The sequence below is a fragment of the Mya arenaria genome, chromosome 5 (genome assembly GCF_026914265.1).
Source record: "Mya arenaria isolate MELC-2E11 chromosome 5, ASM2691426v1".
Classification (NCBI taxonomy): domain Eukaryota; kingdom Metazoa; phylum Mollusca; class Bivalvia; order Myida; family Myidae; genus Mya; species Mya arenaria.
The window spans coordinates 19,467,404-19,539,492 of NC_069126.1; the positions used below are offsets into that span (position 1 = coordinate 19,467,404).

A 72,089-nucleotide genomic window follows, 5' to 3' on the forward strand; every position below is an offset into this window, starting at 1 on the left:
TTTTGTTTTTTTCAAATAGGGGATTCCTAAACGTATTGAATGAACAAGGAACAGGTTGAATATTCCAAGTCGTTCAACGAAAAACACTTGAAAATAAGGAATTTTCACACCAATATCCTGCTATATAAAGACTAACTGTTTTTCAGCCATTATAACACAAATGACACTAAGGAAAACACAACAACATTGAAAATGACACTATTTGCGTTTTTCATTTTTATCTTTCTGTGTTCAGTTGCTTGCGCTGAAGACCCAGAAGATAAGTTTTCATACGAGTCCAAACTTTTGGAGAAGGTGATACGTATGGAGATAAAGATGTCACAGCTGGAAAAGGTGCTGATGCAGACGGGGACCAGGTTCGAAAACCTTTTACAGAACGTCACAATGACCTTGGATAACAAAACAGCCGAATTGGACGACTTGAAAGGTAGGACGAGATTATTTAATTAACTTTTAATAACTCAGACCCGCTGACCCGATGTGTTTTGCCTTTTTGAAGAATAAATCAGTCTAAAAAATATTTTCACCCAATCGGCTGTACCGTGAAGCTTACTTTATGTTGTTGTTCTGAAGTTCTAAATAGTAAAACATTGCTAATAAGAGATTAGCGTTCCAGATAAGCAGGTCATTTAAAAACAGCAGAATCTAGTAATTATAATTATGCAAACTCTATCGAACAATGGATATTAGTGTAAAAAATACAGTGTCCGCATAAGGAGGGTGAAACAAATGTCATTTCATACCAGAATGACTCATCAAACTTATCAAGTTTTTATATATTAGCATTATTTTATGGATGAAAAAGTGCTGGACAGTTGCAGAAATGTATCTATGCGTAAATTAAAATTATGTTAGTGCTGTGTTTCGTAATTTTGCTACATATTTTTGTCATTTGAAATTTAACCAGTATAAGATGAGGAAATAGAGATTTAATCAACTTGTTGTCTTATGTGAAGTATATGCAGTGTATTTTATGATGTTTAATATGTGTACTGTATAATTGGCCAATTCTAAATTGAAAAGGGCCATTATTCTGTCCAAATAAGCAGTTTGTCACCAAAGTCGAGCTGGACTTTTATATAACGGTGCTAAATATAAGAGCTAAAAATTATTTCTGTCCGTCGATCCGGACAAAACAGAACGACCGACAAGCTCAATTCTATATACCTCCCCTTACTTTGTTTTGCGACTGTCTATAACAACTCACTCTGAATAATGATTAATCAGAACTTTTATTTATTATTCAATTTTAGATGACTAAGCAGATTACGCTCTTTATAAAGTTCGATATCTCATGGGCTACGGCAATATCTTTTTGAAGTGAAACAATTATATCTACATTCAGATCACATGGACTTGCCTCTGGTAGCCTTCCATGCCTACGACCCAGTGGATTACAGTCTGGACACGAACCAAATTCTCATACTAAGCACCGTCACAATGAACGAAGGGGGTGGATACGATAACGTTATCGGCACCTTCAGGGCACCTGTTGCGGGACTGTATTACTTCGCAGCGCATGTTTGCACCTCCTCAGGGATTGGATTCTACTACGAAATCGTGAAGGATCACGGAATGATTGCCAAGATTACGAAATTTAACACTGCGGCACACGACTGTGGCTCTGTCAATGTCATCACCAAAATGGAAAAGGACGAACGTGTATGGATCAAGTGCACAAATGGCAATACCTCCAACCAGCTGTATACACATATCAGTCATGCTAAAACGTCGTTCCTTGGCATTCTTATGCACAAATAACCATTGTGGCTTGCAAAAACACATGCTTGTTATGAACATTTAAACGTTATAAAATAATGAATACTAGTTTTAGTATATCTTACCAAGCGAATATTTTTGAAGAGAAAAAAAAACAATAAAAACACTGTCCTGTAAAGGGCGGTTTCTCAATCTTGGCGATATGACCTTATTGCTAGGAAAGAATTTGAGATATTTTTCTATTTTAATTTCCACGCACACTGGATTAATGTGATGCAAGTCCATCTTCCCCACATTTTATATTTTTTTAAATATCTTTCTTATTTGATAAGATATCATCAATAACCCACCAGACATTGTTGATAAGGTACTCTGTGACATTATAACACAGAAACACGGTTATAATGTCGACAGACTTTTCCGAAAAAAAATGTGAATGCATGTTTTACTCCTGAAAAAGATCGTTTCACAAACTAAAAAACTGGACTTTTGAAACATTTTAATATTTGGCCTTCCACACCCACTTTTGCACTGATGAAGGCCCTTAGTCCGGTTTTATAAGCTTTGCTCCTTGCAGTATTATGTATTTCGTTCACTTATTAAGTCATTTTTAACAAAGATAGGATTATATGTGTTGAATACTTATGTGAAAAACTACAGAAACAAGTTCATGGGTGAAAGTTGCAAATTTTCAAAATACTGAAAAATTAAGGTGGGGGCCAGGGGCCGCAGGGCCCCTTGTGGGTCCAGGGATCCAAGGGGCCGGAGGCCCCCGGAAGCTTCAGGAATTAAGCATTTTAAAACACATTTCAAAGCCTATCCTGACTTTTAATCAATCAAATCTATGCTGTATATTTAAAATACTTCTGGCAGGTTTTGTCAACATACATAAGGCCCCTGACAGAAAAATCCCTCAATACTTTAATTCTTTCTCATCAATCAAGAATTCATTTAACTCTGTAACTCATTCAATAAAAGTTAAAAAATGAAAAACAGAATAGAATTAAAGATTTATATTGAATTGTGTTTTGTATTTTTATCAAGTTACCAATCGGACCATTTCACACCATTCGAATCGACTTTTGACAGCCATTGCCACCTCCATTTGTTTTTCGCATGCTGTTCAAGCTCTTTAGTACCCTGGGGGTACAAACTTCATTGTTCAATTTTGACAGCAGTATTTCGATTTATATTTGCCTCCAATTTGCGGTATGTCGTAAAAGTTGTAAAGGATACTGACCGTAAATATTCGGTGAAAACCGGCTTTTTCCGCCATCCAAGTTTTTGTTGGCGCGAAAACTGCCGAGGTTTTTCGGAGAACACCGGAATCATTCGGGACTCCTCGGCCATTTTATCGAAAACAATTTTTGAAAAAAAAAATGGCCGAGGAGCTCCGAATACACCGGAATGACAATGCTTTTTTACGAAAAGAAACGACACTTTTCGGAAACGTTCGGCTGATATCGCCGACAGAATTTTAGCACTTATGGCAACGCTAATTATACAACGAAATTGGGAAACCAGTAAATTTAAATTTGTTTTGTCATCGATTTTTAGTAGATCGCAATGTTGATGATGGGGTTGGGGTAACCCCCCCCCCCCCCCCCCCCCCGAAAAACTCACCGGATTTACACGATTTAGAAAAATGACCCCTGAGTAGACCGAAAATATGGAATTCCGTATTAATACGGAAAACTTTCACCCATGCAAGTTTAGTAGCCAAAAGTGTAATCATAAAGTATTCAATTTAAAAGGTCATATATGTAGCAAGGTGCATATTTCAGTATTTTATCAATTTGTGTGTTTGGTATGGTTCTATATCGTATATTGTTTTGTATTGTTTGTGTATCGTCGTGTTTAGTGTTGTGCTACGTGGTTATTGTCCTCTGTGCGTTACTGTCCGTCTATGTCCGTCAATGTCCGTCTATGTCCGAGTGCGTCAGAGCGTGAATACTGGTTATGCGAGTTTGTCTAAATTTATAGAGTGATTGATTGGTTCATAATGCCTTTTCCCCTTTTTCCCGCTTCATTGCACACGCCCTTATTTATATATACACATAAATCATTCCGTTCTGAATCATCATCGACGCAAGTCAAGATTGCAATTGTAACAGTTGTTACTATTTATTTAATATTCGCTCTTATCTTTGAGCTGAAATATTTAACTTATTTAATATTCGCTCTTATCTTTGAGCTGAAATATTCTTTCATATATAATTATTATTTAGACGTGCCTGGTAAGTTTATTACTCATAGTTCTTAGAATGTTTTATGTATTTAACCGCGAAGTCTCCCTTGATATATTTACCGATCACTGTCCATTGTCTTTGTATTTTGTGTGATTAATAATATGATTAGCATTTACTTTTATATGTTTTATTATATGTTTTAGGTTTCATTCGACAACGTATATAACCAAGCGAAGCCGGACAACTATTCCTGCCCTCAACATCACTACTAATGGCGTTGAGAAACTTCTACTCGGGATCAACGCAGCCAAAGCCCAGGGACCCGACATGATCCCCAACTTGGTGTTAAAGACGTGTGCTCATCAACTAGCGCCAGCGATAAGTACCATCTTCCAGTCATCTATTGACACTGGAAGGCTCCCCACAGACTGGAGAAATGCTTTTGTCGCACCAATTTTCAAGAAAGGCGATGTACACCTAGCTGAAAACTACAGACCCGTATCCCTGACTTGTGTAACATGTAAAATCCTAGAACACGTCATCTGTAAACATATCCTATCCCACCTTGAACGAAACAATATCCTCTCTTCTTTAAACCACGGTTTCCGGTCTGGCTACTCATGTGAAACGCAGCTGATAACAACAGTCCATGACCTACTTGCCAAGACTGACCCAGGTACTCAGTTAGACATGGCCATACTGGATTTCAGCAAGGCATTCGACACTGTCCCCCACCGAAAACTGCTACACAAACTGGAACAATATGGCGTCACGGGCAACATAAACCACTGGGTGAGCGACTTCCTTACCAACAGGAGTATGAAGGTCATTGTAGAAGGTGAAGAATCAGAGGCAGCCACCGTTGATTCCGGAGTACCCCAAGGCACAGTGCTGGGTCCCCTACTCTTTCTCTGCCATATCAACGACCTCCCGGAGTCCGTCAAGTCAACAGTGCGCTTATTTGCCGACGACTGCTTGCTGTACCGTACCATTAGAAACACCAAAGACCAAGAAATACTACAACAAGATCTACAACAACTAGAAGTGTGGGCCAATACATGGGGAATGAAGTTTAACGCAAAGAAATGTTACATTATGTCTACCAACCAGAAATCATCCAAATTTTCCCAACTAGACAACCACATCCTACAGCAAGTGCCCGAAAATCCATATCTTGGCGTCACTATATCAGAAGACCTCAAATGGGCCTCCCATATCACCAAGATGACTAAAAAAGCCAACTCTACACTAGGCTTTCTTCGCAGAAACCTAAAGCACTGCCCTCAAAACTGCAGAAGAACGGCATACCTATCACTTGTACGCTCCACCTTAGAGTACAGCGCTATAGTCTGGGACCCCTACCACCAAAAAGATGTAGACAACATTGAAAAAGTCCAGAGACAGGCAGCCAGATTTATCACCGGCGACTATACGACCAAGTCGACCGGATGCGTTACCCAGATGCTCCAAGACCTGAAGCTCCCATCTTTGCAGGATCGAAGGAAGGCGAATCGATTGATCTTCTTCTATAAGGTGGTCGGGGGGCTGGTGCCAGCCCTGCCTTGTCACGACTATTTAACACCTGTACGTTCAAATAAACGTAGAGTAACCCCTAAGACATTCAGTGACTACAGATCAGAAAACATTGTGGAAAGACAAACAGTAAACAATACCAAATGCTTCGTGCCAGTGCAGTGTAAGACCATAAGACACAAACATTCGTTCTTTCCAAATACAATAGTAGACTGGAACAAACTGGAAGATAGCGTTGTATGCCCTTCCACAGTGAACAGCTTCAGGAAAGCTGTTCTCCACTGGGACTAAACCCACACTCTCTCCCGTTGCGCAACGCTGAAAGGCTCTGCAACGTACCTATCCAGATCCAGTATAAATAAATATTTTCGAACTCCGAAGTTGAGTGGTTTTGTCTTGGCACACCCACACTACATATAGTATCGCTTTTTCCTGAATAAAGATATGTTGGGATTATTATTTTTTTTATTAGGCCACACCAAATTAATAACTTGTTCATCGGATTTCCCGCACCTATTTCTTCAGAAAAGCAAAAAAAAAAGCTATTATTTTTAAGAGCGCTAATTTGTTTAGTAGAATGTAACCTTATAACCGCGTTTTTCGATCGTAACAATTATTAAAGCACCGGCTCAATCATGCAGCCGCTCTAATTAGATTTCTTGAAAATTACGTCAACAATTGACAATTCTACCACCATTTCAAGTTTGATTAAATTTTGGACGATGTGTTTGTTTAATTTGGCTAACGCTAAAAGTAAATGTTTATATACTGGGCAAGAAGTGCTGAATTTTATCGTGAATGACAGTGATTATCCTGTTTGAATTTGGTCATGTTTGACCGGAATTCTGATGACCGTTACAGTGAAAAGACAGTTTCCAATCGTTCATCTATACCTAGGTGTGTATTTAACTACTTTATTGTTTTGCTGTTAATATAGGAAATATGATGTATTTTTTGTATTGTTTGTTTCCTTCAAAAATAATTATACATTTAACGATTGATGCATGTTTGTATTTATTTTGCTACAAATCAGAGTATAGCGTTTATTTAATTCATATGCAATGCATGTACAGTAATAGAAAAATAAAGTTTGGCCAAGAAACGAGCACCGACTTTCTTGTGTTATCATCAAACTGTTTCAGTAATGCATACTACATTATACTACAATGAACATTTATGTATAATATTGCTTATTAAAATATCAGATTTCTCCGACGCAGCGGATCATGAAATTCCTGTCCCGATGAGGCAACAAGGGCGTGCTTGTGGTGGAGGTCTTGGTCACCGAAGAGTCAATGTTCATGGACAGAAGGATGACACTAAAAATTAACCTGACTGACATTCATATGTGTTTCATGCAATCCCATGAGTTTTACCATTCACACAAAAACATCAAACAAGCCGGATTGTGTATATTTTTTAAATATTAGTCAAAAAGGATAAGAAAAATGGTGTCAGACTTTGCGATTTGAAAAAGGTATTAATCACACTTTGTGTTGCGAATAAATGTTTGTAGATTTTTTATATGTACATGTGTATATTTAAACTATGTATGGAAAACATTCAAGTGTTAAATATTTATGCTGATTGGTTTTTGTCTATGAAAAAATATTGCATATTCTTGTATTTTTTTGAAATATTTTTTGCTATATAGGCCACTACTTTTATATAAATTGGTTTACAAAACCGGCGGGTCTAATTTTCCGAAAAGTACAAAAAAAAATTCACTAATTTTTCAAAATTATTTTCACGACCGTATTGACTTTGGTGCGAAACGAAAGAAAAACGCACAGATAAGAATACGAATGCAGTAGATCTCGACTGGTTTGTTGTTCCGTGGCCGTATTTGCCAATTTATAGTGATAGCATGTGAGCCAGTCAACTGTTATGGCAGCGCCGATTGCAATGGTGGAATTGACGATAGCAGTCATTCTTTGTATGAAATAATTAATTAAAATATGCAGGAGTTGTTAAAATAACAATAGCAATAAACATTGGCAAATTTAACAGCCGACACAAACAATAACTGTCACGTGATTGTTGTTATTCCCCGCCAATTTAGGTCATGAAAATATTGTTGTTTATAGATAAAAAATAAAATTGTCAGCGGCTGCCATCGAATTAGTAGACACAAATATCTGTAAATTATGTGTGAGAAAAACATTTTATAACATTTTATGGTTAAATATCAAATAACAGTGCACTAAGTGTGAGTGGTGAAATCGAAAGTAAAATTTCTAAGTTGATACCGGTGACCTAATTTCACAAGTTTGGTCGATGGTGTTTATGGATTTAAAATCACAAAATGGTTTGGAAATACTTGTTATTGAGTCAATGTAAAGCTTGTGTTTATTCTAGATTACATGTTTATTCATGTTTGGGTCAATAGTAGAGTAAAAACAATGAAAGAGTTGAACACATGTCTCAATGACATTTTAATACTAATGCCAGGAGTTGTGTGCAAGACATTTAGATAAAACAACACGGAAAACTATTTTGAATAAGTCCATTTCAATTTGTAATTAACTTGATATTTCACTATAAATGAGATTTGTTGTTGTAACCAAGGAATACTCTTTAAAATGAAAATTAAACAAGCATGAAGTATAGATGCCCTGTGAACTCGTGTATAGACAAAATGGCGGAGTTGAAGATGAAAATATCCGATACATAATTAGGATTTGGATTTCTCTGTTACTATCATTGGTACATAAAGTTAAGTCACATGCTAGATTTATTATTTTGTTATGTGATTTTTATGTACTGATGTGGTAACTTGCTGCAAGATTTGAATTTGAAATGGATTTGGTGAACATCCCATGGTAAATATCCCGGTCCGAAAATATCCGAACTTAGCATGGATTGGGTTACACATAACTAGGACCCACCATTGTAAAGGTTATTAAAACTCAAATCTAGGTCTAGTTTGGTTTTTAGTTCTTCAGGAATTGCTTTCACAATGTTAAAGCTCAAATGTCTTCATAAAATGTTACTTTCTTATTTACAAAATTGGTAATTATTTCACGTTATTGGCATTTTCCAATATTGAAATAACTGAAACAATGTTTAGAAAATATTATGTATTGTTTTAATACAGTGCATTTTTTTGTATTTTAATGCGTACAATTGCCTTCTCTTTTTTTTAATTTAATATTGTTCAGTTTAGTGTTCTGCATTCACTTTTGCTTTAGCATACCCTTGAAGCTTAACAAATGTCTTGCTGAGTGATATTCAATGTATCTTTGATAAAACGTGTAGTTTATACATGTAAACATGTTTTATAGTCAATTTCATTGATGTTTTATATGCACAGTATGTAAGATTTAAACTGTGTGTTTAATTAGAACTTTGAAACTTTGAGTGTATTAAAACATGCATTAATAGCAGTTTAAAAATTAAAATGTCATGAAAATGATATAAATTTTCAATGTTTTTATGTTGTTTTCTGATTTTTACCCTTTAAGAGTATGTTTTGTGACTTTTTTCCTTTTTTTTTTTTTTTTTTTTTTTTTCGACCGCCCGGTGGACATTTTCCCCAAAAATTCTTGTAAACCAAAAAATAAAAAAGGAGTGGCCATATGTAAAATTGACACAATCAGTATTTGCAGTACAAAAGAAGTAAAAGTGTCTTTGGTTTATATGTTTATGTTTTCTATTACTTGTCTAAATTTGAACAAGATATCAATTCAATTTCAATTCAAATTTTATTTGTAAAGAAAGGCCTCCGACCCATAATACAACACATACAATACAAAGCATAAGATCTTTAGAGTTGTGATTCGTTAATGACATTCATTTTTCCTTATCTTTTTGTTTCATTATTACATTTACAAAGAATGCTATATTTTTTATTCGGTCATCGTTTCGACTTTGCATAAGATTTATGAAGTTTTGGAAGTCTTGCCTACCCGTGTACCATTTATAGATATAAAATTGCCTTTCTTGCCTGAATTTGTTACATTGAAAGAATACATGAAATTCATCTTCTACACATCTGATATCTTAAAATAAATAAGGAAAGTCTGCAAATTTAAAAAAAGATAGGCATTAAAATCAAACAGTCGCTGGCTGAAATTTTCTGTGACATATTTTCAGCTGAAATGGTTTACAAAACGGTGTAGGTTTTTTGTAAATTCTTTCCAGAACTTTAATGGCTACCAAGGCCAATCGTGTAGTCAAAGCAAGAGTGATAGCTGTAGTTTATATTTGACTGCAAATGCCTATATTCATTTTGTGAGTTATTTTTCAAGTCATCTTGTCTAGTCATTTCCATGGCATGAGATATGACAATGTATTTTTTTATAGAGAATTATTTTTACCCAAGTGTTCCTTATGAAAAGTGGAAAACCTAGTTTATAGATTTGGAAATGCCATTGGGCAGGTGGCTGTGACCATTGGCGCTTGTTTCCAGGCTTTAACTTAGCCATGCATAGGGTATTTTCAAAAACAACTTTTCAAAAAGGTTTAAAAAAACTGGAAAACTGTGTTTTGAGTTCTCTCATTTATGAAATAGTTTAAAGAAATACATTTGCTTGATCTCAAATAGCATTTGTTTGATCTCAAAACTAATATTTGTATAGAATTATCTTTTTTTGTTATCATTCTTTCACTGGATGTTATCATTTGTTTAGTTAATAAGTGAATAAAATGTGAGCAAAAGTGAGTTAAATCACTATATATATTTGTTCGCTCTTCGCTCGCTCCTCTTTTTTGCTAAATGCAAAACAAATATTTTTATTATTATTGCGCTCGCTTGCCCCATTATTTTTTTGAAAAAATCCGATGAACAAGTTATCAATTTGGTGTGGCCTTACTGATGCTTGCATTGACTTCATGTAATTGTCAAGAACATTTATGGGAAAAGTTATGTTTTATGTTTAAATACATCAGTTCCGAATTTAAAGTGACCAAAGGACCAAAATTATGTCACATTTTATATAGAGCTAGCTATGTAACTCAGCCTGTAAAATAATTTCAATCTTGCCACACGCCATTCAGACATGAGTTCATCATTCAAAGAAATGAATTCATCAGGCTAGCCAATACATAGTCTGTTGATTCTCAAAGGCGTGATGAGAATGTAAACAGACATAATTTTAGCGAAAGCGTCTTTGACCTAAAAGACGCACATTGCATTATATAACGATAACGTAAATTAATTTAAGGCGAGATGCTTGAAAGCACAAACACAGGCTTATCATAATGACATGTTCCAGTGATTACCAAGATGGTTAAGAGACCACAGCGAACGTTTAAACGTTTTTCTTGGTACCACAGACTAACTTGAGTAACATATTTTTGATTTATTGGTTATCACACATTGACTTGGGTATCACACATTGACTCGAGTACCACACATTGACTTGGGTATCATATACTAACTTGGGTACCACACATTGAATCGATAACAATACAGTAATGTTGGTACCAAATATTGACTTGAGTACCACACGTTGCCTTGAGTACCACACAGTTACTTGGTTACCACACATTGACTTGGGTACCAAACAGTAACTTGGGTACCACACAGTGACTCGAGTTCCACACAGAAACGTGGGTACCACACAGTAACTTTCACCTAAGTTCCACACAATAACTTGGGAACATTACCGTTACTTGGATACAAACCATACAATGACTTGAGTTCCACACAGTATCTTGGGTATCACACATTGGCTTTGCACACATTGACTGGAGTACCACAATTTATTGGGCATTGACTTGGGTGTTACACAGAAACGTGTGTACCACACATTGCCTTGAGTACCACACATTGCCTACAGTACAATACTCTGACTGGGGTACCACATAGTAACTTGAGAACCATACATCGACTTTCAACACAGTAACTACCATATACATTGACTTGAGTACCATACATTAACGTGGCTACCACAGATTAACTTGGGTTAATCTAGGGTTATCTACATATAACTGTGTTTAATTTAAGAAATCTCAACCTTGAATTTAGCACAAGTTGTGATAAAATATCATGGTACAGTAAAACTAAAGTTAAATAAGAACCTGAACGGCATCTTGGAGTTCAAGACCAGTGCATAACCATCATGTTTGTGGTATAGATGCACTTCCATTTTGCTGTGATCTTTGATAGAAAGGACATAAATGAGCAGTTGTAAGTTTATTTTGAATAAGCTTCATAATCAATATTTACAAATTCTGTTTTCATACATTGGTATTTTATTGCAAAACATGCTGTGTGCAGTTCTTTCAAATTGCACACATTTTTATTTTCCATACTTTAAACCTTACAGCAAATAAATAGCATAAAAATGTTCAAACTGATTCTTTACTTAACCATGTATGGCTCTGTTTTTCAAAACAACAAGTTTTCAGAACTGTTCAATAATATGTTACCAAAGAAATCTAAAAAAACATTCACAGAAATGGGAACTACAAATTCTTTCAAAAACAGCAAAAAGGGTTCAGTTTGTGGTAATTTGAATATCGAAATCCTAAAGGAGGGAAAGTGTTCTGAGCATATATATACAAGTTGAATAATACATATAAATGCATGACACCACCTTATAAAGGCTTTGATTTTTATATGCAGTTATTGAGTTCTTGCACAAGGAGGACAATCATTTTTTTGAATATGTCAAAAACATCCTTTAACAGCTACATAAAACAGCTACCATCAGTTCATAACAGATATCATATTAACAATTTTAACACAATAGGCTACAGGATATAAAACAGAGATAGAAGAACTATACACAAACTTAACGAAAAATATCTATTTTAAAATGTATTTCTAATCAGTTATTGTCCGATTTATTTGAACTGTCACAGGTGCATAATAACACAGTCAATTAGTCTCCAGTTCATCCTCTGCATCTTCTGAACGTTTTACAAGAATTTAACATTGCTCTAAAAATCAATTTATTATTATATAAATGTTAAAATGTATTGTTTTTTGAAGTCATGAATCAACACCATGAATAGCTAGCTCAGTGGAAATATCAAAGGGCTGACATGATGGAGGTCAAGAGTTTCAGACCTGCATTGAATGATATTCCCTTTAATTTTTAATTTTAATTGCATTTTCTTAATAGCTTATTATTGAACTTTTATCTGCATTTGTACCCAGGTATGTTGCTTTGTCATTCATTTAAAATAAACTATAGGATTTATGACAATCTAATGAATCTTCAGAAATAAAATGAACTAATAGAAGTATTTCAAAATCCTAATGTATAAAACCACTGGGCTATGGCTATGAGGGACGGCAGATTACTGACCTACTGGTTGTGTTGTAATGATTAAAAATTCTTCAAAGCTATGCCAGTGCCAAAGTTCAAATAAATTGGACAAAACCCATACTTAATAATCAATGATTGAAATAAAAATATTTTGCATATTTTTTAAAGTTTACACATCCCTGAGTAACACTTTTTTCGAAATCAATATGAATATTGACGCAAACTTTCAAATAAAGGTGTGTAAAATAAAATTTAGTAGTTTGAAATGGCTAATTAAGAAATAATATTGTTTGCCATAAAGAACAAAAACTAATCAAGTTTAACAAGTCCAGTCAGATGGTAAACAAAGGCTGGCTTTATGTATCATCTCTACACATGTGTATATGAACACATTTTTGAAAACTAGGAGTACACTTGAGTTTACAATTGGCTGATTGTTCATAACTTCATTCAAGTTAAAATAATTATTAGCAGCATTTTTGTTTAATTCCAAATGTGAAATAATTTGTAATATGTTTATTTGAATAATACAGGTAAAGCTGAAACAGGTGTCTCAAGGTCTATTACAGTTTATTTATTATTTAAAAGTAAGCAAACATAAGGTTGTTAACTGGAACAAACTTCTGAACAATCAGCCAATTTTTCTATTACAGTTATCACACAAACAAACTATTTCAAGGCACATAGACCCAATACATCTTAATCTAAGCTGGAATGGATGAAGTAGTGTAGGTCCCAACTAAAGGATATCATAATGAACAAAAGGTGTAAATGGAGCACTGAAAAGCAACTTGAAAAAGAGCTGTCGCAGTGACAGAATGCTCGACTATTCTGCCACTTTTGAGTGTAAGAATTGCAAAGTTTACGGTAAACATGCATGAATCACTGCAAAATTAGATAAAGGTTCAACGCAAAACCCTTAACCAGAATTTTGAAGTTAAAAAATAAAGGGACAAAATTTGCATTATATGCAAGATAGAGTTACCATACTTGATTGTTTAATGACGTTTCAATGCATCAAGTAGCGGCTGAATTATTGACATACTCCAGTAAGTCAGTTGGATTAGTTGGGAATACATGTCTAAAGTTTCAATGCAATACATGATGTATTTGCTGACATGTTAACTTGGATGTGGTTACATGCAAAACCTTAACTAAGGTGTGACGCAGACACTAGTGTGAATAGAATAGCTCTCCACATTCTTCGAAATACACACATTACTTAACTACAAACTCAAAATCAGACTGAGAAGTATTGGGGAAATCCCTTGATTATATAAACTTTTGAAGGGAAACAAATTATTTAGTTCATAATTTAACTTGTATGTTAAAGGAGCATTCTTTGTTTTCATCCAAACGCCCAATAATTCTTTAAGTAAGCTGGGAACAAGAGCACTACTGATAAAACACCAACACATCTCTGGTTTTAAAGTCTGACTGTCCAAGTTAGTATGCTATCACAATAGCCAGACTGTTCTTTGAAAAACAGTCATCTACAAGACAGGCAGTTCCAATTCTGTACAGCGAGCATTAAAAATGATTTCTTTATAAAACTTTTAAGAAACTTTATTTTTAATTATAGAATATTATTTTCCCTTTCATAAGATAATCATTAATTTAGATAAATGAAAATTGTTGTAATAGTTTATTTTTTCAGATCTTTGGATACTAAAACCAGATTCATTGAATAAACAAGCTGCTTATAAATGCAAAAAATAATGCACTTTTTGGAATAAGTAAAGGTATGACGCACGACCAGATTCATTTTGGAAATGGTAAAAGTACGACGCACGACCAGATTCATTTTGGAAATTGTTAAATTACGACGCACGACCAGATTCAATCAGCTGAAAATACATGTAAGAATCTGAAGTATTTTTTAAATATCAAGGCATGAACTTTTTTTTAAATGTAATGTAGTTTTGATGTTAACACGTTCCCCAGTTGTTTTTTTCCGAAGCTCCAAAGAAGGTGAAAAGCTCAAAGGTGCACCTCAAGGTGATAAGTTACGGGTTAACAAAGTCCCATACACCTCAGCAAGTAAGCATACTCGAGACAGGTTAGAAGGACATAAACAAATCCAGCCATCTGTGTATGGCTATTTGGGCATCAGAACATCATGGCATTAGACGCCCAAGAAAGATATCACACAATGGTCACTCGGTGATCACTTGTGGTCATTCAAGCGTTGTTTGCACTGTGTGGGTAACAAGTTTATGTTTGCCGAGAGATGAAACTGTGGGTCTCAATGTCTCACGAACTCGTTGCAACTTTTTCTCTGCACACATTGTCACTTGTCGATTCAATTCGGCTGCCGAATATCCCAGCAGCATTTTCAGATCACAAACAAACTTGTACACAAACCTCTTCCCATGCACCTGCAAGCAAAAGGAACAAGTTTTTATGTATAATATTGCAGAATAGTGTTTGCATGCTGACTGACTCACTCAGTCTGCACTTTCCACAAAAACTTCAGTGTCAAAATCTCTTGAATCAACAAGGGTACTACATGTCGTTTCTGATACAAATTGTTATAATGCCAAATGGAATTGGAAAACCATTACTACAATCAAATTATCACTGAACAATTTTTACCAATTCTAACCAGTGTTAAATTACTCCAACACAGTGATTTTCCTCACCAAGCATTTTGTTTTATACATAATAATGCAAAGGGAATTTAAGCTCTGTCTGGTGTTAATAAGCGATTTTTGAGTTTAGAAAGCCTATCGTGTATCATGTAAAAATACTTGTATGTTCGCACTTCGATGTGCAAGTAGACTTGTACAATCGCCATAGCACTTTATTGAATGAAACCAAGGTGAAAGCTACACCGTAAAAAAATCATCATCAGCTGCAGCAGCAACAAAACAACTTTTATTGATATAACGGGGATTATTTATCACAACAAAGAAAAGAAATACAGATAACATGCTGAGGTACTGTGAATATATTGTTTTATAAATTTACAATTGTTGCCAATGGCAGAGATCCATTTTTTCTTCAAGAATGTTTATAAAATTTGTGTAAGCTTATTTTTCCTTTAGAATATCATCACTATGAAATATAACATATAATACACCCTCTCACCTTGGCAATCATGTCCCCATCATAGTAGTATCTTAAGGCACGGCTGAGTTTCTCATAATTCATTGTGGGCTTGTTTTTACGGGCCCCCCACATCTGGGCAACCATTTCTGGGTTGTTCAACTTGAATTCACCATCATCCCCTACCCATTGTATCACTTCTCGACAATCCTTGTCTGTGAGTAGCTCTAGCAGGAATTGCCACAGCTGTATCTGTCCATTGTTACCTGGAAAACAGAGATTAAGACGCATGAAGTTTAATCATCAATCAACCAACAGTCAATCCAATGATTTCTTAGCCCAATATTATATGGCCACTTACATGTCTAAAGTTTTTCAATAAACCAATTAAATTCATGCAATTATTTCCATAGATAACCAGAACTGGTAAGTGGTCAATTAATATGATTAAATTTGTATTTTCTGGATATCATCTCTTGATGTGTGCATTTTTTTTCGTGCTTAACTAAAGGTTAGTCATTTTCTTTTCTTTTAGCTCAGTTTGAATTACCAATTGATGCGACCCCAAATCAGATTAAGACCGCCCTCGATAATAACCTACTTTGCTTAACAAAATATATTAAATTCACTAGCATTTGTTTGTCCAGTCTTATCACATGAATTATAAATCTCTGTATTGGTTAAGCAGTTCTACATACTGTCAGATATCAGGGTGGTTCCGCATCACGTGAAGTTTTTCTCCTCTTCCATCCAATGAAATCATTACTGTTATGTACAGAACATTAACAGACTTTACCTGTTCTGTTTCCTGGTGAAAACCCATGGTCCCCTGTGATTCTTGGCGCACGAGATTTCGTTTTAAATGTCTTCTTCCCTGGATAACAAAGGTGTATATTCAATATTTGTTAAAACTGCTTCTAAGTCAGTTCTTAACAGGTAAAGAATGATAAAATTATACAATAATAATTACATTGACTTAGTCTTTTGTATGAAGGAAACGCTCATATTGTCTAACCTGCAAGGGTTAATATTAAAGTCATATTTAATAACATGTTGTATAAAGTGGTACATATATTTTTATCCAAACAAATACCTTTCTTTAATAAATCTCCACTGTTAAAGATCAATCAAATTTCTAATTGTGATGAATAATTATTCAAAATTTGCAAATCTCATTGGCCCTTTTTCGTAAGGGGAGCATAAACATTTTAGAACAATTTTCTCGTTCCTCATTCAATGCTGAATTTAAAGCACCATGATCTACATTTTTGTTGTAGTCAAATGAAATAGATTGATAATTTTTTTGAAAAACATCCATAATTTAGAGGGGATGACATTAAAACAGATAGCTGAGGCCACATGTTGGCAGAGTTTTATCTTAGGAGTTAGTTGTTTCCAGTTCAATGGGAGTTAAGTTATACCTGAAGCAACGGTGATGGTGAAAGGCTGCACTGCTGGCTGCTGCATCACAGCTAAAAAACAATAGCAACTCTTAAATACATTTTGTATGCCCATTTTTTTTCCCGGTCTTTACCGGGTATGGCTATTCCATTTAAACATACAACCTACCTGAGGAAGGCGAAATTCTATTTGGGGAGATTCCTGGTTGTTTATTCTCTTGTTTATGTAAGATAAACTTCTTAAATTGGACAGACAGTCCATTTTGAAGATGCCTCCCTTGGGTGGGTTGTATGTTAAGTAGAACAACTGTTATATTCTCAATGTACAAATGAGTTTTTTCCAAAAAATTTGAATAAAAATTCCCTATCAGACATTCTGAGAATTTTTTTCAATCAAAGCCTTTTTGTTTGAAAAACTGTATTTAAATGTTGTTGAAATTACAAAAGCCCATAAATACATTAATCAAAAAGATACTTCATACTATGTTTAGTACATGTACATAGGATATTGTCCAGTTTTTTCGACAGAACTTTGGAATCTATTCAGAATGGCTTGTACATTAATAGATTTAATCATTCATTAATTGAAATAAACCAAAAGGTATGATAAATGCTAGGAATTACCAAACCGCAAACTATTTTAGTGTTACTTTTTACCTCGACACAGTGACTGAATAATTCTAAAGGATAAACACAATGATACCTTTAAACTTGAATGTACAGAATACCTACCAACAAATTTGCACTTCCTCAGCAGTTCCAAATGTGTCCAGAAAATATCACCCCTGTCATGAGGTATGTATTTGATAAAGTCACTGTGCGTAAGTTCACAAAGTTCTGCACCACTCATGTTAAAGTTGTTAATATCGACGTCCTGCAGTTTGAATTCATTCACTGCCCACATAATCCAGTGTTTCACATGTACAGGGGTCCATTGCACTGGGTCTGTTGAATGAAAATAAACAAATAATAGTTGAGAATTGCTGACTAAACAATAACCCCATGCTGACGACTAAACAATTACCCATGATCTTGTTGGAACAGAAATTATGCACACAAAAAATAAAAGAAACTAAAAAATGTTTCACAATATGTCCTTCATTCAACATAAATCATAAAAGCCAGTTTCTGTGAAACAATCTTCCCTACAATCGGACTTAATAAGGAAAAAATAAATACAAATAGTCGAAATAGAAATCAGCACGCAAGCCCTGATTAAATGCTATGTAGGCTACCAAAAACAAAAGCTCCAACTGTCATAATATACGCCCGTCCTAATGTTAAGTTTGGTGATAGGTAAACTTGTACATTAAGCCTAATTAAGAAATACAGTTTTTGCCAATTCAAGGTACATAACTCTGGAGTGACTGTGGTGACATGGCTGGTTATTGAACCTGACTGAGATATTCAGCCCATACACTTGGAAATCCATAGGCTTCTCAAGAAATTGATCAAACAAAACTGATTTTAGGCAATTCATATAATTAAAGGGCATAATTCTTGAGTGACTCCAGCAATATGGCTGGAAACAAACTTATCCAAGATATTATTTCTATACACATTCTGACCAAATTTGATGATGATCTGATATAGGCTTCTTGTTGTTGACAAGACCAAGTTTAGGTTATTTCTGTAATTAAAGGGAAATAACTCTTGAGTCTCTATAGTGAAATGACTGGTTATCAAACTTGTCCAAGATTGGACAAAGGCTACTTCAGTTATTAATCAACAAGACCAAATTTAGGAAATTTCTATAACTTTAAACTAAAGCGTTATAAATCTTGAGTGACTAGAGCAATATGGCTGGTTTAATACCTGAAATGTCTAAAATGTCATGCCAATAAACATTCTGACTAAACTGGTGATGATTGGACAAAGACTTTTCAAGTCATTGATCGGACATGTCCGTTTTGAGGTTATTTTTATCATTAAAGGGAGATAACTCTTTCAAGTGACTTGAGCGATATGGCTGGTTATCAAACTTGCCCGAGATATTATGCCATGGGGATGATTGGGCAAAGACTTTTGGGCAAAGTTGTTAAAAGGACAAGACCAATTTAAGGTAATTTTTATAATTACAGGGCGCTTATTCTCGACTGAATCTGGCCATATGGCTAAGTCATTCAGAAGTTTGATTTTGGTGACTGACATAGATAAACACTAAACAATTTTACAAATGAATATGCGATAGTTACAGTTTTTAACTAAAAATGTGTCCATAGGACACGGATGCCCCCACTTCGGTTTTTTGTCACAGAAAATAAGCCATAATGATTTTTGAAGTATTTTTGTCAAAAAAGGGCCGTAACTCCTAAATGACATAAGCGATTTCCATGGCTATCGAACTTGATCAAGATATTATGGTCACAATCATGTATGTAAAGTTTGGTGAGGATTGGACACATACTTTTCAAGAATTAGATTGGAAACATATATTTTTGAAGTATTTTTGGCAAAAAAGGGCCGTAACTCCTAAATGACTAAAGCGATTTCCATGACTATCGAACTTGATCAAGATATTATGGTCACAAACATGTGTTTAAAGTTTGGTGAGGATTGGACAAACGGTTTTCAAGAATTAGATCGGAAACAATCTTCGGGACGTACGTACGGACAGACGTACGTACGGACAAGGGCAACCCTATATGCCGCCACTTTGTGGGGGCATAAAAACATGATCATCTGCATAAGACATATCTACACTAAACCTGTGTTTCACCAACTTGAAAAAGTTTACCGTAAGGTATTTTGAGCCTCTCTTGATCTCTGCGGAAGTGTTGATCCACAATCCAGCGTGTGATATTCTCTGACTCATCACTAGAGACAACCTTTGTCCCAGAAGGTCCACTTGTCTGTGTTGGGCCTGCATGAATATAGGATACACACCTAACAGAACATCTTACAATGAATTTGCTTGTTCTTTTAAGCAACTTGAAATGATATCATACTTTTATTTCACTTTTCCTCATCTTCTACACTTGATCCAGCTTGCCAATACTGCATCTGAATGGCAGTGAATTTCGTGTTGCCATCTTATGATCTTTTTGTCAATAAATGCACTGACATAACAGTTTTTATTTTGTAAGTAAACAAATTATTAGAAGTTAAGCAGACTCTCTTGTCGAAATTAACGGAAGGGGATGCGGACCCACATCATTCTACAAAAATCATTTTTAGTGAATTACAAGTCTATTAATTGAGAAATATAAACATGACATACTCTGTTGTTCGACAGCAGGTTCCACCTCCTCAGCCGGCTTCAAAATGTCCAGAATGTTTATCTTAGGCTTCATACCTGCCAAGATGCATTGTATATAAATCATCATAGTCATGGTCAATGGAAATGTGTAAGAGGATTTCATCAAAATACCATAATTCAGGTCAAATTACATCTCAAACTACATGGCCATCTTTCTAATGATTTCAGGGCCGATATCCCGCCCCCAAAAGCACAAAAATATAGCACTATAAATGCATTTTTTGCCTGAAATATTCTGTCACTAGAATCCAGTTATTACTTATATTTATGTGATCGTCTATATATATGACATGTCAATTCTCTTAAACTTAACTTGATCTTAGAATAAATTATTTGTGTTGATTCGAAATTCCCTTTTTTTCTGGCCAAAATTTTTGGAAAGGTGCTGCCTAATTCCCCAAGAGCTGAGAGACAGCCCTGGATCTGTATCTCAAACGTTTGGAAACAAAGAAGAAAGTCATAGTAAGAGAAATTGAGATAAGTTTTGATAGTAGTACATTACTAAGGGTACTATTTCAGTCAATATATACCAGGTTGAGACTTGACCTCCAGGTTAATCTGTACCATGCCTTCCCCCTGGACACACTGGTCAACCAGACTCTTCCGCGTGTCCAACTGTGGGCAATATTGGAAAACTTTATGAACAATCTCAACAATAATGAACAATCTCAATATGCATAATGTGCTTAATATGTTTTAGTCATCAAAAGAAAGAATTTTCACAAGCCCAGGCTTAACTCGGGCTTGCATTAAGTAAAAATAATCTTGATTTTACAGTTATGTACACAGTGGCTTCAAAAGATGGTTTCAGTGTTGACAATTTCCAGTCAGATTGAATTTCACTCTACTTATGATAGATAGTCTCTGTAGTTGTTTATTAAAATGATTTCATTTCAAACTTATTTGGCCCAGTCCTGAAGACACCAAGGGAACACTCTAGTCTTAACTTAAGCACGGTTACAGCCTATGTGGAAGTCATACTTCAGATTCTAAAATCCAACAGCAAGTTTCTTACTGGTATGCTGTCCTGCAGGTAAAACTGGTGATCCGAAAGGGAGCATTGCAGCCTTAGCTCCAGTAACTGTTTGAGTGTAGCAAGTGGTTCTGCTATGTCCATATGTTGTATGATCAGATTCTGGTACTGAGGGGCCGGCAGCTGGCCCACCACTTCTTCCTCTGCTTGTTGTATAACTACATTGCTGAAATCATTTAAACAATTAACTGTTGATTGATGTAAACTCTTGAGGTTATTCTTCATGGCTTATTCTCATTCTGATAATTATTTAGAAGTTTAGAATTTGAGCGATTTTCACAATGCTTCTGTATACATGGTAGGTTTTTCATGTGTTATGTTTACAAGGTAGGTTTTTAATTTATAAGATGTTGTTGTATTCAAATTGTTTTTCCCCTTTAATTACCCTGCATCAATGCAGTTAAGTATATTATATACACCTTTTGATTTCCAGTCCTTGAAGAACATTCTAAAGACAAACACAAAATGCTTCCTTGGTAAATTGCTTACTTAATTAGTTAATAGAGGATACATGTATTTATTTTTTTAACTCTTTAGTTCCAAAAATGAAAGTATCAATCCTTTATATTTCACTGATAAATCTCTATAAATCACCTGAAAGCAAGTAATAAATGCTGATATTCTACCTATCTGATAAGCCATGTATGTCATGTTCCTGTATCAGCTGAGAGTCATCCTGGATGATCTGCCCATCTTGAACTTCCAGTTCACTGGTGTCCTAGAGAGAAAAGAAGATTTTAACTATTTATAAGTGTAAGATATTAACAAATAGTAATCAATCAATCTAAAACTGTGTCAAATCAAGACTGGAACCTGTAATCTACAGCAATATTACAACTGCTCCTCAACCAGGATTGATTTCAATAAAGAATATCTATGCCTGAATTTCAGAATTTTTTTTATTTTTTTTATTTTCTCTCATGTAATATATAACAAGTCACGGTGACTCTAACGCTTCTCCAGATAAGCACCTCAATGCTAGCGACATGCTGTATGATATGGTCATCCCCAGACTGGTCTTCCATGTCCTCTAGGCGAAGGCGTTTCTCTGCCGGCTCCATCGACATCTCCTCCTCATCCAGGCCATTCTCATCACCTGTCTGCTCCACAGCTACAACAGGAAGAGATTTTCTCTAAATTTGTTATCAAGTTATTCCATGCAAATTAAGGTTTCTGGTACTTAACTTCGCAAAAAAGTACAAAGTTACCCTTTTATCCTCATTTTTGGGGAAAATGAACAACATGTATTTATTATATCATTATTTGAAATGTCAACTTTGTATAGGTTACAAAATAAAAAAAATGTTTAAATTGTTATGACTAATATGAAACAAACGCCTGGAAATGTTCTTGGAATCAGAAAACACATTGGGATGCCAGTAAGCAATACTTTACAACTGAATACCACACAGAAATGCATATTCAAGGAAAGTATTCTGCACTCAATATAGGAGACCTGTGGGCTGATAAAACACCTACATTGAGCAACATAACTGATGATCCAAAATGTGATCCCTCAGGGGTCAAGTGCCTAGAATCAAAGCCTGTCAGGTTTATAGCAGCAACTTCGAAAATATTACAAATCTAATATTATCTATGGTCAAAATTAGCACAACCCTGCACATTTTTTTATTTTACATTTTGCAAATACTGGTTTATGCCAAGAAATTAGAATAGTTTTACATCTAAACTGCCTTTATCCAGAAATTACCCCTGTCCAAACACCTGACATGTGCAGCTGTATGCAGCATTGATTATATATCACTTTATCTTTGCAATTCTTGTTTTATTTTTAAACCGAACGAACAATCACGTTCTTGGTATATTCATTAAAACGGTTCTATTCTAAATTCTGATAACTTTCTTTGGAGGTAATGATGTGCAATGCCCAGTGCTTTTTAATCCATTTTGGGAGAATAATTTCAAAACAGAATTTGGGGAGAGACGTTTGTTTAAGCATTGGGAATAGTGCAAAAGTTGGGCCCCAAATTGGGTCAAAACAGAAAACCTCTGTTGACTGTATCTCATAAGGGTTTTGACCATACATGTGATAACGTCCCGGACGTCCCGGATTGTCCCGGAAATCGTATCTCTGTCACGGACTCACGGAGGGTGCATGTTTGTCCCGGAAAGTCATAAAAAATACGGAAAAAAAAATCGATTATCTTAATTTTACCAATGTAAGTCAGCTATTTTGCCTGTCCGAGGACACTGGTCGTAAAACACAGGACATGTTGACACTAATCCGTTAATTGGTACGTGTGTCGTCGAGGTCATCGTCAATCATCCGATCTATTGGCCTATTGTTGTGCTTAACGAGTCGGTTCTTGTATACAAAATCATTGTTTTCATATGGATTTGTTTGGTCTTATGAATGATAGCTTTTAATTGATGAATTTATATTTTTCACACATTTTATGTCGTTATACTTTAAACAACTTTAAACAACTTACGTGTCCATAAGGAATTTTAGTGTATTCAACTTTTTTTCGAACTATCGTTGTGTATTTTTACACCGAAATAAAACTGACGATATGGGGTTTACAGGTGGTTATATAGAGTGCTTTAATCACGTGACCATGGTAAGTCAGGTGATCGCTTTATACAGCTGATTGTTGACATGTCTCTTTCAAAATTATATGCATCTCCAAACGGAAAAAACCTTATCGACTAGAAAATCTTCTTGATCGTCTGGAAAATATTGTGTCTCATAAATTGCAAACATTTCAAATGTGATGAAAAAATAAATATTTTGTAACGCATGTTCTCAAAAGCGCGGGAAAACAGGTGCCCGTATAGTTGTTTATTTCCTGTTTTGATGAAACCGAAAGTAGACTGCATATCCTCCTGTTTAGCACTTCATTTAAAGCCTGGGAAAATATCTGGTTTTATTTTTTCAAGAAAATGCAGAAAAAAACAAACCATGTCAAGTAATAAATATGTCTTGGCAGTCAAAATAGGTACATTTTCCCAGACGTTAAAAACAACTAAAATAGCCCCAGATATGCTCTAGAATGCACCACAGACGTTCCCCATTTAAAAAAAATCCGGGGGGGGGTAACCAGTGTAAAAAGACTGCTGACAAAATATCAGATCGCAGATTGTCATATTTCCGGTCCAAATTTGATGTTTTTAGCATTTTTCTTAAACCGTTAGAAACAGTAACGGTTTAAGCCATAAAACATCAATTTTGGAATGGAAATATGAAAATCTGCGATCTGACCTTTTGTCAGCAGTCTTATATCACTGGTTTGCAGATATTTACGCAAAAAGTTGTTCATTCTAAGACAAAAAATAAAAAAGTTAGAAAAACAGTAAATCTGTGAGAGTGCAGCTTTAAAATACTTGAAAGACATAATTATTTAAATACTTGTGTATGAAAGGTAGCCATCATCACCAACTGTTACTGTCACTTCACTTTCTTCCAAATCCGCCATTGCTCACATGCAGTAAATAAAGTCCTGAAATGAAAAAAATAAAAAATAGAATCATTCATACCTTGCAGAAGAAAGTAGCTAGGGAGACAGGTCTCAAATATATATATTCAGTACAAAGTACAATACATGTAGGTTTCCTTTTTGTAAAGACATAAAATGTTTACAACTGACATCATTATAACTTTATTTATATTTTAAATATATTATCTTTATTTACATCAATGTATCTGCATAACGGTTTAAATAAAATAAAATACCACAATAATGGTGTTCAGAGAAACGATCCTATCATTCATACATGTTCATGCTTCCCATGATCTAAATGAATGCTGAGGCTTTTCTGAAGAAACATTTAGCCAGGTGTAATATTAGATTTTAATCTAAATGAATGCTATTTTTTTCAAGGACCATTTAGCCACTTCTATTCAGGATGAAAAATGTCCAATATTAATTTTAACTTCGAATAAGGACCAAAAGCTAAATGTAGAATCATTGCGCTGCATTCACCGTTGAGTGAACGACAAGTAGTTTATATGTCACGAGTCTGCCAATAACAAATTAGGTAAAAGACTCCTAGCGTCTATCTATAAAGTGTTTTGTATCTTACATTAGGTGATAATGATAATAACAGGGATGATAACAGGGCCAAGTTGCCAATCCTGAAAATGTCTGCGTGGGGTTCGATGGGTCCAGGGCAAAGCCCTGGTGGGGGGGGGGGGGGGCAAGGGGGGCTAAGCCCCCCGAAGCTTTCAGTATTTCAGAGTTTCTAATACCCTTTTTGTCTTAGAATAGTGTTCAAGGAGTTCACCTTTCGGTTTGGTAGATATAATTATGTCCAACAGGAGACTTCCGCAATCAGAACAATTATCAGGAATCTTAGCAGTGAAGTTAAACACCTTTGTCTTTGAACAAAGTTAAATTTACTTTTTTACCTAAAGTCACAGGCATAAGACATGTACCTGACATTTTTGTTCAGTTGTCCACTTCCCATAAAACTCAACTGGCTATGATCAAATGCCTGTGTATGAATAGTCTATACTGTGGGATGTTTGATAAATAATGATGAATCAAGCTTGCAAATGTTTATTGTAAAGTGTTATTTATTCAAATATTATATATCAGACATAAGAGTATTTATTCCATTATCTGCACATTTGATGAGAATATAATATTATTAATTATTATATATTATATTAATAATTATTCGGAATTCCAAGTAATATCCAAATGGGACTGTAAATGCTTTGGCAGGGTAACCGTTGTGGACATGGCGGGCTGTGTCATCATCAATGTCTATGAGGTGAGGGACAAGTTGACGTATTCTGGTCTGCAAGCCGGATTTTTTCTCCTCATGATGTTACAGGTGTCCAGTAGCACACACCGAGTGTCACTTAACTCCCCAACAAGTGCATCATTGAAATGGCTTGACTCTCCGGAAGTCATCTTATATGATGCTGTACACCTTTGAAGTTTTAATTCGCTGAGAGCTTTTGTATCTTTGGCAAGTGTCTTAAGTAAGACTCACTACATGTGGTACCAGGGGTATGGAAGGTCATGTTCAGCCATAAATCCAAGAATCATGGCATCTGAATTGAATTGTCGGTCATTGACAGGAACAACCGGATGCACTGGCTGAGGTGTCTGTTCATCCCTGACTTTTGGAACCATCAACATACCTGGAAATACAAATTACAACTATAGAAATTAAATCTCACTCAAACTGGGTCCTCAAGAAGATTTGTTGAACTGTCTCAAATAGAAAATAAACTGATTGCTCTTACTTAATATATATTACTACTACAAAATATTAATTCATTTTTTCTTTAAATTTTAAACAACCCAATTTTATCTATCTATCTATCTTAGTTTAATGTCAACCCCTCTTCCGAGTGTTACTGACATGAAAAGTGTGCATCGGCTTGTTAGTGAAAAAAATAAAACACTGATGAGGCAAATCACATCAGAAAAGTGAGAACTAGGGTATAAAAGAGAACACAATTTAGGTAACATGATAAAAAGTGATTGGTGAACTGGTAAAAGGATAAAAACACTGCTCGCTTATCTAATGCTTAATGGTTGTTACAGCCACCTTGAATGTGTCAGGGGTGGGGATAGTGATTTTTATTTGAACCTTCCATTATGGTCAACAGCCACTTCTTATTGAGAACAATGCTTCAAACATAATGAGAACAATAAAGAAACGGTTTACATCGTAAACTTCAATCGGCCAAATAAAATTTGTAAAATAAAAATCATTTATTATAACAAAATCCGAATCGGGATGTCCGAAATATTGCTACATCAGTACATGCGCAAAAAGCCATTCTCAGTTTTAACACATTCTATCAACTTTAAAAGTAACGTTTCGGCAATTTCTCTTAAAACTAAATAGCAAATATACCTTTTAATCGACGAATCGATGTTTTTAGAAGTTGGTGGTGGTCGTTGTTTTTCCAATACTCGTTTATTAATCTTCGTCGTCTGTCATATCCGGATACGAACCATCCGGATACTGTTTTCTAGTCCGATCGGTAATTTCCGTAATCACCCGACGCTATCTTAACCAATCATATAGCTCGATTGGCAAGACGTAAATATGTTCGTTAATTTCCGGATTTACACTTCCGGAAAACTCACCTTTCGTACCCATATTGTTCGAACATAACTCGAATCGCTCCCTGTACCCCTCCCTCCCTAGAAAAAACTCAACGGATTTACAAATATCTCAAAATCGATCCGTGAGGCCTTAAATCCGGAATTCCGGATTAATCCGGAATTTTATCATCCCTGTAATAATCATGATGTCCCATTTACTGGCTAGTAGTGTTTTATGTTTCAAGGTTAGTTTTGTCAAGGATCCATAAACATTATTGTTCCATGGTTTCATGAGTGAGAAAAGGAAGTGTTATAAAGTTATATTAATATTATATACAGTACAAGTTACCTCTTTATTATTTTTTTTATTAAATTAGTTATGTCAAAAATATCATGAATGGCCTTCTATCTATACTGGCCAGTTGCCTAATTCCAGATTTGCCTAAATATTTGGAAATCGTTTAAAAAGCGTTTCGGCGACCGTGATCAATATAGAATGATCACAGTCTACGCAACTGACCTCCATAGCAACAGAAACAACACAAAAGTGCAGCTATTCGAGTATAATCCCAAAATAAGTACCTCTAAACTTTCGCTTTCCTAAATGTCAATATTAAGTCACGTGGGGGATGACGTCACACAGCGCGAGCTTTTATATTGAGGTTCGACAGGGTTATCTTTAAACACTAGACCCACTATATGATGTTTATGTCTTATTGTCAATCACGAAATACAATGCCAATTACATAAATAGTAAATATTGACGATGTCATTGTTTTGTGTTGTGCAGCATTTGATATGAAAATGAAGCAAAAATGAAGCAGATTCGTACTTTCAAAATTATGCAAATTCGGACAAATTAGTAGTTCGGATACGCCGAAAATACACATACAAATACTTCAGAGAAGTATAAAATTTATATTCCGGTTAAACATTTAATATTTTATAAATTTTTTATTTAAGTAGCATCTAAATATTTGTATTGACTTAATAATGTTAACTTTGTTCTTTGAAAAAATCCGAATATTTAGGCACTGAATGCAGGTTTTTGGACGTCGTTTATGCCCTTATTTCGTACAGAATATTATATTATAATTAATTGTTTTTTCTTTTATTCTTTTTCCATTTTGGTTGATATAGTACCCAACATTTCTCTATTAAAATTTCATGCAATTATGTTCAGTAATTATGACAATATTTTAAGAAAACTTCAAAATTGATCCGGAATTAGGCAACTGCCCAGTAACCAGTATAGGTTTATGAAAAAAACATCAAGACAATGGTTAGTACTGGGCCTTTCTTGTACTCAGCATTTTAAGAAATGGGCTGTTTTGACCAACATTTGTCCCAAGTGATGCATTTACATGAATCAATAATTAAAAAGGTTGTTTAATTTTTTCTCCCAATTAATATCATGCTTTTTTAACACTTCACATTAAATCTATCCAACAGAAATGTACTTTTCAATATAATATTAATTAGGAAAAAATATTTTTATCAATTGACATAACAGTGCCAAAATAATACAATAAATTCATAAAAATAAGAATGACCTACTTCCAAAAACACATCGAAGCGTTTAAAATGGCGGACATTTTATTATCTTTCACAAAAGGATTAATAATGAACTGTCTAACGACCAACAAAACTGGATTAAATGTTTTCAACTTTCACTTTGGTCAAAACCAGGAAGAGGAAATCGATGTCTGCTACAGCGCAAGAATTCGATTGAAAACTTCCGGCTAACGATCGCACGTTTTTACATCCTGTTTCAGCTTTTTCCATTCAGATTCGTTGTAGGTCAAATGACAATGTTAAATTTTCGGACTAATCGACGAAAATTATCAAAAAGCTCACACCTAACGTGTTCTATACTTATTACTCTTCGTTTCCCAACAAAGTTTTAATAATAATCATGAAAAAATAAACAAATTTCCGACCGGAAACTTCTTGAACGGAAATGGCAGGTCTAGCAGGATCTTCCGCTTCGAGTTATTTGGTCACGTGACTTGTTGATCTCGCGGTTTGTGTTATTATTACAAAATTAGTTGAACGAAAAGCATTAAGGTGATTTTAAAAATAAACTGAGCGAAACAAAATATCAACCATTTGGGTTTTCACAACTAATCAATACTTAATTGTTTTACTTTAACCAGTCGTGTCAAATAATCATACCACTATATACAATTGAATGATTCCGATGACTATCTTTAAACTACACGACAGGAAATAATTGGTTCCGAACGCGTGTGCCGTTGTTGTCCCAATGAGTTAAATTAGACGTAAAAGGTGAGTATGGTCTCTAATTTCCTTGTCAGCGATTTATACGAGTACAATTTAAAATCGGGCGATGTTATTACATATAGGAAGTGTTGTGAAAAAGTTCTGAACAAAAATCAAAATTTGACCATCTAGAAATTGCATAACTTGTTAGGGAGGAATGTTGGCAACGTAAAAATCTGGATTTAAATAAAAAGTGTTACCGTTCAGTATTTGGTACATCCCTCAAAAATTGAAAAGTTGTTGTTTCATTTCACAATTTAGAACATTATTTGCTATACATGGTGCCCTAGACTCGATTCTGTGAAAGTTTTGGTGCCAATGAATGATTATATATATTGAATAAAAAATGACTAACCCCTTCAATATTTTGATTCTAAAGTCGACACACCGCTTGTCTGCAAAAAATAAATGCTGTCAGAAAAACGTTTCGAAGTAAAAAGACTTAATGTCGAATCCTTATATACAGTTCTTACCACATAATTTATAAAGGAAACATGTTATACATGTAGCTTTTGTATCTCGATTTTACAACGCAAAGTTTAGAACATCAAAAATAAATTATATTTTGTTACTCTGGATGTCCCTTCGGTGTACATGAAAATTCCATATATCCACAGAATTGAAGCTTGTTTATATTCCAAACAAAGACGCTACTATAGTGTTTCTCAAAATTACTTGTCTTTTGTCACGTATATATACGCTGACGCCCACCGTACAATAAAAATTAAATATTATTTTTCCAAAAACTAAGATAAATGAATTTGGTGATAGAAAGATGAACAACTTTAGCATGAATAGTGAAGAAACAGAGACAGGCAAGGGATATTCATAAAGAAGTGTATGTTTCGTCCACTGGTACAGAAGCTTTATGAGTTGTCGAAAATATTTGATTAGCCTGACAAACAAAGCCATACGTGATCCATTTCTTAAAATCAATAACCTAAACTTGTACCACGATCTCCAAATTGAACTTTTCGATGCTTCTATAGAACCTTTTTTATTATACGCATGCGAAGTCTTGGTCTTTGAAAACATGGACCTAATGAGGAAACTGCATTGTATTTATTTTTTGCTCCGAATAACACATACTAGGAACAATACCCCGCGTAATATGCTTTACTCAGAATTGAGTAGATACCCTCTTCGAGTAATAGTTAAAACTCGAATGATACATTTTTGGAGTGAACTCATTTCGTCCCATCTGGGAGTAGGATTTTTGTTGTTGGTCCCAGATCCCATGAATTGAAAATACGTTTCTTGTTCTATAAATGCATTGTACAGCGCGTAAATTCCCCTTGGCCAAACTAGAATCCCCACGTGGAACACAAGTAAACTTGTAAAATCAACTCTTGTAGATCATTTTCAGCAAACCTGCTTTATACGCCATATACTGCTATATAACAGTTTAATTCCTCACCTAACGGTACAAAATATTCGTTATATAAATATGTGATATATAAATCGAAGAGTCCCTAAATACCGTGATTCCTAGTATTCATTAATTGACTTTTGAAGTTGGTAAATGGGGACAGAATTTAGTACCTTATGCCAAAAAAGTGTAACCTTTGTCTCTAAACGGTGTTGGTTACGAAATGCATTACCTTTTAATATGTCATTTTTTTTATTTCTTAGAATGAAATATTTACCAATTACCCCCCCCCCCCCCCCCCAACCCACACACACTTAGTATCTATAATTTGTTAAACTTTTACACAATAATAAAAGCCATTAACCCACCAAAGTGAATTACTTGTTCCATGATTAACTATGTATCGTGTTTCCAAATATATTTTCGCTTAAATGTGGTAAAAAAAAACTGAAATGAGTTGAGTTGAGTTGAGAACACAGACGTAAGTCTGGAAGGTATAAGTTAACTGTTAAAAATGGTACTTGGCAACACTTGTTTTAATTTGACAACCAAGGCTATATCTGCATACTAGTCCATATAAACAGCCGCTTCAGAGTCTTTGACGAGTTTTGTGTTGGCGACTATTGTTATAGGGAACACAATAAATATCCAAATGGTAAAAAACGTTCCCTATACGCGCATTATTGTGGCTATCTGCATACGGAATGCACGAATAAAGGTAGCCCCGTGGTTCGATAAGCATGACTAATTTTGTATGGGCAAGTAAGAAGGAGCTTTATTTTTTTAATTTACATGTAATTATTGAAACAAAATGTTTGGCTAGGATTCAAAGATTATATTTGTATGTTTTGGAATTGATCTAGTGAGAACCTTAATTATTTTGTCGATGATTTGAAAAGATATAGTTCACATGCATCTCTCACCTTTTTTTATGACTTTGACATTTGTATGTCGCCAATACAATAAAAAGCTACTGTCAGTTGACGTATTTAACTTTTTAATAAAAAAGCGGTTTAAGAATATTTTGTAAGTCATCCAATATGCATCTACGCTTCAAATTTTCACATTTTACCCTTTTTATCAGTTGTTCATTTTAATGTCTGTCAATACCTGCTATTAGTTCCTGCCGCATGACCTATTTCAAAATAAACATTTTCGTTTAATTCTAGGAAATAATCTCGCGTGATCCCCGTGTAATCTCGTTAGTCGGGCAAGGAGAAATCACAAGGTAAACAAAAATGTGTTTCTTTCTTGTCTGCAGTAAGGCAAATGGTTAAGCATTTCTGAGTGATTGTATAACTGATAGTGACATATCTCTTGAGCTGTTTAATGTTGATCAATTTGAAATACTGACAATGTTTGCAGAGTTTACGAGATCATGTCCTTGTTACCTTTCCCCACCCACTGTTCTTGCTGTTTTATTTCTTACGTTTTAAGTTTAGTATTGTCTTCGGAGGTAGAGCATAAAGTCGCCATGTTGTCACGATCAGACGCATAAATTAATGATAATCTTATCATGATCAATTTTAAAACTCCGCTTAAAAGAAAAAAAAATATTTTGATTAACAGAAAATCACGTTGTGTCAATGACAATGTACATTTTGTACTTGTCAAAAACATTTGCTTATAAATCCGATGACGTATTCTGTAGTGTAAATGTCTAAATGTGTACCACACTATTCAAACATCATGCAGCAACCTCCAGTTGCAATACATTTCCAAGTAATGTTTATTACTGTGTGTATATCATGCGACATTTAACGCTAAAATGATAAACTTTTTGTTATGAACGTTGGAAACCAAGTTTTTTAGCAGATTATGCTATGCGCTGTGATTTTTCCTTGCCGCTGACGTTATTTGTTTAACCCATTAGCGCATGTATACGAGATAGGCCGACATAGCCCATTAGTTGATGTATACATATGCATCTGGCTGACCCTATCGATTACTGGATGTAAACACATCGCCCACATATTTCATTTGGGTCATTTCAATATTGCATTTTTTATTTTGGTAAACAATGTCCTGGATATTTATAAAAGTAAAGCTTAGCCTTTTGGGTGTTGATTTTCCCTTGAAAATATCTGCTAATATTAGAAAGTAATTATTTATACTTTATTTAATCGCAGATCTTTGGAATATCCCTAAAGGGTTAAACTATTTTCAGGATACATTGCGATATAAGCACAGGGCTCGAATTTAAACAATTTTTCGCAAGTGGGTAAATTTTCAACTCACATTTCCAAAGAGTTCCTTGCTATTAAATTATTAAATTAAGTATTAAATTAGGTTAATCAACCATTCTATGCCGAGTGTAGGACAAAAGCCCTCCCGTCCAAAAATGACAAGGCGGACAAAAGCCCTCCCGTGAAAATTACAGGGCGGACAAAAGCCCTCCCGTAACATAAATATATAATTATGTATGTTAAATACCTGCTTCTTTGTTTTTCTTCCCAATATTTTTAAACTGTAAAGTAGGCAGATATATTTGTTGTTGATATTTTCAATTTGGTCTTATGCCGTATCGGATCATTTCGGACATAAAATGCTAAAATCTGTAAACATTTCGGGAACATTCAACATATGAATAAGCCAACACTTTTTTTCCGTTCTTTATTTTATAACAAATTTCAAAGTTCAAATTTAGTTACAAAACGTATAGCAATGCAAGTTATATACACTACAGTAAAGTAGCACATATAGTACGTAGCACATAGATATCCGTTCATTTATTTATCTGTCTATCTTGCCAGACGTATGCATTGTCCCATGGCAATGAGAAACTGCGCCATTGTCTTCTCTCCCCTTTCATGTTGCTGGCACAAGTTTTTAACCCTCTTCTGGTGATTGGCTGCTGATTTCCTTACTCTTTTTGACTCCGGTTGACCTTCTTCGTACCTAAGAATGACAGCCTCGGACATTGCTGCATCTTTCTGAAGACACCCTAGTATCGTCCATAAAGATGGATTGTTGTGGCCCACCAGATGTTTAAAGGATTTGTTCCAAGACTCGCACATGTTGTTGGTCTTTTGACGGTCTTGAAGGGTCGCTTCTCGTACATTCCATGTCTGTGGGTGGAATCGGGGTGGCGTTCTTCTGAATCGTAGTGTACCCCCTGCTCCAACTACTGACCTGTTTAATTATAAATATATTTTAATGTTGTTGTATGTATATATGTATAGAGAGATCAACATTGGTTAATTAGTGTACCGTAAATGACTGGGTATTAGACACACTTTTTTCCCTCAGATTTTGATGCAAAAAAATGCCTGCGTATAATACCCAGTAACAATTTTTTGAACTTTTTTTCTGAGGTCAATTTCTAGCCGAGAGTTTGTTTAGATTTATGTAGAAAGGGATGTTACTCGCGTCATATTGATCGAGTATATACGGTTTAAAACGGCACTTGAAGATCGGGATACCGTATATCGTAAGACGTTTATAATTTCAACAAAAATATTTTTCGATTAAAGTTACGATGATTCACCTAAGAGTTCGTACACTCTAAATATTTGGACACCCATAATTATTTCCCAAATACATCAATCATAACTTTCATAGTTACCAAGTTTCACAGACGAAGATTATTGATTTTTATCTTTACAATGTCTGGCTAGATTACCTAACAGTATACACCACTGTGACAATTTAATTAGTTACTACCCATCCTAAACGATTTATTGCCTGTTGAAAAGGAAGTGTGATATATTTATTTGAGGATTAAACAAACAACAAGGGCAATCAAGGGATTAAGAAAACATCACATGGCATGTTTGTAAAACGATCTGCCAATAAGCTTTCAAACTTGTACCACACTTATAGACTATATGAAGCAATTATCGTACATTAATCCTGCATAGCAATGTCCATGCTCTCCACGAGATCCTCGTGGGTATAACTGTAAGTTATGTGACGTCACACAGTGTGACTCTTTGATCTGAAGCCGATAGAATGTGTTTATTCAGTTCAGTGCATGTAAAAAATGGTGTTTTAATTAACTTCATGAAGGATTTACACTTATAGGCGAAATACATAAGTTTATGACCATTGATTACTACGGATAAATTAATAAGTGGTAAAAACCAAACATGAAGAAAAAAGGCAGGTTAAACAAACATGTAAATAAAATGTAAAAATGATAATTTTCTATGTATTCGGAGAGCGAAAAAAATAATTAATTTATGGTGTTTCGGCCGAACTCTTGTGAATTACGGTATTCAATATTATTTTGAATAATAAATTGAATTAAACAATAATCAAACTTACATATAAAAAACAAAGTTGGGCACTGTCAAAATATTTTTTGCATAACATAACTTTTCATTCTCGACAGTATGGTTGTATGGTTTTAAAGATAACCATCGCCATTTTCACGAAAAAAATAATTTTTGTCACTGTCAACAAACATGGTGGCTGAAAATGCCGGACGATTTTAACATTTTTTGTATGCGTCTTTTAACCAAAAACATAGATTAAAAGTTTTTTTCTCGGATTTTTCACAGATTTTTTCCCCTGCGTCTAATACCCCCTATCGTCTTATACCCAGTCATTTACGGTAAACAGCAAATATACAAAAAGTTGTAATATACTCGTAATATAAACATTTAAATCTTTGTTAAATAGCACCAGTTTAATAAAAAAAATTCACGAACCTATAAGAATATATCAATAATAACATAACTAAAAAGAAACCGCTAAATGCGCGTATTTAAACGGACCTGTAGGAGCCTGTAACATAAGTGCGGTCAAAGTAGTCTACAAGACCCATGGTTCCTTCTGGTGCAGCTTCCTTAAGGGCTCGCATGCCGTCCGCGACTTTGTCGACCGGGAGGAATGCTAGCGCATCCAATGAACCTGCCTATATATTTTTTTTTTGCAACCAAAAGTATAATAGCTACTTTTATGAATAATTGATTCATTACAAGGCACGTTAAAAACATCTTGGACAATTAATTTCAGTGAATTAACAATTTGAACTTCTGTTTGTCATTTTACTCTGTCAATCTTAATCCTCATATGGGAATAATCCTTTCATATTTACGTGAATTCAAATATGTTAGGGGAGGGCTTTTGTCCGCCCTGTTATTTTCACGGGAGGGCTTTTGTCCGCCCTGTCATTTTCACGGGAGGGCTTTTTTCCGCCCTGTCATTTCCACGGGAGGGCTTTTGTCCGCCTTGTCATTTTTGGACGGGAGGGCTTTTGTCCGGGGGGGCTTTTGTCCGTTTCCCTTCTATGTCATATAATAAAGTTACAAAAGTCAATACAAATGTATAATGAGTGAATAGTCCTAGGAGGTCTGCTAGTTTCTTCATTTTTATCAGCATTGAAAATGCTAAGAGTGCATTTTAGAAATTTTTCCATTCTGACATTAATAAAAAATTTAAATCTGCAGACGACACATTTAGGGCAAACCTCAAGTGTATCGAATGGCACACACAAAAAGTGTTTTTTCCCTCTGCTGTTCTTCCCTCTGTCAAGGGAAATCACTGCATTGGAATTTTGTGTACTACAAATGTGTACTATGTCATCAGAATTGGCACCCCCAATCAGTGTCACAAAAGCATTTAATGCTTATCTGTTATGCATTGTTAAGCTTCTAAGCTACATGATATTGGTTGCGTACTCATTAGCGTTCATACTCTGGTATTTTGTTTTGAAATATGGGACTCGTGAGTTTTTTATCAGGTGGCTATCAGCAAAACTGACTCGCATTTAGCAAGTATGCGAGCTTAAATTCGAGCCTTGAAGCACACTGCATTCATTACTATAATTTGGCACGCATTGAGTCAACTTGCACAATTTTGTCTACCCTGACTGTTAAAATATATGCATGTCGCGTAAGTCACATTATGCTACCTGAACATTATATATTATAAATAATGATCCTTGTGCATGCATACTTTTCTGCTTCAGTTAAGATGTTGACGAGTGTCTGCCGATCACACATTCGAAGGTTGGGACTAGGGGTACACCAACATGTGACCAGAAACATTGGCAGCACTGCCATCCTTGCTCAGGAAGCTAAAGAGCCCATACAGCAACTCTTTGTACAGAAAATCAAGGAATTTGATCAGAAAAAGAAGTAAATCATTGTTTTTTTTTAACTTGTAACTTTCTAGTATTATGAATTAACACATGTCTAAATCGTTTTGCTGTCGTGAAGGAAATGTCTGAAGGGCCATATGATATAGTTTAGTAATGTAACATGCAAGAAAATCCCTTGGGCCTGTAGCACTGGGTTGCATTTTTAACTTGACTACTCAAAGAATAAGGAGAGCTATACTACTCACCATAGCGTAGGCGTCTGCGTCACACTTTGGTTAAGGTTTTGCATGTAAGCACCTTTAAGTCATTATCTCAGCAAATACATCATGTTTTGCATTGAAACTTTAGATATATATGTATTCCCAATCCATCCTACTAAATGAATTAAATTGGATAACACTTATTTGAAGATAATGCAAATTTAAAGATAATGCAAATTATGGACATGCATTGAGCTTTTAACAATCAAGTATGGTAACTCTATCTTGCATAAAATGCAAATTTTGCCCCTTTATTTTTATGCCCCCGAAGGTGGGCATATTAAAATCGCACCGTCCGTCTGTCCGTCCGGCCGGCCGGCCGGCTCTGTAACTTTCCCTTGTATGGACAGATTTTAAAATAACTTGCCACATGTGTTCCACATACCAAGACGATGTGTGGCGTATAAGACTCGTGTCCCTACCTCAAAGGTCAAGATCACACTTAGTGTTTATTCACAATGGAGTGCTGCATATAAGGACATAGAGTATAGGTTGTCGTGTCCGGGCTGTAACTTTCTCTTGTATGGACAGATTTTAAATTAACTTGCCACATGTGTACCACATACCAAGACGACGTGTCGCGTGCAAGACCTGTGTCCCTACCTCAATGGTCAAGGTCACACTTAGTGTTTATTCACAATGGAGTGCTGCATATAAGGACAGAGAGTACAGGTTGTCGTGTCCGGGCTGTAACTTTCCCTTGTATGGACAGATTTTAAAATAACTTGCCACATGTGTTCCACATACCAAGAAGACGTGTCGCGTGCAAGACCCGTGTCCCTACCTCAAAGGTCAAGGTCACACTTAGTGTTTATTCACAATGGAGTGCTGCATATAAGGACATAGAGTACAGGTTGTCGTGTCCGGGCTGTAACTTTCCCTTGTATGGACAGATTTCAAAATAACTTGCCACATGTGTTCCACATACCAAGACGACGTGTCGCGTGCAAGACCCGTGTCCCTACCTCAAAGGTCAAGGTCACACTTAGTGTTTATTTACAATGGAGTGCTGCATATAAGGACATAGAGTATAGGTTGTCGTGTCCGGGCTGTAACTTTCCCTTGTATGGACAGATTTTAAAATAACTTGCCAAATGTGTTCCACATACCAAGACGACGTGTCGCGTGCAAAACCCGTGTCCCTACCTCAAAGGTCAAGGTCACACTTAGAGTTTATTTACAATGGAGTGCTGCATATAAGGACATAGAGTATAGGTTGTCGTGTCCGGGCTGTAACTTTCCCTTGTATGGACAGATTTTAAAATAACTTGCCACATGTGTTCCACATACCAAGACGATGTGTGGCGTATAAGACTCGTGTCCCTACCTCAAAGGTCAAGATCACACTTAGTGTTTATTCACAATGGAGTGCTGCATATAAGGACATAGAGTATAGGTTGTCGTGTCCGGGCTGTAACTTTCTCTTGTATGGACAGATTTTAAATTACTTTGCCACATGTGTACCACATACCAAGACGACGTGTCGTGTGCAAGACCTGTGTCCCTACCTCAATGGTCAAGGTCACACTTAGTGTTTATTCACAATGGAGTGCTGCATATAAGGACAGAGAGTACAGGTTGTCGTGTCCGGGCTGTAACTTTCCCTTGTATGGACAGATTTTAAAATAACTTGCCACATGTGTTCCACATACCAAGAAGACGTGTCGCGTGCAAGACCCGTGTCCCTACCTCAAAGGTCAAGGTCACACTTAGTGTTTATTCACAATGGAGTGCTGCATATAAGGACATAGAGTACAGGTTGTCGTGTCCGGGCTGTAACTTTCCCTTGTATGGACAGATTTCAAAATAACTTGCCACATGTGTTCCACATACCAAGACGACGTGTCGCGTGCAAGACCCGTGTCCCTACCTCAAAGGTCAAGGTCACACTTAGTGTTTATTTACAATGGAGTGCTGCATATAAGGACATAGAGTATAGGTTGTCGTGTCCGGGCTGTAACTTTCCCTTGTATGGACAGATTTTAAAATAACTTGCCAAATGTGTTCCACATACCAAGACGACGTGTCGCGTGCAAAACCCGTGTCCCTACCTCAAAGGTCAAGGTCACACATAGTGTTTATTCACAATGGAGTGCTGCATATAAGGACAGAGAGTACAGGTTGTCGTGTCCGGGCTGTAACTTTCCCTTGTATGGACAGATTTTAAAAAAACTTGACACATGTGTTCCACATACCAAGACGACGTGTCGCGTGCAAGACCCGTGTCCCTACCTCAAAGGTCAAGGTCACACTTAGTGTTTATTCACAATGGAGTGCTGCATATAAGGACATAGAGTATAGGTTGTCGTGTCAGGGCTGTTACTTTCACGAGTATGGACAGATTTTAAAATCACTTGCTACATGTGTTCCACATACGAAGACAACGTGTCGTGTGCAAGACCCATGTCCCTACCTCTTAGGTGAAAGATACACTAAGTGTTTATTCACAAGGGAATTCTGAATATAAGGACATAACAGTGTAGGTTGTCAAGTATGGGTGGTATTTTTTTATGTTCAGAGGCAATTTAAAATAACTTGCCATATGTATTTGACACGTAAAGGCAAGATCAACTTTTCATGTACTGACCTTGTTCGTAGGTCAATGTCACATTCGGGGGCATTCGTCACATACTGTGACAGCTTTTGTTTAACTTAGAAATGCTGTTTAAAGTTTTGCATTTGATCTAATTTTGCAGTGATCCACGCATGTTTCACTAAAACTTTGCAATCCTTAAACTCAAATGTGACAGAATAGTCAAGTGCACTTTCTCTGTGATAACTCTTGTTGATTGTCGTCATCGCCGGATGCCTTGGTTAAGTTTTGCGTTCAGGTCTATTACTTGGAAACTATCAAAGCTATCACTTTGAAACTTGGTGAATTTTGATGGATTTTGGTTGATTTTGAGAATTGAACATAGCTTTCCCATTGTGTTGGATTGATTTCAATTTTGTTCACAGACAAAAGATGGATAATGCACTTCAAAATATCAAACAGGTTTTTGAGTCACACATTTGGAAGGGTAGGTGGAGGTGGGGTGATATTTAAGTATTTTTTGACTTTGTAATTTTTAGCTAGTCTGATTTTTTAAGTTTTGTGCTTGGGTCGCTTACATGCAAACTATCATAGCTATCACTTTCAAACTTTGGAGCACCTGTTCACTATCAAATGTAAGAAATGAAATAAATAAACTGTAAAAGGACAAAATCAAACAAGCATTCAGCACTCGCAGGCAGTGCTCTTATTGTGATATTTCCACCACCTGTGCTTCCAAAACAAGAAAACCTTCTGACCTGACTTCGAAAAAATATCAAACAAATATGCTTTTAAATAACAGATGATATTGCAATATTAGTGCTGGTCTTGTTTAGAGCTTGTTTTATTTTTTTAAGAGATCCAAAGTGAATGTGAGGTTTATCAAAAACATAAATTCGTAAAATCAGATTAATCAGACTTGTTTAAGTGTTCAGAGGCACTCTATTAGATAATAAGTTTGATTTTGCTGTTTTAGCAGTAGCAGATTGAGCAGTAGTTGAACATACTGAACCAAATTTATTGTTTCCAGGGCAGCAGGTGGTAAGATGCAATTGTCTGCCGAGGCTGAGGCTTCCCTGAAGAGCGAACTAGCCCGCCTTGAGGCTCAGTTCCAGGCAGCCGGCAAGGATATGACTGCCTTCCCTTCGTTTAGCTTCTCAGGTACATGTACATTCAATCTTATTGACTATTACTCTGTGATAATAAACATTGTAGTTGAGAAGTATTTTTTAGTGAGATTTTATTTTTGTAACTCACTTATAAATCTTACTTAATTAAAGATATTTGCCGCTCAGTATACCAATTTTGAATATGGGTTTAATAGTATAAGTCTCAAACTGAAGAGAACGTTGATGGATCCAAGATGCTTATCATAATTATATGTTTCCTTGACAAATTAGGTGAGGATATTTTCTTGTTGATAAGATGGTTGGGTATTGCATTGGCTCCAGTCTTCAGTATTGGAAGAATAAAAAGGGCTCATACAGTCACTTAGTTACCCATAATCCTCACTAGGGCGTTACTGCTTATTTATATTCTATTTAATTTTAACAGAATACATTGTTTGTCCAGCATGCCGTCTGCTGATAGCTCTTGTTAATACTATGGTCATGTTACCTTTGCTTTAGAATTATGAATACCCAGACAGGCATAAGAGCAGTTTGGTTTACAATGATTGATACATATACATCCCTGTACCTGAGTTGGGCTGAAGGATGGTGAAATGATTCTGCATGTTTCTTGTTTGTTTCAGATCAGCCACTTGAGCGGCCACCACAGCCAGAGATGGACAATGAAAAACTACCTCTCTAGAAGTGCTGAATAGTATTTATATTGACAATGGAAGTTTATTACTAGTATCATTTCATACATCTAAAGATGTGAATCTACGTCAACCATGTGTGTTTTGGTTGACCTTGTTGTATGGAAGATTAATTTTTAAGTAATAGCAATTCATAACGTTAAAAAGAGAAAAAAGAAACAAGTATGCATAAGTTAAATACTTTTTATTGATTGTGTATTGTTCGTTGATGTATTTAAAATGTACATTGAAAGAGAAAATAAATTTGAAACTTTATCATGGTTTTGGTGAGACATTGTTTTGGTCTACATTGGGTAAACCTTAAGGTTTTGGTAACCATCTTTTTATCTGCTCTGATTTTCATGCAGATATGTGCTAACTTTGAGACACCCTGTTTTTCGAGGAAAGAAGTTATGGTGAAACAACAGGTAATACTTTGGTGTTATCAACCATAGCTAGAAAACTGTTATGCAATGAACAAGCGTCAGTTGAAAAGTGAATGCATCAACTACTGAGGGTCAACTCTTAGAGAGACAGTGTGACTTGAAATTAAATTGCCATCAAATTAAATCCTGAAAATCAGCATGCATTTCGCTGGGTCATATTTAGAGTTGTATTCACCCTTTCAAAGGACAAGGACATACTACCATGGCTCATGTTCTGTCATTTTCTTGGTTTCCAATGATCAATAACAAAAACTACACAAAAAGGCTAGTCATAATGACATTACAAGAAGGTAATCCCTATTATAAGCTATCGATTATCAGGTAAAAGGTCACAGTGACCTTTAATTTCTGATTTGACAAAACCCCAAAACATGTTTGGCAAATATTACATATTTTATGATTGTGAAGAAAGTAACACTAACATTAACCAAGTTACTCTTTTCGGCATGATATTCCGCAAGAGTGTGGTCTTGTGTTGTGGGGGAAACCAGAGTACCCAGGGAAATCGACTTGTCTGGCTTGGTGACCACTTACCAAACTCGCATGCGCCGAGGTAGGGAATGAAACATGGAAAGCCTTGGCGAGAAGTCAGTGCACTAAGTAACCACTACCTTAAATGGACAACCACATTGATTTAATGGTCCATTATAATCTTAGCACAAAGGTGTAAGTCATGTAAAGTTACGAATGAGTCTTCTTTGTGTTTATAATGCGGTAGTCCAATTTAAAGAACACATTTGACAACAATAACAAAATGTTAAGAATGACGTGCACCAAACATTACATCTATGACATCAACTTCTTGTATATTGAGACATTTTGTAAACACAAAGTTATTAACAAAACAGTTATTTAAGGATGGTGTAAACAGACATAGCTATGTTCATACACAATGCTTGTGAATATTACTAGTTTCTACACTAGAATGAACAGCCAGCTGACAATGATTGATCTTGTCAGAAGGCTATGAATGCTTGCGTGAAGTATCAAGTCAAATGAATGACCCCTTTTTGAGATATGTTCAGCCAATCAGGGGCTGTAATTTGTATTAAGGATCATATACAGTGGTCTAACTTTATTTATTATGGCCCTCACTCAATGGCCTCAACTATGTGAAGTATCAAGTAAATAAAATAAAAAGACACTCAATTGTTACTGCTGTGGAAGTTTATTAGATACACTTGTGATCTGCTGTATTTCTGACAAGACTTGAGACAACTGTTACAGTTGTAAATATTTATATTTAAATGTGTAAGCACACCATCAAATATTTCATCTTTTAAAGTTAACAATTTCATTAATTATGATGTTAACTTTAACAAATATCTAAACACTCGGCCCATGCCTGGCAAGCTTAACCAAATTGTATAACCAACCTGATTAAACTAGTATTCACCTATGGCTCTTGCATTGTCAAATCTAACTTTAACATTTTCCATTCTTGAACTAAAGCAACATTTATTTTGAATTATGACCACCAAACTTGGTCAAAGTGTTTATGAGCATGAATTTCTAAAACATGTTTGTGTTACCTCATGGCACTTGATTATAGTGCTATTAATATCAATTCACATAGTCCATGAAAAAAACTTATCTAGTTCATATCAGAAAAAAAGTAATGGTTTCATTGTACATCATGCTTTGGTTGTTTCAGTAAATTTTACGGAAATGGCAAATGATATAATGTGTACAATCCACAAACTGTTTCCCTCGGAAAAGAGGAAGTGTATTTGCTTGTTATGTATGTAAAGTTAAAAAAACAAATAGGACATGAAATTTATTTGCTAAGAACATTTAAAATGGCATTTGCAAAGTCAGTGTTGAAGTTTTCTTGATGAACTTTGCTGAAGCCCTGGCGTCATCTACAGTGCGTGGAAGTGATAATTTCAACTCATATTTATCTTCAACTAGGAGTGAAACATCATCCTGAAAGAATGGATTGTATTTGTTGAAAATTTGTTTTGGAAAAAATAATCTATTCATTGTAATAATTGCACAAATACAATGTGTAATAATTGAATATCTGAAGCCTGTTTCATCATGAATCAATTTGTAGCTAGGAGAAATTTTCAACAGTGCAGGAGGCCATTTCATCTAGAATCCTAGGAACAATTTTGAACCTAACCTGATTTAAAACAGTGCAAAACTAATTACTTGTTGATTCAACTTGAAAATCACTCATAGGTAGGAAATATTCTTGCTCCTATGATTCTTAAGGAACGTTAGTATGGTCTATTTCCGAGGTACGAATTCACTTCTAGGAAACTTGAGGAATGTAAGTGTGGACTATTTCCTAGGTACGAAATCACTCCTAGGATTCTTAAGGAATGTAAGTGTGGACTATTTCCTTTGTACTAAATTGCTCCAAAGAAACTTGAGGAATGTAACTGTGGACTACTTCCTAGGTACAAAATAGCTCCTAGAATTCTGAAGGAATGTTAAACTGTGGACTATTTCCTAACTCGCTACTAGTATTCTTGAGGAACGTAACTGTAAACTATTTCCTAGGTAGGAAATCACTCCTAGGATTCTTAAGCAACGTAACTGTGGACTATTTCCTAGGTATGAAATCACTCTTAGGATTCTTAAGGAATGTAACTGTGGACTACTTCCTAGGTACGAAATCACTCCTAAGATTCTTAAGGAATGTAACTGTGGACTCTTTCCTAGGTACGAAATCACTCCTAGGATACTTTATGAAATGGGCCCCAGTGGATTTTACATATAATATCTATCATTATCATTTTGTGCAACTCTGGTTTAAATCATTTAACATTTAGGCACAGATAATATTTAAAATATATCTCAAAATTTAATTCAGATAAATTATAATAATATTAAATAAAACTTTATTTGTAGAAATCATAATTATCTAAAAGTATAAGCAAATAAATACCTTAGAGATATCTAGTTCACATTCAGTCACTGACTTTACACCAGGCAGTTCAAGCCTTAATGTCAAACTATCGCCAGCACTTGATGTTTCCAATTTATATACGGGCTCAGGAAGGGAGGCGTCACTGCCATTACTTGTTACTTCCTCTATTAAACCTTTCTTAACAGGTTGAGTGTTTAATTTTATTCCAGAGAGATTTTCATTGAAACTATGTTCAGTCGTTAAATTGTTCTCGGAACTTTCTTCCTTATGAAGCTGACCTATAAGAGTTTCTGGGCTTTCCGTAGCCAGCGGAGCAAAGCTTTTAACCATGTTTGCCAAGTTTTCATCAATGTCCTTATCTTTGGTCCTAAAAGCTTGAGATAAACTCTCCTGAATCATTTTAACACTGCCTTTATGAGTTCTGTCCAAAACTTTATATTTTCTGTTCAATTTGATGTGTGAATGTTGCTTCTCAATGAAGTCCATGGCTATCTGTATAAGGATGTCCTGGTCAGATTTCCTAACTGGATCACGCCCAAACTCATCCAAGACTTTCTGGTTGAAGGCAACTGCAGTTACTGCTGCTTTTCCTGTTCAAATAAATGCAATGCTTAAATAATAAATATATATATATATATATATATATATATCTAAAATGTAATCTTCAACTAGTTGAAGCTTGATACTCCTACCATCTCTTACAGTTACACATTTTATATCAATGGATGTTCATTAAGTAATGACTTGTATTGCTAATTATTTAGTTTGAGAAACGTTCAAACTAAACGAATTTGAGCATTCCCAGTCAGCATTTTACCAGTGAAGGGCTTGTTTATTTGAATCATTTAAATGATTCAAGCTTGTTGACTGGCATTCTAATGTCGATGTCAGTAGATAGTTAATTCTTCAATGTGAATGATTGTTAGCTTTGCCATTTAATCTCTTTCTCACCTCTATCATCACTGATCTGGCTGACTGCACTTCCCGCAACTTTAACTGGCTCCTCCGAGTTTGCAGGCTCAGGAATTCTTTTCCATGTGCAGAAGTTGATGTAGAAAGCAACATTGTCAGGTTTCTACAGATTAAATAGTAATCCATCATTACGATCAATTGAAGCGAAACAACTTAAATTCACATTTTAAATATCATCTTTATTTAGAGCACTATGTGATTTAATATATAAAAAAATGAAAAAAAAAGCTACTTATATAATTTAAGTCAAGCATAATTATTTACACTTTATTGCTATTTATTAAGCACTGTTACAGATAAGGCCTCGATGATAATCCTGTGATAATTAGACGTTTAATGATCATTTATCATAGGAGAGCAATTAAGCACATCTTTGACATTTGTTCTTACCGTCATCCATGTCTGGACACACATGTGGGGTTCTGGTGGGGACATGAATTCTTTCCTCTCCATCATCTGTTTGTCGATAAACTTCTTGTACCCACTAGGGTCGCTATCAGCCATATCGTCTAGCATGCTCCAGATGTGTGAAGCTTTCTGCATCATTGCCTCACTGCTGTATTCTCCTGTACCAGCCATACTACTCGTCTCTGAAAAAAAATGAATGGCAATCAAAACAGAGTGCTTACATTTAAAAGTTAATAAATTTAAGATGTACTGATGTGCTCATGATGACAATGTACAAAAGCAATTTTGTGATAACAACTTGTGTAACTGGAATTATTAGATTTTTAAGCCAAACAAATTGAGGTCCACTGTGCTTGTCTTAACAGCTAAAGTAAACCTCACTGAATGGTGGTTAAAACTCAGTAAAAACCATGTATATGAATGTAAAAACTGCCATTATAACATGTTTTATAATAACTTGTATAGTAGTTAGTATATGATGTGAAATTATAAGATTTTATTATAATGTCATGTTCAGTTGCAAGCTCTTTTGATATATATAAAAAGGGATAATGCTCCTTAAAACATGGCGCAAGACAATACTTGATTACTACTAGATAAGTTCAGGATATTGAGGTAGAGTTATGACTAACAACTGAAGTCAAGACAAGAAAGCGCCAAATGTTTCCAATAACATCATTATATAATATAGTATACTGTCCGTTTGACAGTTTCTGTTTTTCGCAGTGTATGTCATACACTTTCCAATCTTCATAGTATAATATCTCCAAATGAAATAATAATATGAACCAGTTGGTGTAGAGTCAATTTCAGCTCAATAACCTTTTCGGCCTGGTTCAATTCAGCCCACTCCTTAAATTTTCAGCCTACTTATTAAAGTAAGCACTGATACACCATTGGTCAAAAGATATTAATGATGTTTTAAGCTCATTAAAATTAATTATTGCCTAAAAACTTGTAATGCATTTTAAAATATTGAAAGAATGTCTATCTATATAAAGTAAAAAAAATATGTTGTTGTACCTACTGTTTGAATAAACGAAAATGTCTAACAACAGAAAAAAGTGGTCAAAAAATCATTTTGAAAACACTTATTTATCAATGTATTGTGCAATATAATGATTGTTACATGCTGTGTGTGTAAGTGTAATGCACTGGTCAATTGTAACCCCGGCCCCGGCGGGTCCGGTGAATAGCTGGGATATAATAACTTTTTTTCATGAGAAATTGTGGAATATTTTTTAAAATGACATATATTCACTATCTTGACCAAAATAAATAAATAATAATAAAAAAAATAAATATATAGATATATATTACTGTATCCAGGCAATGTGACGAGCACCTGTGAGCAGGTACCTGCGGTGGGCTAGTCCATATAAACAGCCGCTTCAGAGTCTTTGACGATTTTTGTGTTGGCGACTCTACAGAACACAATAAATATCCAAATGTTAAAAAACGTTCCCTAAATGCGCATTATTGTGGCTAGCGGTGGGCTAACTCACAGGAATTGGACTCAGTGATTGGTCTGAAATGATATATTTATTCAAGTCATTTTATAACCAATAACTTAGAAAAATAACACTGAGTCAAAGGATAACACAGCACTAGTCATTATAAAATGCCGTCCAGGCTTTTTCTGAATGCAGCTTGCCTGGACCAGGTAACCATCATTAAAAAAAACAAGCCTGGACGGCATTTTAGAATGACTAAACAGAGCACCATCCACTTTCCATTGTTTATGATCCGTGAATAGTTACAGAAGGGATTTAATAAGAACAGTTCAGTTAAATGAAATAAAAAAAAGTGTTGAAAAATGACGTGGTCTCAGTATTAACCTATCTAAAAGCCGATAAAAACTTACAATTTCATGAAAGTTCAATGAAACAGGAAGAAACTTGCCGAAAGCGTCCTTAGTACGCGTACTACGTCATCGGTTTTTGTGCCTTTGACTGGTTTACCTTTGTTGTGAAAAATACGAAATCTCTACTGATATTCAATCAATCCAGTCGACACAGGAAGCGATTGGTCCTTAGCAACCCTTGTTTACAGTTTACCTTCTACACAGTTGCAGCAGATAGCTGTTATATCTCTCTGTGATACATTTCCATAATACAGCCAAAATGTCTGATGTCGGATCTGAAGAAATGGATGAGGAGCAGGGGCCATACTTAGGCGTAAGTTAAATTAACTTTATTTACAGTACTTGGAGTGACATTTTTCGTTTTTCTTCATTTTATAAAAAACATTCTTCCAGTACAGCCGTACTGTATAGCCTACACTACAGGTATGAATCTGTGTCTGAAGTGGTAAAGTAACTGCGACAAACTGTTTACGTCAATAGTTATATTATAGCCTTCCTGTACATTTCCTAGTTTGCCAAAGTTAATTTGATGGCTGAATTGTATGTAGTCAAGTGATTATCTTAAAATTGTCATGTCTCCTTAAATTCCGATGCATGCATGTGCATATAAAATGATATTGAATAAATGTAAGAGGTTTATAGATCATCAGTTTGAATAATTAAATTTAAACACAGTTTTATCAACAAGGTTTATATTGTTGTGTAAAGATCTAAATGTCAGAGCATTAGATTAGACATTGGGTAACTACATTTAGATACAAGATACAAGAATCTTTATTTAAAGTCTGGTATGTGTTAACAAGAAACATTAGCTAAATGAGCTATTTTCCGACATGAATAACAGACATACATAACATATCAAATAAAAATAACAATGAGCTTGTGACCTGGAAATAAACGTACAGGTATATATGTTAAAATGAACACATATTGGACCATGCATACAAATACAAATAGGAAAATTGGATTAGAGCATCGAGAACAGTGATAACAAGTTTTTCCCAGCTGTACGGCCAGTACATTAAATTGTAATAACATACTGTGCTGTATTCATTTGTAGGAACTGTACCGCAGTCTGTAATTGTTTTTCTGTATCCCCACGTCTACATATGTTGTATATCTGATTCAGGAATATGAAGGCCCAAGAAATGACAAGGATGAAAGACATGGCCAAGGAAAAGCAACACTGCCTAATGGTGATACATACGAAGGAATGTACGAAAATGGGAAGCGACATGGGCATGGTGTTTACAGGTATAAGTCTCATTTTTTTGTATAGATATCATCATATCAGTACTTTATAATATCTTAGAAGGTTTGGGAGTATTTAGAGGTTATTCACATATAAGGTTCATATACTCAAATGAGTGACCTCTACTCTTTTTTTTAAAGAAAAACATAGATAAACATAATTTACAAAGATTTGAGATCTTGTTTAGCACATCAATTTTTTAAACATGCAGGCTCTTCAGCAGTGTCCCTTAGAAAAGTAGGAAAAAATAGGAGCTTTTATGAAAAATTGTAGGATAAAGTAGATTTGTTTGTGACATTAAAAAGAACAATACCATACAAAATGTTGTACATCAGTTTTACTTAAAGATATTTTTACACAAATTTCTATCCAAAAAAACATTTTATTTAGGCAATGTTTCAATATATACTAGTAATTTTTTTACTGCTCTAGACTCACATGTAATCAGTAAACAAAACAAAGGATTAAAGGTAAAAACTGATCTATAAATGAGCAGTCTTCATAAAACAAGTTAGTAGGAAAACAGACCTTTCGGAGGAGGACCACTGGAGAGCCTGAACATGTCAGCAATTTCAAATTCATTATTATTCATGTAGAAATTTTTACCTTAACTGATGCATTAAACATTTTTTTTATTTTTTAGATTCAAGAATGGTTCCAGATACACAGGAGAATATATTAAAAACAAAAAGCATGGAAATGGCACATTTATATACCCAGATGGCTCAAGATATGAAGGTATCAATATCATTCTGTATTTTCTAAATTGTAAATGCAATGATGAATCTGTTTGACTAGTATGAGCATGAGTTAAGATCAGACATGATGCCAAGCCACCCTGATGTTAATATTCATAACCATTTAATCAATGCAAAGATTTAAACACAATGTACAAAGGGTGCATCGGGACTTTAATTTAGTATATAATTTTATGAAAAAATGGGCTTGCGACTGGTATATTATATTATTTATTTTATTTTCTCAATGAATAAAGATAACTTTAAACAATGTTTATCCATACATTTCAGGATGCTGGGTCGATGATCAGAGGTGTGGTTTTGGAAAATATTTTTATGTGAATGGGGACACTTATGAAGGTGAATGGTTAAATCATGTGAGACACGGACAGGGCACCTACACATATGCAGCAACAGGCACAAAATATGTTGGCACATGGAACAGTGGCAAACGGGAAGGACATGGCGAGTTGATTCATGCCAATCACAAATATGTTGGAGTATTTAAAGATGACCGGGTGAGTTAAATGAACTTTTACAATTAAATTATGACTTTGTGAGTTTGCCTTAGCTGTCTTTTTAATAAAAAATCCATTGCAACCAATTACAAGAATCATGAAAACTACTTGAATGAGTGATGCACTGCTATCTCCCTATGAATGGATTTTAAATACAGCTTCTGCATCAGCATGAGTTATCATAATATGAAGTGTTATTTCTTGCATTTTAGCCAATGGGAAAGGGAAAATACGTGTTCGACATTGGTTGTGAACAACACGGAGAATACCTTGGAATTGAACAGGTAACTATCCTGGCAGAGGAAGTCATTTGTACTCTCTCAAAGTTCCTTCGTTGTATATATATATAATATATAAGTACATTTCTTTTAAAAAAACAAACAGCATTAACGCAAGTCCTTTTGGGTATTCATGTACTTAAATCACTATTTCAATAAGGCAGAATTTTATAAGTGCAATTGGAAGAATTGTATATTCTGCATTATTAAGAATATGTTTAATTTACAAATGCATTTTAAGATTGCTAAGGGACAAGTTTAGCAGTTCACACCTTCAAAGCTTAATGTCTATTTATGTGGCACAGCTGCACTACATGCAGTAATAGTAGAATTGAGTAAGCACTGCCTCCTCCAAAAGACTTAGAATATGGTCTAGCTGGTGTTTGGAGCTGACTACATTTTGATCAAAGAACAGCCTTAATTAACCAAGATTTGTGTTTTTATACCCTGGATGTATTCCGTTGTTCCGAGGGAGGGATCTCTCCTCCAGAATGTGTCTAACTGAATCCTAATTCTCCATTCCACAGGATAAGGATGAGAAGGGTGAGGAAGATGAGGGAGCTGTGAACATTATCTCCAAGTGGAAGGCAGGTCCCACAACAGGCATACATCTAGCATCTGAAGAGGATGAGTTAGAGGATGCACAGGCTGACGCTCCCACCACGGTTACTGATGAACCTGCAGGCCAAGAGCAAGGTATAATTTGAGTTATGTGTTAAGGCCATTTCAGCTACTTTCCTCAATTAACAAGGCTATCTTCTACAAAATTCATGCGTTTGTAGTTGCCTAACAGACTCACAGAAAAAGCAAGATTTTATTCTTTATGATTGTTTGCGGAAACCAAGATGAGTCATAATTTTACATTGATTTAGTAATAATAGTCTTTACATAAAATCTCCACCTACTGATAATTAATAAGTTTACTGTATTTTGATTTAGTATTACTTTATTAAACTCTCCACCTGAAAAAAAGTCAAGGTTAAGTCACTGCAACCTGAAAACATTTTTTAAAATTTGCCTCAAAATATTTTTTAAGGTTTTCATGTTAATGCTTTGATATTTTACTGCTGTGTAATTTTAACCTTCCTGTTGCTTTTAAGTACTATAGAATATGATGCTTTATCTAATTGGTTGATATCAATAGTATTATGTAGTCTTATGTACAAAAAGTTGTTTAATATTTACAATTATTATCGGATAATGATAAACAATATCATAATAGTAACTTGATGTAATATGCTCAACATTAAATTAACTTTATTAAATAAAGTACTCCTTTTACGGCACTTTTCATAGCAATATTTATTACAAATACATGTAATTTAAATGAGGTCTTGATACAGCTAGTTATTTGTCTCTGTTATTTATCATTATATCCCTTTAAGTAAAATAAATTATAGCTGATTCCATTTAGACTAGGTAGTGCAGTGCTTTAAGACTTACCCTCTTATATTACTTTTCACAGATGCCTAACATTTATATTCAACTAGTTTAAAGGTAAAACAACACCCTTGGTATTTTCCTGCATTACAATTATGTAATGATCTTTGTTTATATATCTTGATTACGTTATTTGTTTGTTTTGCACATTTGGTTTGAAGTCACTTAGGTGACTGACATGTATACATTTACAATGTATGTAGCTTTTTGTTTATAATTGTATTTGTTTTGCTACAGTTAATTTATTTTATCGCATTATATTGTAATGCAATTGTTTCGATGTATTTATTTTAATGTTTAAGCACATGATTGTGCATTTAAACTGCATCCTTTAAAGCACATGGTTACGAAATGTTGTATTGAAAGCACACACTTAAAAACATGCACTGTAGCATTATATATTATGGTTATGTGTTAATAATGACTATGTTGTGAGTTAACATTCTTAGCAGTTCGCAATATTTTTTATAAATTAAAATATAAATGCTTTAATGCCACTTTAATTCAAGCTATTTCTATAAAATAATGATTTTCCTCTAAACAAGACCATTGTTAAATATTTGGCTAGTGGGCATGTCCCTGCACATGTAGTTCACATTCTTTTATTAAAAAAGTTTCCAAATGAAGAGTAACTGCATCATTTGATTTGTATGTCCATTTAGCATGCATTTATGCCCTAATAAATATAATTATTATCTGCCCAATATTTTGATACCTTTCATAATTTCATTATTATTCATTTCAAGCATGTTCTTTTATAGTTTTAAAGTTAGTTTATTTGTTTCACAACATTGTAGATCACCTATCTTTATATATTTTACATGTACCATTGTGTACAATTTTAAGAATAATTTAACATATTTTTTCATTGTTGCTTTAACATGGAAGTTGATGGTCAAAGAAATAGAAATATGTTGAATTATTAGCTTGCATTATTTAACACTTATTTTTTTACCTTGTTCATAAAGCATCTTTGATAAAAGTTACAACATAGTAAAAATGCTCTTTTTTTACATACCCTTAACTTTTCATAACATTCATTCCTAAGTGTATATTATTTCATTTTCTTGCTTATTTTCATATTTCATTTTTGTACAAACAAGATTTTTTTTTAAATTTTACCTTTAAGAAATGTAATTTTTACCGAGGTCGAAATGTTCAATAAGATGCTTTATGAATACTACTGCCTGGTTTAAGAAATAAACATCTTCAATTGCAAACATTTTAACTTAATTAATTGTTTTTTCTCAGAGATTATTTTGTTTGAATACATACTGTACACTAAACCATACTGGATATACCTCGTTGTAAATACCTATCATTCTATTCAGACTAGTTATCTTTTTCTATTTCCAGAAGCTTCCAAAACTCCTGAGATAAAGATAGATGACGCAGAGGATAAGGCGCCATCCCCTGTTCAGGCTGAGCCAAGCCAAGAACAGGAGGGGAACCAACAGGCTGATGAGGCTCCGGCCACTGATCAAGAACCAGCCAATGAGGATGCAGAAGGTTCTGGCAATCAGGAGACGGAGTCGTGATCTGATTGGATAAAATATAAATACTGTTTACTTATTAATTTGCACAAAATGATACTTTTGAACGTTCATGTTCAGAAAAATAATACAGGTGAGACTGTTTGTCTGTGATAGTTATATAAAATGGTTATGACATTTATATTTATTACCAAAAGTTCAGCACTACATGAATCGAGTACAATTCTTGGAAAAATATACTGTGATAAACATGTCTATCTTTATCTCATTTTTGGAAGCAATTGTTCATTGTTCGAAATGATGTTTTAGACTCATCTTTTACAATAAAATGTTCTCTTTCATGTAACTTGTCTTATTTCTTCCTTTATTTTTTCCGTTATTCATTGTGAACAATTCCATGGAAACAGATTTGAAAATAAAGGTGTAGTGGCTAGGTACGAGAAGTCGATAGTCTCCATTCCAAAATATTGTCAAAGTTAAGAAGATTTCCAGCGACTATTTTCTTCAAATTATTTAATAAATTTTGATATTCTTTGGAAGCGGTCACTCATATGTGGCCACTCAAATTTCCACAATGATTATGTATCTAAAAAGCGCAATATGTCGAAACCATTAACAACAAGGGCTGTCAAATGACAAATACCCCTGATTTGGCAAGTATTGGAGCACATGTTTATGCTCCACCCCCAAATGACGGCCAATTTTTAAATGTATGCTGGGTAATTTAAGGTAATGGCCAACCTCTTCATCACGTTTGAGGAGCGTTCTCTTTATATTGAATATACAAGGTTTTTGTGTTGAAGGTCACTGTGGCTCAGAATGTTGACCTGCTGACCCCAAAATCAATATGGTTCATTTGCTGGTCCTGACTAACTTCCGTTCCAAGCTTGAGGACCGTGGCCAACGCATTCTCTAGTTATCAATCGGACAAACAATCTGTGTCCAAGGTCACCATGACCTACTGGCCACAAAATCAATATGGGTCATCTGCTGGTACTGACAAAACTCCCTGCGAAGTTTGAGGACCGAATGACCAAGCATACTCTGGCTATCAATTGGACAAGCTTTTTGTGTGGAAGATTATCTCGACTGAGACCTTTGACCTACTGACCACAAAATCATTACTCGTCATCTGTTGGTCATGACCGACCTCTACCAAGTTTGAGGACCGTAGGGCAAATCATACTCTTGTTATCAGTCGGAAAAAGCTGTTTGTGTTCAAGGTTACCACAACCGTGACCTTTGACCTTAAAACCAATAAGGGCCATCTACTGGCCATGAAAATCTACTCCCTACCAAATTTGTTGACCGTAGGGCAAAACAAACTGGTGATCATTCGGATAAGCATTTGTCTCTTAAGTCCACCGCGACAATGACCATTGACCTACTGACCTTAAGATTTAAAGGGGTTATCTGCTGGTAGTTACCAATCACCCTGACAAGTTTAAGGACCGTGCGACAGAACATAGTTTAGTTATTAATCGGACAAACCTTTTGTGTCCAAGGCCACTGCTATTATGACCTTTGATCTACTGACCTCAGAATAGATAGGAATCAACTGCTGGTCTTGGCCAGCCTCCCTGCCAAGTTTGAGAACGTCCAGTGTGTGTCCTATTAGTAATAGCACTGTTTTTAGCAGCTAACCAAATCAACCTGGGAGCATGTCAGTTTGGCCGGACAACGTGCGTTTCTTTCGGGTACCCGGTTTCTCCCACAATATAAGACCACGCTCTTTTTGTATTTAAGGTCACCCCGATCGTTGGTGACCTACTGACCTCGAAATTAACAAAGTTCATCTGTTGGCCATGACCAACATCCGTACCAAAGACCTTAGCCTACTCTAGTTATTAATTGGATAAAGTGTGGTCTACCCATCGACGGACTGATGGACCGACATGTGCAAAGCAATATACCTTCGCTATTTGAAAGGAGACATAAAGTACTTCAATTATCGCGACGTAAAATATAGTTTACAACAACGCTGAACAATGCGAAGTGGATTTTTGGTTATCGCACAACGGAGAGACACATAACGGATGAAAACATGTACACATGCTACTATTATTCTACGACTTGGCACCGAAATAATTGATACGGGCAACGAAAACGCTTGCAATATCTTGACAAAGACGACGGACGGGGCTAAGTATTCCACATGTAGCAACAGAGATACAAGAAGAGAAGAAGAGGGAACGGAAACACTGACAGGTGCTAGAAAACGGTGTGAGAGACGCAAAAAAATGTGACCAAAACACACTTATTAATGTTTTAACATCAAAAACTTCTTTTCAAATTAGATGTTCAGAAAAGTATGACGGGGAACAAAAAACATGTTGATGCACACATATTCAGCAGTTGAGACGTATAGTGGAATACGAGACATATGACAAAGTCGGTAATGACGGCGAAGCGTAGAAGAACATTGAGACAACAAAAACGACAAATGTCACAACGGTATGAATATGGCAATGGAAACGATAAAAAATCATTCAGAATGACGTTGGACAAATGGTACGGCCTAGACTGAGTCACATAAGACGACGATGGACAAATGGTACGGCCTAGACTGAGTCACATAAGGCGACGTTGGACAAATGGTACGGCCTAGACTGGGTCACCTAAGACGACGTTGGGCAAGCGGTACGGCCTAGACTTAGTCACATAAGACGACGTTGGGCAAGCGGTTATGGCATAAACTTAGTCACATAAGACGACGATGGACAAGCGGTACGGCCTAGACTTAGTCACATAAGACGACGTTGGGCAAGCGGTTACGGCCTAAACTTAGTCACATAAGACGACGTTGGGCAAGCGGTACGGCCTAGACTTAGTCACATAAGACGACGTTGGACAAGCGGTACGGCCTAGACTTAGTCACATAAGACGACGTTAGGCAAACGGTTACGGCCTAGACTTAGTCACATAAGACGACGTTGGACAAGCGGTACGGCCTAGACTTAGTCACATAAGACGACGTTGGACAAGCGGTACGGCCTAGACTTAGTCACATAAGACGACGTTGGACAAGCGGTACGGCCTAGACTTAGTCACATAAGACGACGTTAGGCAAGCGGTACGGCCTAGACTTAGTCACATAAGACGACGTTGGGCAAGCGGTACGGCCTATACTTAGTCACATAAGACGACGTTGGACAAGCGGTACGGCCTAGACTTAGTCACATAAGACGACGTTAGGCAAACGGTTACGGCCTAGACTTAGTCACATAAGTCGACGTTGGGCAAGCTGTACGGCCTAGACTTAGTCACATAAGACGACGATGGACAAGCGGTACGGCCTAGACTTAGTCACATAAGACGACGATGGACAAGCGGTACGGCCTAGACTTAGTCACATAAGACGACGTTGGGCAAGCGGTACGGCCAAGACTTAGTCACATAAGACGACGTTGGGCAAGCGGTACGGCCTAGACTTAGTCACATAAGACGACGTTGGGCAAGCGGTACGGCCAAGACCTAGTCACATAAGACGACGTTGGGCAAACTGTACGGCCTAGACCTAGTCACATAAGACGACGTTGGGCAAACTGTACGGCCTAGACCTAGTCACATAAGACGACGTTGGACAAGCGGTACGGCCTAGACTTAGTCACATAAGACGACGTTGGACAAGCGGTACGGCCTAGACTTAGTCACATAAGACGACGTTGGGCAAGCGGTACGGCCAAGACTTAGTCACATAAGACGACGTTGGACAAGCGGTATGGCCTAGACTTAGTCACATAAGACGACGATGGACAAGCGGTATGGCCTAGACTTAGTCACATAAGACGACGATGGACAAGCGGTACGGCCTAGACTTAGTCACATAAGACGACGATGGACAAGCGGTATGGCCTAGACTTAGTCACATAAGACGACGATGGACAAGCGGTACGGCCTAGACTTAGTCACATAAGACGACGTTGGACAAGCGGTACGGCCTAGACTTAGTCACATAAGATGACGATGGACAAGCGGTACGGCCTAGACTTAGTCACATAAGACGACGATGGACAAGCGGTACGGCCTAGACTTAGTCACATAAGACGACGATGGACAAGCGGTACGGCCTAGACTTAGTCACATAAGACGACGATGGACAAGCGGTACGGCCTAGACTTAGTCACATAAGACGACGATGGACAAGCGGTACGGCCTAGACTGAGTCACATAAGACGACGTTGGACAAGCGGTACGGCCTAGACTTAGTCACATAAGACGACGATGGACAAGCGGTATGGCCTAGACTTAGTCACATAAGACGACGTTGGGCAAGCGGTACGGCCTGTACTTAGTCACATAAGACGACATTGGGCAAGCTGTACGGCCTAGACTTAGTCACATAAGACGACGTTGGGCAAGCTGTACGGCCTAGACTTAGTCACATAAGACGACGATGGACAAGCGGTACGGCCTAGACTTAGTCACATAAGACGACGTTGGGCAAGCGGTACGGCCTAGACTTAGTCACATAAGACGACGTTGGACAAACGGTTACGGCCTAGACTTAGTCACATAAGACGACGTTGGGCAAGCGGTACGGCCTAGACTTAGTCACATAAGACGACGATGGACAAGCGGTACGGCCTAGACTTAGTCACATAAGACGACGATGGACAAGCGGTACGGCCTAGACTTAGTCACATAAGACGACGTTGGGCAAGCGGTACGGCCTAGACTTAGTCACATAAGACGACGTTGGACAAGCGGAGGTCTCTGGCAAGTGCGAACAGCACGTGAACAAAGTCGATGCTAACATTACGATAGAGATATTCGTACGCCGACGGACAAGTTGGGAGTATGGGAATATACTAAGACGGCAGGCGACGGTAAGTATCAGCGCGTCAATTTACCAAACATTAGGCGGATTGTTAAGAAATGTGTTAAAGTTAACAACGAGGTCGTTGTTAACTTCTAAACTTGAACTATTTGGTAAGGTGCTTTAATAGTTCAAGTTACACTTTAAACAAATGTCTCAAATCCTGTTTGAAATACTGCATACCACATGTGTAATCATTATTTGTCAAGAGCAGTAATGATTTGAAAGTTAACAACGCTAATAAAATATTAAGTTAATTTAAACAAAAGAAGATATTCACTGCATATATTTGTCTAGTCTGGAGTTCCTTCCCCTAACACTATCGTTATCGTACTGTATGGAATATCAGTAAGCAGGGAACCAGACTACTGTATGGAATATCAGTAAGGAGGGAACAAGACTACTGTATGGAATATCAGTAAGCAGGGAACCAGACTAATATTTGTCGTGTTCATCAACATTTCATGTTTTATCCCAGTCCCAATCACTGAGAAAAATGTGGTTGTGATATTGGTATTGCAGGTGTCGTTACACTATATCGCATCATCCGTACCGGAATACAAATCAATTTAATTGATGGCCATTTAATTAGCGTATACTACATGGGTGCGAAACAGTGGCTCCAGCTCTTTTAGGAGCTGTGTATAAAAAAAGAGCCAATGACACTTCCGAGCTAGAGCAAAAGAACGGATAGCATCGTAAAACGTAAGTATGATTTTGTAAACATATTGTTTGTGGAGTTATAAAACCGATTCTCCCATCAAACAAATGCTTGTTTACAAACGAAAGTAGAACATTTTCACCAATTTTCAGCTGAGTTTCACTCAAGAAGCTTACATTTAAGATTAAACAGTATTATCGAGTGCTTTTACTTTGTCGGGAATAAAAATGACCGCCTGTTTACCGGAATAAGCATGTTTATACTCTTTTTCTGGGTTGAGCTGGAGCCAAAAGCCAGGGAGCTGGAGCCAAAGCGTGGAGGCTGAGCCAATACGCTGTATAATTATGCACGTTTTGGTGAGAACTATCGGTAAATTCCGAACGCTAAATTCTTTATTAAGAAAGATTACTTAATAACAAATTGTTATTTGTATTGCTCCTCGATATGTTCCAAGTCAGATGTGAAGCAAAAACTGGGATCTATTTTGTTCTGTAAGATATATGTTTATTCATTTATTTTTAGCTCAACTATTCGAAGAATAAGGAGAGCTATACTATTCACCCATGCGTCGGCGTCGGCATCTGCGTCGGCGTCGGCGTCACCCCTTGGTTAAGGTTTTGCGTGCAAGCACACACCCGTGTACTATAGAAAGCAAGATGATTCCCATATTGCAGAACAATCTCATAAAGATCAAAGTCATATTAAATACATGTCAACATAAACATCTCGGGCGCTTTGGGCGCTTCGTTTTTCTTGTACTTCTGTGTTCGATCCTAGATACAATCGCCCTAATGACACGAACAAGGTCCAAGAACATTGTTCTCGGGTCAAAATTCCACACTACCTGCAAACCGGGAGGACCGAGAACTACACGACAAAACAATGCGGAAAGTCAAGTTCAGAACGATGCGTGCATGATTTACAGCGAACAACTCTACTACCGGTTCCCGGTGTTAGTGCGTTTTGCGCGAGTTACACGTTCCGAATCGACTCGATTCTATCCTGGAAACAAGCGCCCAAAGACGCCCCTCCTCGTTGTTTGAAAACATAGTAGTGCACCCGTCTTGGGTAAGAGGGTAGCATAAAGGTAATCAAAATCACATTCAAGAACAAGCCTACTTTAATAACAATTAGAAACGATTTGTTTTGCAAATTTTAAAGGTTATTGCTAAGAATAATTGATTTTTTGTTTTGGGTAAGGTTTGCATGTTTCGGACAAAAGTTGGTAATTGCAAGTAGTAAAAAAATGCAAATACTTAATGTTAGCCTTGTTTTACGGGGGTATTTATCAACTTCTTCGATTCCTCTAGTTTAATGACAATGCATGTGTTTGAGATGTACTAAGGGTAAAGATTAAGTGACATAATGAAGGAGTAAACTATTTCAGTTTGCAAGGTGGTGTATATATTTTACAAATATATTTTGTTTAAAAAGTTATGGACTGTTTAAGGTATTATAGTTTATTTCTGAAAGTGAATTCAAATGTAAACTTGAAGAAAATGACACCTAGAAAATGTATATGTGGTCATAACGTATTCACTCACAAAAGCCTAAACTCGTGGAACTTTAAAATAACAAAAACAATGGTGTTTTCACAGAATTCATCATCTATAAGACCTCAGACATACAATGCAATAATAAGCATGAGAATGTCAAGACAAGGGACTACTATACGTCATTCACATTTTCCACTTTTGAGAAAAGAAATTTTACTCATATAAAAAAAATTCTATACACATATAAAACAATCATAATATAGAATAAAAACACAAACATAAATGGGAAGGTTTATTTCATAAGGTTTTATATTGGAAGGAAAAAAACATTTCTACAACTGATACATACATACAAGCATTTCATTTTAAAACAATAAATAGTTATAATAACAGAGTTCAAATGCAAATTATCCAACTCTAGTTTCTGCATGCAATAGCTGTGTTCTAGTCATTTTTGAAGAACAAATAAATCAAATATTTTAAGAGTGCATTATAATACAAGATATGTGGCATAGTCGAAACTATTAAAGGTAGTAAACTTGTTGAACTGAATCTTATTTCAATTTTATTTGGAGAAAAAAACAAAACTATAGCAGCACAAGTTTTTTTTATCTAACTAATGAACTATTTCATTTTCTGTTCAAAATACTGATAATTGATTACAATTGATAAACTTTTGTAGTTTTGATAGGTACTTGCAAATACATAGGAACATTGAACGTGAAACACAAATGAAACACAAATTAAATATTGAATTGCAGAAACAAATCGTAAAAAATATACAAAAAACAACAACAATTAAACCCGTTTTGTGCCCTCCCCCTTTTATACTAAAAACTATCATAAAAAAATCATTATATTTATAAGTACCAATAATCATATGATAAACAGGTGTACTCATTTTAACTTCTGTATATGATGTACTACCTTTTAAGAAGTTGCATAATGGGTCATAACCTAGTTTTTTATAGTGATCTTTGATCTAGATTCGACAAAAACAACTATTCTGACCTACGTTTTATGAAGATCATGGGGAATATTTGTATTTAAGAGTCTACAATATTATTTTTGATTTGCCTTATGACCAACTTGTACATCCATGTAAAACCAAAATTTAAACTTAGGATGGATTTAAGAGACAAATTGTTTACTAAGTTTCACAAGGTACTTTTTCAAAGCAAAAATGTGGTGTTTTCAGATTTTGCCTTAAAACCTAGGTTTTGAATCCATTATATCATAAGAAGACAAGTATTCTGATCAAGTTACATGAAACTCAAAAAAAAGTAGAATGCGGGCACTAGAGTGTTTACAAGCCTTTTTTATATTTTGTCTAACAAAGTTGATTTTGACCTCATATGACCCAGTTTCAATCCTGGCTTGATTTCATAGAGACATATTATTTCAAACATTTTCTTAAAGATCAAAAAGGAAATATAGCATCAATAGTACTTACAATATTTTCCCTTTATATTCACCACATGCTAGTTTTCACAGAGACAAACATTCTGATCAATTTTGATTTTCATCAAATCAAATTAGATGCAAAAGAGACCTCTAGAGTTTTTTTAAAGCTTTATTTTACTTATATTCTGCCTTACAATGTAGCTTCTGACCCCACATGACTCCGTTTCCAACACGAATAAATTTCAACAAACATTTCAACGAAGTTTCAGAAGAACAAAATTTTTCATCTGTCATTGTCACTTTTCTTTTATTTCACCTGGTGACCTGAATTTTGACCCAGCATCTAATTGTAGTTGTTTTAGACACAAATATTCAGATCAAATTTTATGAATATCATAGTGAAATATGGCACTATTCAGTCAACCAAATAAAGGGATTACATTTATACATTAAATAATCAAAATAGTTACTTTAATCAAGTTGTACTATCAACCTCTGACAAATTGTCACAATTGAGGAGGAAAAGCTAAGCTCCCTCCAATTTGCTTTTTCTTTTTTATCACATGCCAAAGGTGTTGCATACAGTTGTTTCCTTTTTCTTTCCTTGTTTGCAGTGACCCAAATGGCACTCATTTGAATACTGTTTTTGCAACACTGTTACATCTTTTACAAATTAAACTAAAATCAGCAGTGTAACCAAATGCAATATGTGGCGGTATTGTCCCTGTGCAAATATAGCAATAGTTCAAAACCACCCAGAGGTCAACAATTGTGGTTATGTTAAGTACTTCATTCTCCTTCTCAACAATGAACAGATCTAACTGTGTGCCTTCAAATAACAAGTCATTTTCTGTATCATACATACAATCTTTCAACTGATGCTTTGAAATTACTATTACCATACATTCAAGTTTTCTGCAACAAATCAAATACAAAAAATAAATCAGGGATGTCATATCAGTGTTTTTGGTCAAAGATGTACGAGGGAACAAGTTTTAGGACGGTTTGATGACAAGAGTTGATGTCATAACGTTAAAACCTGTTTCCTATGGTTTGACCTAGTGTCCTATTTTTTACCTGAAAGTATCCATATTTATTGTAGTGTGACATATCGTGAAGTATTCTGAACAGGTTTCATAAGGGTTAACAACTAACATTAAATTTATGGCATGCAAAAATAGTTTCATGTCCATTTGGCCTAGTGACCTAGTTTTTATCTGAAATGAGTTACGATATATTAAAAAAGTTATTATAAAGACAAAAATTCTGACCGAGTTCCATGAAGATTTTACAAAACTTTTGAATTTATGACAGGGAAATCTGTTTCCTGTCGTTTTACCTAGTAACCTAAATTTTGACCAGAGATGATTCCTATTCAAAATAAGTGTAACATATAATGCAGACAAATATTTTCTCTACAAGTGTCATGGAGATTTAACACAAACAGTTGAATTTAAGAGTGCAAACAATTATAAATCCCATGTTTCAGGTAGATTTGATCAAATGTACTGATTTTATACAAGATAATTTCCTATGATTTGACCTAGTGACCTATTTTCTGACTTGTGATACCCCATATTCATACTTATTTTAGATATCATACAGACACATATTCTGAACTAGTAGCATAAAGATTTCAGAAGTCCTGGTGAATTGCTGACCATGGCATTTTGACCTATTGACATAGTTTTTGATCCAAGAGTACTTATATTCATAAATGTTCAAGATTACATGCAGAGAAATATTCTGAGCAAGTTTCATAAACATTTATTTAAAACTATTTGTTTATTACAATCAGAAAACAAAAACGCAGAATTGTTAACGTCATCAGCCCTGTATTTTTTACCATTCTAATTATCTTAAACACATAATTTTGTCCAATATATTCTGGACATGGCTTTTCACATGGGGTTGGCTTTCCAAATGGTTCATTTAAAATGACCTTAAACTGGAGCTGTCTCAGAAATGACGAATAGAACCACACGCCTTCTTGACACATTATTAAAGGAACATTTTTTCTATCGGGAATTCATCAACATCATGAATGTAAAAGTAATGCCGTTACGTATTGATCGAAAACAGATGTTCAGCTCAACGTCACCATTATAGAATAAATAGGGTTCATTTAATGGACATCATCAACCTGCGTAAGAAGTATCAGGTCATTTGGCTCAAGCATTATTGATCGGAAACCGTGAGGAAACGATGGCATTAAAATTTTACCCATGCTAGTGTCTGCAGCAGTAATACTGGTATTGCAACCACATAGGCATTTACAAATCGGAGGGTAACACCAATTGCTTAACAGCATTCCGTCAGAGTCCCGAAGACAGCTGACCAATTGATATACTCTTGCCGCTTTCCTTCAATAATATCTCAGTTGTTTCTGCAAAAGCAATTGGTGCCATTTGAATAATTTGAACAAGAGCCTTTTAATTGAATTGCAAACTTGCAAAAGGTCAGCTCTTACAGGCTTCAAGAATTTCCTGGCAAAAACCCAGCACATTCGGAGAGGGTGTGTTCTAAAACATGGTGAACATTTGCGCCATGTAAGTTTAAAAATCACACCATGGTAAAATGGACATTATTAAGTGTAGATGCATGTAAAATTAAAGCAGAATTTAAAAATGGAAAATAAAGAATAATTTCAGTATTATCTGCATGAAAGAGTTTTTCTGCCTTGATCTGCATGAAAGAGTTTTTCTGCCTTGATCTGCATGAAAGAGCTTTTTTGCCTTGATTTAGTAGGCGGGGATGGCCAAAAAGACATTTGTAATGTTTCATTGTAATACTTTGATGTTAGTATAATTTATGAATTTGAGCAGGTGCTCTAAAATGCGCCCATGGATTGAGGCAAGTTGCATTTTTGGAGCAAAAGGTTATGGTCTACACGCATTGTTCAACTCGCGAATTTAACATGACCCACGAACAGACCTCCGACATGCACGTTTGATAGGACATTTTTACGGTAATTGTGTAATCATGTCTATCAGACTTAATAATAAACGTGGAAGAAATGACAAACAAAATGGCGATTTCGTGCAGACTACAATTACCCTCTTCACTGATCAACAATGACCGATATATGACGCTTTTGCTGTAGAACGTACGTGGCAGCGGCATGGACAAGACTTACAACTGTTGGTCAGACAGATTTTCAGATTTGTTTTCTTTTTCACTTTTAATATTTTCGATCACTGTTATTAATTTTATCTTAAACTTCTTGTATTGCGGAGGTAACTACCATTATAACTACATTTGCAACGACATTATGTCGTTATAACTAATCGTTCTTTCTTAAGCGATTGAAGATTACAAGATTGTTAGCGAAAAAGCGATATTGGATGTGTTGCCTCTACCACTGTGTGATCCCAGCGGGTTAGGATTAGTCCATTTGGCAAGTTATAGCAGCCGGGTATGTTATCTGAACCGAATTTGTGACCGATCTGTAAATAATAATGATGTGTGCATTTTTTCCATATCATTATCGAATTAAAATAATGATACTCGATGCGAGAGGCAGTTAGTGTTTTTGGTTTACATGTTCTTGGGTGTATATGTTGAACCTAAAAACAATGCTGGCAAACTTCATAAAAATACATTTCTGATAGTTAAACACCAATCATGTTGGATGTTAAAATGTGGACAAAGCGTTAGTGTCTAGCCTTACACACACTGTTCACCATTTCGTTTTTCAAAAGCTTCAATGCAAGGATGAAGGAGGTGCAGACTGCGATGAGGCTGCTATATTTTCGAAGCTGACAGCCGACCATATGTCGGATGAGGAAAGTGAAGGCGAGCGTTTCATTTTCCGCCCACCAGCTTGGAGAAATCCTTATGTGGGTCAGGTGTTTCTTATTTGGACCGTCTGTGGACGATGACGACTGCTGACGCTGTCAACCAGCAGCGGGAAAGAAAAGCTGGAATAACCTCTACTAAACCAGATCCTAACAAGGTGAATCACTTCATATCGGGTGAGGCAAACAGCGCCTCAGATACAGATAATTTCGGTGGTGAGGGAAATCAAGTGACTGCCAAAACGGTTGTCTCTAGCCAGCCGTTTATAGTAATGATTGGAGGAGGGCACTGATTAGACAGCTTCACCGACCTTTGAGAATATATGCACATTTTAAAAGCCAATTATGAAGATGACTGCAAATACGATTTGCTACTGTAATTATTTGATTTCAACTTATTAAGAAGAGTAAATGATTAATAAGAAAAGATACATACTATGTTAAATTATATGTCATTCTGCTGGGCCAGTGTAGATAATAAGATATTGAATGGAAAAACTTATTTCAAACAAATCTACTTGATTGAATAGAGACATCGAATTCTAATTGGTAATTATTTCCTGTCTGTGTTGTCTTCCGCTTAAGAAAATGCAACGCAGTTAAACCAAAGACAGTTTCAGGCAGACGGAAATATAGAGCAGAGTTTTTACATTTGGCAAATGTATGAAAGCAGTTTTACGACATTTTTTTACGGAGAAAGCCCGGGATTTAAGACAGTTTTTCCTGAAAGCTTCAAATTGTTGCGTTCATGTTAACCACGACATTGGTACAAAAGCCCGTGTTTTATTGTTATTCCAATGTTTTACTTTTTTGTATGGTGTTGTATTGCATATATACTTATATATTTAATAATATGATTTTCATTGATAGATGCCTGTTTAAAGTTTCAACACTCACTAAAAGCCATGAAAGCCATTGTTATTCCAATGTTTTACTTATTTGCATGGTGTTGTATTGCATATATATTTATAATTTATCAATGAAAATCATATTGTTAAATATTATATAAATTTTATATATTGAACAATATGATTTCCATTGATAGATGCCTGTTTAAATAATTTCAGCAGTCACTAAAAGCCATGAAAGCCATTTCTTCCGTGTCCATTTGACTGTCCATGTTCGAAATAGGTTTGCCCTTTCTGAAACTGTACTCGTTTGAAAAGAAAATTGAGTAATTCGGAGAAAATTTGTTAAATAATAACGTGGATAAGAGTTTGCCAAATAATGATATCAATTAATCGAACTTTGCTACAAAAATATGAAAACTAAAATAAGAAGGAAGGGAGAATGGGGGTATGTTAGCGTTACCATCGCCTACGAACATTTTAACTCTTTTCACACACATTTAAATATCGTTCAATCAGCATAGTATATTAAATGCCCTCCCAGTGGGCACACACTCATGAACACCCAGGTGTCAAGCGGATCTGGTACTGCTCAGTTCTGAGTGGTTAGTACCCCATGAATGTATATATATATATTATATATTCTTGTTCGCATCCAAATGTATGGACTTTGTCATAGCCGATGTCAAAATGAGTAATATTCGTGCTCTAAGTGTGTTCTAAGAAATGTCAGGGTTACAACATCTTGTGTCAGGTACGAATGTTTAGATAAGGTGTTAAGACATATTTTGTCGCAAATTATCAAAATATGTAAAGACATGTACAATGGTCAATCGTTTGTTTGGATTTGGCAATTTTGTTTATATATGCCATACTTTACCCAGAGACATAAACAACTTTGAATGGTGCATTATATTGGTAATTCTCTTCAATATCATCTACTTTGATTTATTTTTCTGTATTCCTGTTCATATGTTGTATATGTATGTACAAACTATAAAGCATATTTTAGACTTTTGGCAAATATATGAAAGAACAGTTTTACGACATTTGTTTTCGTGAAAAGCTCGAGTTCGATACAGCTTTTCGCGAAAGTTTGATACGGTCATGTATTTTAGTGAAAACTACGGCATTGGTACATTGGTATTTTAGTTCAAATGTTGTATACGTACGTATATTTAATTATATATTTGGTTTCGAAGACGGTGATGTATATTGTACAATTCTCAATAAATGATCATCTGTTTCGTTTATATACATATAGTATAATATGCCTCTGGTGTTTATACCACTAAACTTGAAATGTATTGCCAAAAGATGATTGCATAAGTCGATAATGATTCTTCAATTGACGTCTTCTTTCGAATTTGTCGACTATAAAGATAATCAGCTGGCATGTGCCAACTCCCCTACGTAGACTTGGCTTTCGTTTCAAGGTTTATGCATAAATAAATAATGCGGGATTAACAGAAAATTGAAAGTGAGATGCATTTTATAAACTGTGTTAATTCTTAGAAGAATTGGACTGTATCTAAAACTTCGACTGTGCCGTACTGTAATAATAAGTATTAAATTCAAGATAAGATAGTGGATCTTATCTTGTAATTTAGACTTATAATTACAGTACGGAACATTGGAGTCGTTTCACATTTTAACGTTCAATGTATCCACGTAACTTATGTCAAAAGACTCAAAACACATCAGTCGCCCATTCAACCTTTGTCAGGCTGCTTACAAAGGCATTCAAACTGTGAACGAGGCGGTGGAAAGAAAAAAGTTTGATAAACTTCTTCCATGCGAATCATCTCTTCACAGACAATTCTACGGTCATGAGTAAGACTTCACAGCAAACACTTCTCTCACACGGTATTATTACACTGAAAAAAACTGCGCTTAACAGCACACTGGACGGAGACTTCTTCATCATATAAACTTCTGTCTGTCGACGAATCGAGAAGAATAGAGATGCGCTATCCATGTGTAATGGAGCTCGTCAGCCACAAGTCATCTATTCAGTTACACCAAAAGTACAGGAAACATCACCCCATCACCTACGACATTGCAGAATCAGGGCAGCTTATCATCGATGACAAGATTCATAGCAATGTCTCGCGTTATGAATCTGCAAATCATCTATCTAGCAGAAAGCGGGTCTAAGAATTAGTATTTTCTAGCAATTAACACTATGTTACATCCTCCATTTGCTTACAAGGCAGAACGCTCCGGCATCTGTAAATCCCAGGAAAATGAGACGCAAACATAGTTCCGCTGGTATCAAATGAACAGAGCCGACCCAACATTGACATTCCTGAGGCCTCGTTAACCTATGAACAAACACCGAAGACGCCAAAGACGCAGAAGATCTTTTTTGCCAAGGACAAAAAATATCATGTACTCAGAGACGAGGACGAAGATGTAAGTATTGACCATGCATCATATTAGACGCCTTTCGCATCGACAAAAGAAGTATCCCAAACACAACACATGAACACACATATGCGTCGACGCGCCATTGGAATACTATTATGACTGTCGACATTGACCTGTCAGATTACTCTGTCGGCAGTGTCCTGTCAAATGCCATCGAGCAAGCTACGGTGACTTGTACACTGACTTGAATTGAATGAACATGAATCAATGACTGTAACACCGACACATTTAGAAGTAGAGGACGGCAAAATGTTACCAAATGACAAGACCAATGAATCTTATTCCAGCAAAACATACTCCAGCGTATTTCAATCCGGATCTTGAGAAATTCCTGCAGCTGGACAATGTCATTTACATATTCAAAGGACCATATGAGGTGTTATGAGAAATTCCCATTGGTAGAAGCGGGATGTACTACATCAATGAGGGAAACAATGAGAGGCGATCAAATGGCCTACCAACATTGGGATGAGTACGGAGCATGGAAGGACGCTGCTTCTCCAGTCACATACGGAAAGCAGGGTCTGATAATCAAGCGTTATGGTGAGTTTTCTACTGCAAATAAATTGAGGACAGTTCCATTGGAATATCAGCCCGTGAATATCGATATTATATCTGTGCATCAACTATATCGAACAATGATATTCTCTCAAAGCACCAATGAATTTAGGCGAAGAATATCATGGTTTGAAACTGAGCATCTGATGTCAGATATAAATAACGTTTGTACCAGTCCAAGTAGAGCTGTGATTAGAATGGTTTATATCCATGGTTAGGGGCCATTATTTGGAATTATTTTTGCTTATTAATCTCCATTATACGTATAATTAGTGCTTGTGTTTCATTGATGATATTTTGATACTTTGAATGTTTGTTATACATATTGAGACTTAATGGCTGTAAATATAACTTTGTGCTAATAAAAAGAAAGTGACCAAGTTTCCCATTGGATGATTCCATTGGGGCCTTTGTTAACATTATTGTGTCACGGTCAGACGGATATTTGAATTAATATTATTATGTAAATAGTGTGATTAAATACACTGGAAAATTATTATTCATGTATAAGAATTTTGCAAATACTAAATGATTGAGTGGAATTTATATATATATATATATATATATATATATATATATATATATATATATATATATATATATATATATGTGTGTATATTTGACTGGAAATATTATGTTAATTTGATCAGGACATTTTGGTACCTATCGGGTAAAATGATTTATTCACTGCTGGACTATTTGATCATTTTCTAAAGTTAATATTTAATAGTTTCCCTTATTAAAGTCTCTTTAAGTATAAGTTCTACTTTATAAATCCTTAATGAATACTTCAAGATGATGTATATAATTTAGTGACTATTTCATGTATATTTTTATTGTGATTAAGGGCAAGCATTTTTAGCCAATCAGGTGTGATCATCTTCTTCACCCCTGATCATTTCCTAGTATATAATGCTCTGCATCTCTATATGCGGCACTGTGCTCCAGATATTCCTACCGACAACATCTTAAAATAAGCTTAGAAGACTGCCACCAACTTTTACCTCAGAGGTATGCAGCAATACTTTTTTTGATAACAACTTTAAGAACTCTGAATATATCTACTGGATTGACTTCTACTTTAAAGATTTATATCTTACAAAATGTCTAGCTGATTTATCAGCACTATTGGGTGTCTATGAGAGATTGACCAGGTAGTCCTGTTGACCCTCTCGGTTGATGGTGGTCAATTGATGACAATAGCCTCAGTTCAATTTTAACACCAGTATTCACCATGACAATTCATGTAGGATCTAACACAGCACTAGCATGTGGCACTTGGGACTTGCCCTGCTTAATCTCATTTTTAACTTCTTCATTTTGACTGCTATTCTGATTTCATTTGCAATATTTAGTATTCAATCATACATTCTTCAGACTTGGCTTGCCCTCAATAATTTTTTTCTACACCGAAATATCAAACCCCCATTTTGGGTATAGTTTTGTTGATCTGTATTGAGCACCCATATTTATTCATACATTTGTCGGTAAACCTTTATATTTCGGAAAGTTTGCTAAAATTAAGTGACTATATTTGCTGTTATTTCCAGTTTTCTGTTTAGTATGACTCTGGCTGGTCATTTTTAAATTCAGTTAGGTTGGTTTAAGTAAAATAAGGTCATAGGTCATATGGTACTTTTTACATCAGGCAATAATTCGTCCTTCATTTAGTTAAGATTTTTTATTAGGAACTTAAGTAGACAATGAAATTGTTCTTTTTATGCCCCCGTCCGTCCGTCCGTCCGCGTCCGTCCGTCCGTCCGTCCGGCTCTGTAACTTTCCCTTGTATGGACAGATTTTAAAATAACTTGCCACATGTGTTCCACATACCAAGACGACGTGTGGCGTGCAAGACTCGTGTACCTACCTCAAAGGTCAAGGTCACACTTAGTGTTTATTCACAATTGAGTGCTGCGTATAAGGACATAGAGTATAGGTTGTCGTGTCCGGGCTGTAACTTTCTCTTGTATGGACAGATTTTAAAATAACTTGCCACATTTGTACCACATACCAAGACGACGTGTCGCGTGCAAGACCCGTGTCCCTACCTCAAAGGTCAAGGTCA

The 72,089-nt window shown here is 35.5% G+C and overlaps 4 protein-coding genes across 10 annotated transcripts; 2 read left to right on the forward strand and 2 right to left on the reverse strand.

The window, feature by feature from the left end:
- Window positions 1–11,567: 11,567 nt before the first annotated feature.
- Window positions 11,568–29,425, reverse strand: LOC128234492 (GA-binding protein alpha chain-like). Of its 3 annotated transcripts, none has more exons than XM_052948749.1 (13): window positions 29,374–29,425; window positions 24,772–24,862; window positions 22,373–22,512; window positions 22,028–22,119; window positions 21,384–21,567; window positions 20,899–20,983; window positions 20,330–20,404; window positions 19,847–19,972; window positions 17,842–18,054; window positions 17,131–17,181; window positions 16,506–16,583; window positions 15,752–15,975; window positions 11,568–15,039 (listed from the first exon to the last, which is right to left on the reverse strand). In XM_052948749.1, exons 2-13 carry the CDS (start codon window positions 24,836–24,838, stop codon window positions 14,839–14,841), a joined length of 1,536 nt encoding a protein of 511 aa, XP_052804709.1. In that variant the 5' UTR covers window positions 24,839–24,862; window positions 29,374–29,425; the 3' UTR covers window positions 11,568–14,838. The 3 variants fall into 3 exon arrangements, with proteins under 3 accessions (XP_052804709.1, XP_052804711.1, XP_052804710.1); XM_052948751.1 differs by having other exon boundaries at window positions 29,293–29,407; XM_052948750.1 differs by lacking the exon at window positions 29,374–29,425 and adding an exon at window positions 28,991–29,266.
- Window positions 29,426–32,232: 2,807 nt separating this feature from the next.
- On the forward strand, window positions 32,233–42,001 carry LOC128233942 (ATP synthase-coupling factor 6, mitochondrial-like). Its single transcript, XM_052947841.1, has 4 exons — window positions 32,233–32,313; window positions 37,000–37,168; window positions 40,955–41,085; window positions 41,678–42,001. Exons 2-4 carry the CDS (start codon window positions 37,005–37,007, stop codon window positions 41,734–41,736), a joined length of 354 nt encoding a protein of 117 aa, XP_052803801.1. The 5' UTR covers window positions 32,233–32,313; window positions 37,000–37,004; the 3' UTR covers window positions 41,737–42,001.
- A 1,934-nt stretch (window positions 42,002–43,935) lies between these two features.
- Window positions 43,936–48,370, reverse strand: LOC128236243 (PIH1 domain-containing protein 2-like). 4 transcript variants are annotated; one of them, XM_052951124.1, is made up of 6 exons: window positions 48,294–48,365; window positions 47,750–47,853; window positions 46,412–46,611; window positions 46,001–46,124; window positions 45,068–45,639; window positions 43,936–44,097 (listed from the first exon to the last, which is right to left on the reverse strand). In XM_052951124.1, the coding sequence occupies exons 3-6, from the start codon at window positions 46,598–46,600 to the stop codon at window positions 43,966–43,968; spliced, it is 1,017 nt and encodes a 338-aa protein (XP_052807084.1). In that variant the 5' UTR covers window positions 46,601–46,611; window positions 47,750–47,853; window positions 48,294–48,365; the 3' UTR covers window positions 43,936–43,965. The 4 variants fall into 4 exon arrangements, with proteins under 4 accessions (XP_052807084.1, XP_052807086.1, XP_052807087.1 ...); XM_052951126.1 differs by having other exon boundaries at window positions 47,775–47,853; window positions 48,294–48,356; XM_052951127.1 differs by having other exon boundaries at window positions 47,789–47,853; window positions 48,294–48,309.
- Window positions 48,371–48,457: 87 nt separating this feature from the next.
- Window positions 48,458–54,352, forward strand: LOC128236244 (radial spoke head 1 homolog). Of its 2 annotated transcripts, XM_052951129.1 has the most exons (8): window positions 48,458–48,606; window positions 49,423–49,547; window positions 50,189–50,283; window positions 50,574–50,800; window positions 51,013–51,084; window positions 51,606–51,774; window positions 52,544–52,575; window positions 53,875–54,011. In XM_052951129.1, exons 1-7 carry the CDS (start codon window positions 48,553–48,555, stop codon window positions 52,549–52,551), a joined length of 750 nt encoding a protein of 249 aa, XP_052807089.1. In that variant the 5' UTR covers window positions 48,458–48,552; the 3' UTR covers window positions 52,552–52,575; window positions 53,875–54,011. The 2 variants fall into 2 exon arrangements, with proteins under 2 accessions (XP_052807089.1, XP_052807088.1); XM_052951128.1 differs by lacking the exon at window positions 52,544–52,575 and having other exon boundaries at window positions 53,875–54,352.
- Window positions 54,353–72,089: the final 17,737 nt, after the last annotated feature.

Bases quoted from the DNA above. Each gene is read 5' to 3' on its own strand.
- LOC128234492 (XM_052948749.1), bottom strand. From the start codon at position 24,838: ATGGCGGATTTGGAAGAAAGTGAAGTGACAGTAACAGTTGGTGATGAT. The intron at 20,405-20,898 runs GTATATATTGAC...GCATCTTGGCAG, and splicing joins GGAGGTCAAGTCTCAACCTG to GTATGAAGCCTAAGATAAAC. The intron at 18,055-19,846 runs GTAAACTTTTTC...TTCATTCAACAG, and splicing joins GAGGCTCAAAATACCTTACG to ACCCAGTGCAATGGACCCCT.
- LOC128233942 (XM_052947841.1), top strand. From the start codon at position 37,005: ATGTTGACGAGTGTCTGCCGATCACACATTCGAAGGTTGGGACTAGGG. The intron at 37,169-40,954 runs GTAAATCATTGT...TATTGTTTCCAG, and splicing joins GAATTTGATCAGAAAAAGAA to GGCAGCAGGTGGTAAGATGC. The intron at 41,086-41,677 runs GTACATGTACAT...TGTTTGTTTCAG, and splicing joins CCCTTCGTTTAGCTTCTCAG to ATCAGCCACTTGAGCGGCCA.
- LOC128236243 (XM_052951125.1), bottom strand. From the start codon at position 46,600: ATGGCTGGTACAGGAGAATACAGCAGTGAGGCAATGATGCAGAAAGCT. The intron at 46,125-46,411 runs GTAAGAACAAAT...TTTAATCTGTAG, and splicing joins GTGTCCAGACATGGATGACG to AAACCTGACAATGTTGCTTT. The intron at 45,640-46,000 runs GTGAGAAAGAGA...TTATTTGAACAG, and splicing joins CCAGATCAGTGATGATAGAG to GAAAAGCAGCAGTAACTGCA.
- LOC128236244 (XM_052951128.1), top strand. From the start codon at position 48,553: ATGTCTGATGTCGGATCTGAAGAAATGGATGAGGAGCAGGGGCCATAC. The intron at 48,607-49,422 runs GTAAGTTAAATT...TATCTGATTCAG, and splicing joins AGCAGGGGCCATACTTAGGC to GAATATGAAGGCCCAAGAAA. The intron at 51,775-53,874 runs GTATAATTTGAG...TTCTATTTCCAG, and splicing joins ACCTGCAGGCCAAGAGCAAG to AAGCTTCCAAAACTCCTGAG.